At 42.7% G+C, this 72,089-nt stretch overlaps 1 long non-coding RNA gene across 1 annotated transcript; it reads left to right on the top strand.

Annotated features, from left to right (window-relative positions):
• Nucleotides 1-11,429: 11,429 nt before the first annotated feature.
• Nucleotides 11,430-35,405, top strand: LOC126481611 (uncharacterized). The gene is made up of 2 exons (XR_007587597.1): nt 11,430-11,545; nt 34,545-35,405. It is a non-coding gene; the product is annotated as an uncharacterized LOC126481611 (long non-coding RNA).
• The last annotated feature ends 36,684 nt before the right edge of the window (nt 35,406-72,089 follow it).

Genomic DNA, 72,089 nt, shown 5'->3' with positions numbered 1-72,089 from the left:
AGGCCTGCTCCCGATTTTTACCGAGGCCTGCTCCCGATTTTTATCCAGAATTTTCTGTCGCTCCACACTTTCCGTGTCCAAGTTGGTGCCTCCCATAGTTCCCCCCATTTCCATAAGAATGGGGTCTCGCAGGGCTCTGTTTTGAGTGTATCACTATTTTTAGTGGCCATTAACGGTCTAGCAGTAGCTGTAGAGCCGTCTGTCTCACCCTCTCTGTATGCAGAGGACTTCCGCATTTCGTACTATTCCACCAGAACTGGTGTTGCCGAGCAGCGCCTACAGGGAGCCATCCACAAGGCTCAGTCATGGGCTCTCGCCCATGGCTCCCAGTTTTCGGCAGCTATGTCGTGTGTCATGCACTTCTGTTGGCGTCATACTGTTGGCGTCATACTGTTCATCCGGAACCAGAACTTTACCTTCATGTCGATAAACTCACTGTAGTGGAGACATGTCGATTCTTAGCACTGGTTTTCGACGCCCAATTGACTTGGCTCCCTCACCTTCGTCAGCTTAAGCGGAAGTGCTGCAGCACCTCAATGCCCTCCGCTGCCTGAGCAACACCAACTCGGTTGCAGGTCACTCTACTCTGTTGCAGCTCTACAAAGCCCTTGTTCAATCCATTATTTTATTCGAAACAAGGGACTGATGACCTCATAGTCTGGTCCCTTTCCCCCTCTTTTAATACGACCAACCAACCTGTCCGGCAATGGTTTATTCATCTGAAAAAGAGGAAGAATTCATTGAGAGTCGTGTCAGGAGAATACAGAGAATGAGGCACAATTTGACAGCCCAGAGGAGGAACACATGTGATTCTCCAGTGCGGAACAAGCTGGGGTGATACCACGGAGTAAGCACACCCCATTGGGTGCTTCACCTTAACAGCTACCTGTAGGCTTGTCAGGAGATCTCAGTAGCATGCTCCTGTTATTTGTCCCCTAATGACCATGATCTGTTAACACCATATAACGCCACACTGCACCATGGCAGTTCCAAAAACCACTCTGCATAACATTGCCCAGTGATGTGTTGGGCTTCATCTTATTCAGCTGTGCTCACCCATTTGCCTCGGGGTCACAATAAACTCTGCATTTGTCCGTGGTTACTAGACAGCTAAAGGAGTCACCTGGATCAACTTGAAACAGGTATAACATTTCTGCTGCTGCCTCATTTTGGGTGGCGGTTTGAATAGGTGTTGGCAGACAGAGAATCTGCCAGGCAGCTACATTTGCCATATTCAAAATGTTGTGCAAAGTATTTCAAACTAATCTGTGACTAATTTCTTTTTCCACTGTTGCCTTGGTTTTGATATGTTGGTCTTTGAGCACTAATGTATTTGCTTCCGAGTTTTTCACAGTATGATGGTGTGCCACTTCACTGTTTTTTCTCTTTCAAATGCAGAACACATATTACTACATTCCGTATGACCTCTATGGTTTTCTTAGTGTGATTGATTGTTTGCTTTTGGGTGATCATCTAAGTTGTTTATTCCATTTTATGCTCAATATTTCGATGAGCAACCCAATCGTCTTTTCTCACGTGCTGCAAGCTGTGCTGTCATGTATGCTTGCTGCAGGCACTTTAACCACTCTCTATCTCACTGCTATTTGTAGCAATTTGACCGCTCAAAACGACTATGCATTTTGATGCTTGTTCGTTTTTCAGAGCCTGCACTGATAATCTGTGGTAAAGATGTGAGAAAATCTAAGGAACTGGGAAAGAGGGTTTAATTTAAACAACGCTTGGGGTCTGGCATTCAGTTTATTAATAATTTTGTTGGACGTATCGTCAACCAGACCTGGGAAACACGGAGTGAATGTACGTCTCCTAGAATATAGGTGTGGGCTGTAAGACCAAATTAGCATCAAAGGGTGCAGTATATGCGTGGAGCCAGAATCCACTACAAATAGGGGTACGAAACCAATGATTCGAACCTTGGCAGTGAGTACCCGTAACAGCAAGACTTCCAACTCCACAAGGAGGTGACTGGGTCATTTGTCTAAATATTGTGCATAAAATAGAACTGACAAAGTGAATACATAGTACGTTATTACAGTACAATATCCCATGTTCTCAGTAGGTTACACCATTTTGTTATGACTACTCTAGCTGCATGGTGCAGTAGCTTGGTGTCGGGATTTCAGTGTCCACCAGAACTTCAGACATGTAGCTGCGAACAAACAAAATTAATTGTGTAACATAATTTATTCCAGGTGATAATTAAAATTTTGACTACCCCTCGTAGTGATGTGTGCCTGTACGTATCACCAAGTGAGGTGGTGCAGTTGGTACAGATAGGAATAAGGGCACCTTACGCTTTACAATATCCTTAAATCACTTTGCGTGTTTGATTTGGTGCTTGGATCCTCTTTCCTACAGGACTGTAAACCTTCAGTTAGCTTGTTTTAAATATTGAGCCTTATTTCGAGCTTCCTTTCAGTGTCTTATGACTGACCCCATGACACTCTCAGTATATAATATGCAGTCTCTACTATGAGGATCGTTCAAAAAGGAGTGCAACACATTTTCGTTTTCAAAGTAGGGTGCTTTGGTTTATGATTTAAATACATCCTGTTGTTTCCCAATTCTTTGGGAATAAAACCATATTTTTCAGTGTAATCCTTGTTTAGTGCTATGGCTTTTTGCCACCTTAATGTCAGCTTGTATGCCATCGTGGTGTCACTACTGGTCTATCTCGGTCAAGTTCTGTTGCATCAATAACTTCCTCATAATTGCTGTAATACTTTCTGTGGGGTCTACCCTTCAGTGCACCAAAGAGATGGAATTCGCAAGGTCGGCTTGTAGGGTGTGTGAGGTGGAACAGTCCACAGAAGTTCTGTGATCTCCTCTTCGCTTCTCAGACTTGCCTGTGATCTTGTGTTATTATGAAGGAGATGTACAGGGTGGTTATAGTTAAACCTGAACCTTTGTAGATTGAAAACTATTTACCATATGGGTGCCCAGCTTTATAGGAACGATATTCAGGCTGTATGCTACGGTATTTGTGTTGTTAGTAGTATCAGTGTTATGACTTACTGTTAGGCGCCAGTCCTGGTATGGCAACGTATGACTGAAGCACAAGTATCAGTTCTATTGGCACACAATCAACATGGGTTTAGAAAACATTGTTCCTGTAAACACAACCAGTTCTTTATTCACATGAAGTGCTGAGTGCTATTGACAAGAGATTTCAGAACCCCCCAACCCTCCCCTCCTCTCCCCCCTCCCCTACCTGGAAATTGGTGGATCTATGGTGGAGAGGAAGGACCTCATGACAGGAAATTCAAGGGTATATTATTTATTTACAAAAAATTCAGTTTGCAGGGGTTGGATTCCGTATTCCTGGATTTCCGGAAGGCTTTTGACACTGTACCACTCGTAGTGAAATTGCATGCTTATGTAATATCGTCTCAGATATGTGACTGGATTTGCGATTTCCTGTCAGAGGGGTCACAATTCGTAGTAATTGACGGAAAGTCATCGAGTAAAACAAAAGTGATTTCAGGCGTTCCCCAAGGTAGTGTTATAGGCCCTTTGCTATTCCTTATCTATATAAACGATTTGGAAGACAATCTGAACAGCTGTCTTCGGTTGTTTGCAGATAACGCTGACGTTCATCGACTAATAAAGTCATCAGGAGATCAAAACAAACTGCAAAACGATTTAGAAAAAATATCTTAATGGTGCGAAAAGCGGCAGTTGACCCTGAATAACGAAAAGTGTGAGGTCATCCACATGAGTGTTAAAAGGAACTCGTTTAACTTCAGTTACACGATAAATCAACCTAATCTAAAAGCCGTAAATTCAACTAAGTACTTAGGTATTACAATTACGAACAACTTAAATTGGAATGAACACACAGAAAATGTTGTGGGGAAGGCTAACCAAAGGCCTCAGTTATTTGAATAGCCCCCTCTCGCTGTTATCAATTTGATTGACTACTTAATTAAATTGATCAATTAATTAACCCCTCTGGTAAACCCCCCCAACCCTCCCCTCCTCTCCCCCCTCCCCTACCTGGAAATTGGTGGCACTATAGTGGAGAGGAAGGACCTCATGACAGGAAATTCAAGGGTATATTATTTATTTACAAAAAATTCAGTTTGCAGGGTTGGATTTCTCTTGCTCATCATTCTCTGCTGTTTCGAAAGATGCATGTCTTGTAAGACATAATTAAATCGGTCGCTTTTTTTTTTTTTTATTCCAGTCACACAAGGAATACCATCATGAAACACCCATCTGATCAGATGAAGCACCATCTATCGGACATTTTTTGAACTTGTGTATTTTTTTGGTTCTAATAAAACCCCATGTCATTCCAAGCATGTGTGTCAATTTTTACCTCTCTATCTCCATTATTCCGTGGTTTATTAAGTTTTCAAATTTATACCGACTTTTTGATCACCTAGTACATTACACGTAGGGACCGCGCTATTAACCTTCAAGTAAACACGCTGTTTCTGGTAACAAACAGTTAGGGGTGGGGTCTAGAAGTACCCCAACAGTGTTTAGGTGTGCTTACAAGTAATTACTGGAAATAACTTGGATATTTTTATATTTACATAATAAAAGACAACGTATTCACTATTTCAGTCGTTTATTGTGCTTATATTAATCAGTCTTATCAGAAACTATAAGCCATTTACAAAAACATGTGATTTTGGTTTTCTATTTGTATAGCTCAGTTAAAATGACATAAAAAGCAACAAATACTAACTTCTAACTAAACTTTTTTTTTATTTTGTACAGAATTGGAGCATAAAATCAAATAAATTATAAAACAGAAAAAACTAACAAGACAAAAAAATGACACCACATTATGTGCCTACAAAATCATTCTTTTCCTTTGGCTTCACAGGAAAAAAAAAATTGATTGCCTTTGAATGAGGCTTACAAATACATTGTTTGCAAGTGTTACATGTTAGAGAGCTCTTTTTATCGTTCGACCTTGGGCAAATATAACACCTTCGCTTTTTAGGAGCACTGGGACCAGGCCCATCTGCATTAGGCGTTAAAAACATTTGTTCTCTGCCAACCAATTTGCACGTAATTTCCCATACATCTTTGGGTTATTTTCTAATCTCCTGCAAACGTATGGCTTCACAAGACTAATTGCAGTGGACTTTATGTATTCGCTTCTGCTGACTTTTTATTTGGATTAGAACCGACCCAAAGAACATATCCGTTAGCAAGAGAAATATTCAGCATTGCAGCAAAGATTGCATTCGGCCATCTTCTTGTTCTACGTGAGCAAGAGTAATTTGAGCTTTTCAAATCCAAGGCATCAACTCCTCCCTTAATCGCATTGTAATAGTCTATAATTTCAGGTTTCTTCGATTGGTTATTTACAGACACTTCTTTGGAACGAATGATACCAAGGTCTTGTCCCGATCAAAGCCAAATAATAATGATGCACAGTCTTCTTTTACCAGGCAAAAACAGGCGAGGAATTTCTTGTTTGTTTTTTCGTACAATACCCACGTATGTTAGTCCTCGTTTCAATAATTCGTCTACTAACTCAACAGACGTAAACCAACTGTCTCCAGTGATATTCCTATTAGTTCCATAAAATGGCTCTGCAAGTTTTAGCACATCCTGTGTTGGCACTGCGAAAGGGATTTTCTTTGGGTAAGCGGTTTTCCAGAGTATATAAACGCATTACGTAAGAAATGAGTTTTCGCATCGCAAATACACTGCATTTTCAGGCCATATTTAACAGGTTTACTATTGATAAACATTCTGAATGAGCACTTTCCTCGAAATTCTACCAAGATTTCAACAACACACAAATATTCTGAACAAGAATAGTTAGCGCTACAATTGCTAATAAACTTTTCAAAAATTCCTCGTATGAAAGCCAGTTTTTTTGTAGATTTTCTTTCTTCTCGTGTGCTGATGTCATCAAAGGTTACATTGAAATGAATGGATAAAAATCTGTTTATCCCCATTACACCTCGAAAAATGTCTCTTCCAGTAAAATCAGTCGCCCATAGCGATCTAACATTTTCATGATTTGACTTGAATATCGACGTAAACAGAAGTAATCCAAGGTAAGCTCGTAACTCACAGCAATCAATGTTGTTGGCATAATACGGCCCTAATAATGGAGGTGTTTTTCGTTGGTACAGTGCACGATAGTCTCAATCACATCGTCGGCAAATAATAGTTCCGAACTCTCTACAGGCGACATTTCACGTTTACAGGCAGCAGGTCCTTTCAGTCCCGCGCGTTCTCGTACAATATTGTGCTGTCGTACACGAGATGAATGTGGGGCAGATTTACTCCATTTGACTCTGTTCTTACCATAAAAATAGTTCCCTGAGCTTTCTTCGTGTTTTTCACTAGAAGAAGAGCCTTCAATTAGCTCCATCTCTGAACCAGAAAGGTTTCACTGTGTATCGAATCATGATCACTGATGTCATTAACATCTTCGTCTGGGTCATTTAGTTCTTCACCTGAGTCAGTGCCTTCTTCCAACAGTCGTGCAATATCCTCGTCACGAAGAAAGCGAGTCATTGTTGTAAATATACTGAAATAAGTGGAAATTACTGTATTAGCATACTGTAAATAAATACTACGTAAAAGCACGCGTGGGGTCTACAGGTCTGCTGAGACCCCACACGTGTAGTTAAAGGTTAAAAACACGATCTCGACGACTATGATACTGTTACCAAGCATAAAAAGCTGTCTCGGTTCTACAGGTACACACAAGAGTGGTAGTGTAACGCTTTATGGTAGAAATGCCGTTAGCGATTCGAAATCAAGTCGCACCATTCAGCCACACACTTGCGTTGGATCGTAAGGAAACGACTTTTAATGATTGCAGCCACTGGCGAATAATCTTCGTGTCACTCTTATATTTCGGAATGGTACCTTTTTCGAACCTATCTGCTACAGCAAAACTCCAACGTGGTTTTACATAATTCCTCTGCATCTGGTAACTGTTTCTCGGTCTCTGTCCCAGCCTCCCAACAGCTTCTTCCATGTGACCATCCCAATTTAAGTCGGAGCTGAACTGAAGTCAGAGAGCGCTATATCCACCACATTCTGCAACCCGTGTAGAAACAGAGTGAGCTGAGTTAATGCGACAGGACCGTGTTTTGACCAGTCGGTGAAAATGGAAACATGGTGTTCCATCTCAGTCAACCGTGTACGATGTGTAAGGTCAGCGCCAAACGAAGCCTGTTCCTGCAACACAAGGTAGTACGAAAGACTGTATGAACAATAATGGTGGTGTTTCTTATCGGGAAAATTAGGAAGACTCCAAATCCAGCAAGTACTGCAGTCCAAAGCAGATCTGTATCCCTCAGGGTTCATTTTGCATCTATCACCCAAACATTCTATCATTGTTATTCTGTACCATCCAACAGAGAAGAATTACGAACTATAAAAGCTCTGGTAACTTCATCCAACAGAGAAATCGATAAGATTGTTACTGCATCTCTCTCTTCCGATATATCGAAAAAAAAAAATCTTCGGCATGCCGCAACGAGTAAATGCGGCGATCGTATTAAATATACAGGTACTGATCCACTGGAGCAGGTGGCCAGTGTAAAGTTTCATCACCTGTACTGTACGAGGATCATATCGCACAGACTATCAGTCGTACGAGAGAGTCCCTGTTTTGTTGTTTGTTACGTTGTTTTTCTCTGCTACAACACGCTTTGTACACTTCCATACATTTTGTCCTTTCCACCATGACTTCTAGGTCTGTGTCAAGTTCTAAACCCATATTAAAAGGTTTTGATTCATTCCCTCTCACAGAAAACTAGACGTCACACAGTATAAATCATGTTGCTGCTGCCACCATAACACACATTGAATGATTTTAAATAAAAGACGGTTACAAGATATGGATATTGGAAGAGTTTTGCGGCATTGTGGAGCGTTTCCAAAATTGCTGTCCGAAGGTGACTGACAGCCTATACGTTTAAACTCATCTTTCACAGTGATGGCTCAGTGTTCCATTTCGATTGATTCCTCATACCAGAATCATGTACGTGATCACTGTTTCGGTTCTAGCCATCCCCGGAAGGTGTTGACCCTCCACCAAGACTCTTCATCTGTCTCTAAGAAGAGATCTCAGTCAATCATTATGTGTTAATCAACAGCATACCAGTGAGTGGATGGTATGGAATAGATCTACTGTAGTAATAAACATCACAGTTGCTAGTGCTATCAATTTTAGCAATTCTACCGTAATTTCAACTCCAACCAATGATGCGGCAGCATGTTTACCAATTTCTGTATCATCGCTTAACTGGCCCCTCCTCTACTGAACAAGTACCATTGCGAATGTAGATAGATGTCTGTGCAGTAGACCCATTCACCGTTAATTCTCGAACATATACATCAAAATACACCAGACAGCGATCTACATATTTCTAGCACTACGAGCATAGTGAATAATTAATGATCTTTCTCTATGCGGATGGAAGTCAGATGGCGTTCTTGCATTCTTAGGATACAGTTAGAGACTGAATGATCTCCTCACATTGTCTTTGACCAACTCTCCTTGCAGCATTGTCACCGTTTTAATCTGTAGCTGACCATAAGTAAACCACTACATTCCGTGTGTTACGAAGAAATCGAGGGAGCTGAGTCCATAACTCCTGTTCTGCAGTCATCCAAGAGTACAAGATTTCTCCAGATGCGCAAATGTCAAGGAGGTTAGCACCCCTTATTCGTGTATAGTAGTAGATGTGAAAGTGTTGTGATGTAATAGCAGACGGTTAAGAAGAAGAAGAAGAAGGAAGGCGTTTTTTTTTGTTTTCTTTTTTTTAATTCATGACGGGTCTCCAGGTGGAGAGAGTTTGAAGCACTTCAGCTGCATCATCAATTCTAAAGTACAGGGTGTTTCAAAATGAATATACCGGTTTGAAGGCTTTGTAACATTTATTGCATTCACCTTACATTGTTGTAAAAATATTGAATGAAAGAACAACTCAAATAGTTTTCCTTACAACTGTTCGATGTGAGCATTATTCGTCACACAGCACACATCGAGCTGATAGGCCAGTTCTTCCCAAAGCTTGATTGCTGTGTCAGAGGTAATTGTTGCAACAACTGTTTCAGTACTGTTTCTGCAGTCACGTTCTCCAGCTTGTAGCGCAGGTTGCTATACATGATCCTTTATGAATCACAAGGGTAAAAATCGCTTGGCAACAGATCAGGTGACGGTGGAGATCATGCGCAACAAGCTCTGTCATTCCGCGCCTTACAACCAACGTCGTTTAGTCAATCGTGTAGTCTGTCACGCCAGAGACGGCACACCATCTTGCTGCCAAATAATGTTCTGCTCTTCAGCTTCTTCCAGTCTACAGAAAGAGCCACACTTCCAACGCATCACGATACGAAGCACCAGCTACAGTTGCACAGCAAAAAGAGAGACTCTTAAACTTTCCGCTGGGATATGACACAAGGAACATTTAATTTAGTGAAGTTTCGTTTCAACTGTGCCATTTCGTGGGGATTTGGTGACCTCCAGACACATACAATATGTGTGTTCACATTTCCAATTACATGAAATGTCGAGTCATCATTGAAGACGACACGATTCAGGAAAGCTTCATGGTCATTCACCAACTTTTTGTTTGCAAAGTTGGTAAGTAGACCGTAGTCTGTAGGCTTTAGAGCTTGTAACAGGTTTACAAATAAAAATATTTGAGCTACTCTTTCATTTGATGTATTATCTCTAATTTTAAATTGAATATAATAAATGCTATAATGTATTAAAACAGGTATATTCATTTTGAAACACCCTGTATTGTTCTAGTGTCTAGAATCAGTATCAAGAAGGCATTGGTAAGAGAGAACATAAACACACACACTACAGGGGCGGATCCAAGGGGGGGGGGGACAATGGGGGCAATTGCCCGCCCCCCCCCCCCCTAGTGCGTGACCGATCTTTTTTTTCCGAATGCTTTTGGGGCTGATTACGTCGGCCTATCTAGTATGTTTTACTTGAAGTCGAAGATGTAAACAATGGCACGCAGTTTGATGTAACAATTCATAAAGAGACCTTGAAGCCTCTTCCATTTAGCGAATAAACTTCAGAAGAAACAACTATACTTACGAATAAAATGATAATATTCGCTGAGGCATGAGCGATCTGTGTCCCTTTTTTAGCACTTTCCCTGCAGTGCGTATGTAAGATTTCGTTTCTAGTGGCAATTTGCATGGAGATGGTGTTGATAATTAAGCGATGAACACCGAAGGAATACTTGAAAATATTCTCATTAGTTGCAAATAGTGAGAACCTTTCGCAGTCCCTTTTATTCTGCAATTGCACGTTTTCGATCTGGATGATCGCTTCTCCTCCATTTTGGCTTTCTTCTCACTTTTGATGCTGAATGTGAACAAACATTAATTAGCCAAATGTAATAATGTACACGAAAATAAGGTCCGTAGATTCATTCACAATCCATTCTCTCATACAGTAAGAATATAAATGTTACGGTCAGCAGATTCAAACAGATACTGAAATCTAGAAAACTCAGATTCATTTCTCTTTCTCCAAAGTGCAGAGGGCACCTCTGCCAAAGACTGAGGAAGATGCGTTTTCCTCATCAATATAATTTATTCTCAGGTACTAAGCGTATGCTTCTACCGCAATCTGAAAAAAATCATGAATTTCATAACAGTGTTAGAACTTAGAGTTGTGGCTTTGCTCCAAAATGTTTGCTTATTTCGGAAGTCAAATCTTGAAGAAACAAACTGGTATTTGCAAATAGCTAGGGAAACTGCCGGAGTAGAAGGAAGAATCTGCTCTCGAGCTTGCTGAACTGTCAGAACTGTATTTAAAGAAAAAATGAGCTCCTGTTGCTAGTTCATGAATTTTTATTGTTTACGTCCTGTTTCTGAATCCTATATTGCCATCATTCCCCATCTGCTTTCCTCCCACATGATTTTACTGATAATATATATTTCACCACCGGTCCATAAGTATTTCACAGGACTCTGAAAACCCAATGGTGCTCGGTCGCTGTAGCGGAACAGCTTTAGGCGTTGTCATGAGCCGCGCGTACGCAAAGACTGGGTTCGTGACCCCCCTTGGGTATCGGTGTTAGTGATGTCTGTAGATTAAGCTACAATAAGTTAGCACTAAGCTGTCTCAAATGACCACATTATCAACAGGACGTAAAATAACAACGTAAAAAACGTAGGATTCGCATTTTTTGCTTCTCAAATTCAGTGAAACACGATAGTGATAACGTAAGTCACCACTGTAGTAGGCCTAGAAGCGTGATTTGACAGAAAAAAATATCATATATTAGAAACTACTGCGAACCGCTGAAGCAAGAAGATTGTGTTGAGGTGCGGTTTGACTGTGAAGAAACTGACAGCGTGCGAACGCTTTGGGTGGCCACCGCACGGATGTCTCAGTCTGACCTTACAGGCCTCCCCGTTATACTGCTACCTGCTAGTGTACAAACACGCAGCGTTCCACGTGAATGCATTAGTCTGGGCGCACTCCGCAGTTGAAGACGTCTGCAGTTGCTAACCTTCGCCGTTTCTGTTATTTGCTGAAATCGTTGGAAATACCACGGTGAGTTTTCATAAACTTTATTAATTTTTTGTAATGAAGTTTGGATAGCGAGCAAGTTATCCCATTTCATTAGATTACTGTTTGTATTTGTGACCCAATTGATTTTAAGTGCAGTGCAAATTCGTTATCTTTACCCGTAGTTTTCAATGGGGCATTATTTTTATAGAAACGCCTTGAAAGTGTGGGAGTACAGGCAAACACCCCCATACTTCTGGAAGTACAGGAATAGGAAGTTATCTAGTTGCTCTAAAAGACGTAGAGTACGCTTTCTCATCACTTGACCTCTCCTGTGCAAATGATTGCATCATTACTTTATTGATTATATGAACTAGTATATTTTTTGCTGCTGGAAAGGATGTCGTACATAACTTGTGTGTTTGATAGTACACTATAGATAAAGGTGACAACTACGACATTCAGTTCGGTCTTTTGTACTATTTGCCATACAGTAGCTCGCCTCAGGTAACGGGGTGATTGCTATGCAAAAACAATCGTTTTATTTATTTTCTTTTTTCATCTCCAATTTAGCCTGGCGGTAAAAAACATCGAACTCGAACAAAAATTAAAAAAATTATAACCCTCTCCTTATTTTGAAAATTTACAATAGCAAAAATTCTGAACGTTTTCCAGTTTCTAAAAGCCGTAAATGTGCTGAATATGGTTGTATCAAAAAGCATAATCCAAAGTTTAGGTAAAGTGCCCAGACGTCCCGTACTGAAAGGGACAGTCCCGTTTTTCAACCTGTTGTCCCAACAGATTTTGTTATGAAGAAGCATTCCTACTTTATTCTCTACTATATGATAGCCGCGACTTCGTTTGCGTAGCAGATCATAATGTCAACAAATGCTATATTCACAGAAAAAGATTACTTCCGTGTGACATTTTTAGCACTGCAGATAACGATCACTTATAATATGTAACAATTTTTCACTAAAGCGCATTGTAGACCTTCACTCAATAATGATATGGCCGCTATGTGGGAACTTGCTAAACTTTTTGGCATTGTTCTTCAGGTTTCCAACTGTATGAACTAAGGCGTTTTGTACTTCTGGATCTGACTGATTTGCGAATAGTACGCTGGTTTCAAATCGTGCTAAAGGACTATGTAATAGAGAAAGCTGTGGTATGGTGTGTTTGTACATCTGCGTCTGATTCAGTGATAGAAAACCACGAATAATTAGTAATGGAGCACATTTTTTTCTAAGTTTCATTTCTTTTCTGTTTTTGAGAACACAATTTTATGTCCAGAATTTGTCAAGGACCCAGATGCTTGCATGTTATATCCAGTGTTGTCGCTTAATTGAAACAAAAGCTGTTTTTACCAGTTATCTCATAATGCAGTCGAACGTTTAAAAATGATTTAAATCTTATTCACGTTTTCGTTTTGTCACTTGAGTCTGAAATAAGACCCTCACATAATTCAAATGTTTTATTCTCGACATATCAAAACTTGGTGCAGATATAATTTTTAGCCAGCTATTTCATTTTCTATAGCAGGCTATTACAATTTTATGAAACACGTAATGAAGAGTTTGGAGAACCCGTGTTCAGTCCTCAGTCGGGCCATCAAGATTTGGATATCTGTGGCTTCGCTTATCGCACCAGGCAACTTTTGGTATGTTGCCTTGAAAAGTCCACGGCCAGTTCCTTCCTCTCCAATAATCTAAAACCTCAGATCGAAAGTTCTTTCTCCAGTAACCACAGCTTTTGACAAGACGTAAAACATCAAGCTTTACGTTGTTTGCCTTTCAGAGAACGTGTTCGGCTTTCTGCATATTGATAGCTCAATGTCAGCATGTCGAGGTTCTAGTTTGAAAACTCCTGTTTCACTCAGCATTCCCAAAACTTTTACCGTATGTAAGTTAGAAGTCAAAATCTGTACAACAAACGGTGGGTGCCTCACGAGTCCTTCTTCAAACATTCAAGCCAAAAAAACTTGGCAACACGGCCTGTAGCGTGATAAGAACAGACAAAGAAACACATAAACAAACGGTCTTAGAGTTCTCCCAGAATCATCATGTCTTCGGAAACGGCTTATCGGTCACATAAACGCAACAAATTTTAAGAAAAGGCAATTCTGCTACAAGCATAACGATGTATCAGTCACATCAACCAACTTTTATCTTCAGATTTCAATACAAACACAACAAATTTTAAATAAAAGCCAATAAACTTCACGCCTTATCTTTAACATATGCGACACATGTCATTGGTAACTCGTTGTTGCATGTACATTTTCAATTAGCTTAAATAAAAATGGAGTTTATGTTACTGCTAGTGGTTTACTTCATTTATTATGGTCTAGGAAATTGTCATTTACTGTAATAGCTTCAATGAGGAAAAAAAGGGTAACCTACATTTCCCCCTTATATGCCTGAAATCAGTTAGTAGCAGATTGTACTAGAATTGGTTACTCATTGACTCAGATTTTTGTTTTATTTAATTGGTCATTACAAAATTAAAATTTAATGATATGAATTAAGAAAGCGTCCACTTCTATTGCTGCGAGTTCCATTCTGCTTATGCCCCCCACGTGTCTTTCCCTTCCTCTTCTTAAATATGGAACTACTTATCCCTTTTAACACTACTTTCCTTCATCCCACAGGCAAATCAACGACCACTGTCGTCAGTGAAACGAACCCGAAGCATCGACTCATTTTTTCAGCCTGTCCATAAGCGGGCATTTTTAGCTTTTACTCCAGCTTCTGGACCTCGGCTTGACGTGGAGGAAAGTACTGAAGTTGTGACTCCTGTTACTTAAGCTTCTTCCCAACCCGTCGAGCCTACTGCGTGTGACAGTTTTAGTAATATGCCCGGGTCGCTTACTTCTTCTGAGTCTAATTCGTATACTGGGTCTAGTGTCCCCTATGACATTGGAAATTTCTTAGATAAGCATGTTGATGACTACACAAAATATCAACTCTTATCGAATCCTTGGCAACCGAAAGATGACTTTGAGTTTCCATTTTCCTTACACATGATCAAAGGTAAAGAGGTGAAGCGATATTTTGGGAATAAATACCTCAGCAGATACCCTTGCCTTGTCTGTTCACATGCAAGAAGAGGTTTATTTTGTAAATACTGTCCGTGTTTTGCTGCTGGATGCGTTGGCGGAAGTCAAAAAACTGTGCAGTTGCAAAAGCTTGTGACCAAACTGCTGAAAAACTTCAAGGATATTGCAGGGCAGAATGGCGATTTGGAAGCCAGTCACATTTATCACAGAAGAGCCGTAGAACAGGGGAATGCATTCCTCAATACGTTCAGTAAACCTCACTCGGAGGTAATCAACCGTGTACACCACCAGCGCAGCAAAGAGGTGGAAGGAAACAGGGAACGACTTCGTCCTATAGTGAAAACGGTTATTTTCCTTGAACGGCAAAATCTACCCTTCCGTGGACACACAGATGATGGACAGATATTTCACAAACAGGCAAATTACGAGAGCTCCATTGTTGCTGTGAACTGCTAAGATTTAGAGTGTCTGCTGGCGATAAAAAGCTGGGGCAACACCTGCAGTCAGCTTCGTCAAATGCTACATATATTAGTAAGACAACTCAAAATGCTCTCATTTCATGCTGTGGGAAAGATATTTCAGAGCAAATTTTGAGTAGCGTAGGCTCATCACAATATTATTCAATACTATTTGACGAGACAACAGATGCTTCTCACTCATCTCGGCTGACAAGGGGAGGCCGCCAATTGTGAAATTCAGATTCGATTCATACTGCGCATAAGAAAAGCTCATGGCCAGAGGTGTAATGTGGCAAAGCACCAAGATGCACTTCTCAGCCGTTGTCGAGAAAATCGACAGTTAAAAGAAACCGTTGCGGTGAAATACTCTCTACGATTATTAATTTTCTACAGCGTCGTGGCGCAGCGGTAAGCGCTCGGGTTCGTAATCCGAAGGTTGCCGGATCGAGTCTGGCGCCATGCAATTTTTTTTATTATTAGTTTTTTGTAATTCAAATATATATATATATATATATATATATATATATATATATATATATATATATATATATAAAAACTATTAATGAATTGCTTATGCATGTCGGTGAAGGCGGATCGCTCTCCAATTGTACCGCCTCCATTTTCCGTTTTTTTAACAGGGTGTACCAAAGCTCTCCCGTCCGCACTGATTTTCGACGATGTTATAAGTTGCGCTAGGGACCGCATGTACCTTCTTTCGAAGTTAGCAGGCAACTACGCTGTAATGCGACGGCTCGTTTCGGCCCATTCAACATCTGTCCTTCAAGTGTAACGAGCGAGTAACGGAGTTTATATTTCATACATGCCGCAGCAAATTTGTGTTCGTGGGGTCTCTATTCTAATTCGAACGTTTGACTTACGCTACACGTATTCGTTTCGGAATACCGTTTCTACGTCTTCCGTTAACTATACGTGGTTAACATTATGAAGACAATTAATAACATTTGTGAAATACAACTTTGTTTGCGGAAAACATAATGATGTGCGAAGTCGCCAGTTTTTGCACGACAAACGACTTTCAATAACTTATTATATGCATAATTGTTGCAACTGATTGCCGGGAATTATATATATATATATATATATATATATATATATATATATATATATATATATATATATGAATTACAAAAAACAAATGCAAAAAAAAGGTTGCATCCGGCGACCTTCGGATTACGAACCCGAGCGCTTACCGCTGCGCCACGATGCTGAAGAAAATTATTAATCGTAGAGAGTATTTCACGGCAACGGTTTCTTTTAACTGTCGATTTTCTCGACAACGGCTGAGAAGTGCGTCTTGGTGCTCTGCCACATTACACCTCTGGCCATGAGCTTTTATTATGCGCAGTATGAATCGAATCTGAATTTCACAATTGGCGGCCTCCCCTTGTGAGCCTTACGTTACGATACGTGCTTAACGGTAATATCCGTGAGGATTTCATTAGTTTCGTTGATGCGTTTGTAGAACTTGGTCATACGAATTTCGGACTATCAGTCTGATGAAGAAGATTGGAAAGAATCCTAGAAGCTAGTTAACACAGAAGAGAAGGTAGATGGAACTTCCACAGCTAAGGTGTTATCGTTAACTGGTAAGGCCATTGGTAAAATTGTCCTGCACGAGCTGAAGAATAGGCTCAAACTACCATTGGAACGTTGTGTTGGCAAACAGACGGATGTGCTGTTATGCTTTCCGAGGTTCGAGGTGCTGCCACTGAAGTACAGGAGGAGGCCAAGAACGCTGTTAAGACACCATGCTATAGCCACAGACTAAATAACTCTATATCCCGTAGTTCCAAGGTGCCTGCTGTTCGGGACGCTATATCAGTAATGAAAGAGGTCATTAAATTCTTGAAGACACACCCTAAAAGAAAAAGTGTCTTAATGAACACCTTGGGTTGTGCACTCACATCACTTTGTGAGACCCGGTGGGTAGAGAGGCATGACAGTGTACTTCAGTTTTCAGCTGATCTTGTAAAAATTGTGCAGACTCTCGGAAAGATTGCTGAGTGGCATGACCCGAGCACAGCTGGTAAGGCTGCTTCTCTGGTGTTAAATTTGTGCAGCTCACAATTTGTGTTGTCATTATTGTGTCTGAGCGATGTGCTATCTCTAAAGCAGTCTCTAAGCAAACTATTGCAGAAACCTTCTATTGATCTGAATGACAGTGCTACACACGTCAAGAGCACTATCGCTATTCTTGCCAGTCGTCGAGAAAATTTGGTCGCTAGCTTCAGTAACGTCTGGAAGCGCGCAGAGAAACTTGCGGATCAACTAGGCATCGAGCTCAATATTCCTCGTGTGCCTCGCCACGGTCGGCGCCAAGTTTATAGTGACAACCCTCAAACAAATTCGGCAGAAAAATATTACAGAGTAACAGTCTATGCTCCCCTACTGGACTCCATTATAACTGATTTACGAGAAAGATTCTCTGCGGAAACTTTGGATGTGTTCAACCTTTCTGTTTTCAGTCCAGAAAGTATTGTGAAGATCTCTGCAGGTGAAACTGGAAAAAAAAAAAAAAAAAAAATGCAGAGGCCCCCACCAACCGCTTCGGATCGTTGCTTGACGTGGACAAAGGCATTGCTTCTCTATGTTATGGGATGAAATGTTGTGGCGAGAGAAATGGAATCAAGAAAAGGAACGACAAAAGAGCTTCCAACCATCGCCCTTGACATACTGGCTAGATGTGATAAGGATGCATATCCTATAATACATAAGCTTTTATTGGTCCTGGCAACGCTTCCAGTGACAACTGCATCTGCTGAAAGATCGTTTTCGTCGTTGCAGCGCCTGAAAACTTACTTAAGAACGTCGATTAATGAAAACCACCTCCTTGGTCTTGCACTTATGCATATTCATTACCAGATTCCTGTAGACGTAGAAAAAGTAATTAAAAGATTTTCAAAAAGTGAGCGTAGAAAGAGATTAGAATTTAATATTTAAGAGCAGTATTGTGAATATACATATTCAATATTAAATTTCATTTTATTTACACTTTTATTTCACTTCTTATTTTTTTTACAAGAAGAAAGAAAGAAATTTCTTATTGTTAATATTTACATTGATGAGGAAAAACAGCTTATTATGAGCATAGAATGACGTAATTAACAATATAAGATGATTTCCTGAACACAGTCAAATACCCTGCTATAACTTTTCGCAGTCGTATCGTCATTGCTGCTTATAAACACATGCCCGAATTCCATGGCTACATTCTGTCAGATGAAAGCAATTGGTGAACAAATTTCGAAGATTTAAGAATGAAAACAAATGAACATTAGCATTTTTATAGATTATTTTACATTAGCAGGCAAACACAGAGTTTTTCAAGTGCACGTGTCGTATTTGAAGAATATTTTTTAGGTAATGCAGTAAGTTATTTCATTAAACACACTTAACACATAGCGATACACAATTAAACAAAAAACAGAATATATATATATATATATATATATATATATATATATATATATATATGTGTGTGTGTGTGTGTGTGTGTGTGTGTGTGTGTGTGTGTGCGCGCGCGCGCTTGTATAGAGTATTAATGGTTTTATTTGGAATTAATTTTTTGGAAGGCAGGTACCAAAAAATTTTCTCCCCCCTGACCGAGATCCTGGATCCGCCCCTGTGTGTGCCGACAGCTTCTGAACGGAACTGGGGCTGTCCAAGTGTAAAACTGTACTTACCGCGCTAGCCAAATTCTGCATGTTCCTTAAAAACGTCCGTTTTGGTGGTTTGTATGTAAAGAGATTTATTGTTGTTGTTTGAAGAACCCTGCAAACAGCACATACGGCGGGAAAGCCTCAGATCACAGATTACCATTCACTGATTTTTAACACATTTTATTATTCAATATTTCCAAAATTACAAATTTGTCTTTTTAATATTAAATTACATTATACTCTACTATAGAAAGTCAAAGGTGTGTTTTGGGTCTGTTTATTTAGAATGCATTCATTCTTTCAAATATTTCTTGTTGTTTATTATTTTTTTTTTTTAATATCAGTATTTGCCCTCCTTATTTTACTATTAGACATGAAGGGGAGTCAAATGAAAACCAAACATCTGCCACAATGGTAGCATGGAATGTTTCCATGCAAACGTAATCACCACACATATTACGACACTTAGCCTATTGGGAGATGCGATGTTCATTCCTGTTTGATAGAATGCAGTTGGCCACTGATGGATCCACAACTGCACCCACTCCTGCACGTCCTCAACCGAGTGAAACTGGCGTCCATGCATATCTTCCCTCAGGTTACTAAAGATGTGAAGATCATACAGTGAAGATGTAGGCTGTATGGAGGATGTTGCAGTGTTTCCCAACCAAATAGCTAATGTGTAGCCTTTGTCTGATTGGCAGCTTGGTGATGCGCAACAGGATGATTCTGATAGCCTGAGGGCAGATGGAAAAGCCAACATTGGAAACATCCCACTTCTTGCCCACCACAGAAATCCAACACTGCTCACAAAAGTTCTGGCAAGGTCATGATGACCTTTTCAGATTGCAGGGGCCTCTGCTCGTCGAGTTCCTCGAGGATGGAAGCACAATCAATGCACAGCGCTATGAAGACATTTTTCAAAAAATACGATGCACCATAAAATCAAAACGCCCAGGAATGCTGCCTCTTTTACTTTTGTATGATCCACTAAACAATTAAGCTTTGACACGGGTATGGAGTACATGAAAATGAGGTACTAAATTTCATACGACTGCATGTTTCTAAGTATTACTGGCTTTTGTAGTTTATGAATTATTTTCATTCCATAGCAAACTTTGCTCCAGTATTAGTATTATGCACGTGTTGTGAATTGATCTCAGTCTGACATGAATATATCCCACTCACACATTGTAACCATAATGTTTTGGCCCCTTTTGGCCTAAATATGAAGACTTTTTGGCCCCAAAACATCTCGATTCTGTAAAAGATGCCATGGGACTAGCTTCTCCTGATAAATCCCGCTATTCTCCTAATTCTTACAACACAGCTATAATGAGAACCTGTGTCCCATCTACAAAGTGTGTGTGTGTGTGTGTGTGTGTGTTTGCGCGCGCGCGCGTGTGTGTGTAAAGTTTGGCGAATGATCTCAGAAAATGAAGAAAAGCGAGTACAAATGAAATACCCTTAGTAGCCTTCGAAGTAGTCACCATTAGCTACAACACATCTCTGACATCAGTTGTAAGGCTGTTGGAAACCAGCAAACGGTACTTGTGTATCGCTTGAAACACCGTGGTTGCACATTGTTGAATAACCACAATGTCTGTGCGCTCAATGCTATGTGCCTGTTCTTCAGTATCCTTCTTCTTCTCCATATTTGGCGCCAGCAGACTTATTTTTGTTTCCCTGTCTTAAATTAGACCCGAATGACTTATGCTTCATAGACACTACACAAGAGTCTGGTGCTTAGAGCGATTCTACAAGAAGTGTTGGCTATTTCCAACAGCTTTACAACCATTATCAGAAGTGTGATGTAACTAATGTTAATTACTTTATTTCCAGAGACTGTTCACTGAATTTTTCAGTTACTCTTTGTAGCGTCACAACAAATGATAAATAGGGCCCCGGTGCAGTGTGGGGCAGCTGTGCATCATTATGGTTTGAGCAGGTGAGGGAAGCGAGGTGGGAGTAAAAAAAAAAAAAAAAAAAAAAAAGGGTCAAATGGCTCTGAGCACTATGGGACTTAACTACTGAGGTCATCAGCCCCCTAGAACTTAGAACCACTTAAACCTAACTGACCTAAGGACATGACACACATCCATGCCCGAGGCAGGATTCAAACCTGCGATCGTAGTGGTCATGCAGTTCCAGACTGTAGCGCCTAGAACCGCTCGGCCACCCCGGCCGGCAGTGGGAATCCAGGAAGCTCCAGGGAGAGGCAATGGCAGATGTAACAAGTTCTTTATTGATGATTGAGCTGCTTGATACACTGGGTCAGTGACCAGCTAGTCAATGAATTGTCCTGGCTAGCTGCCTGCACGCCCCATGAAGCTTGACGTGCAGGCAGCCTCACTGTTTCTGCGCCAGCTGCGTGTACTTGACGTTGTTGTATCTGTCACGGCCCTTGGGCTGTCTGGTTGCATTGTGGCGATGGATGCCCACAACGATGAGACACCTGGCAGTAGACAGCTGGCATGCTGGGAGTGACCTGCTGTTGCCCTGGGAAGAAGTCTGCCACGCTGCTGGTGTTGTCCCGGCACGGCCAACTGCGCCATACTACTAAGTCTGGGGAGGGACTTAGTGCATAGAGCTGTTGCCCTTCTGTGGTCTCAAACAAGTGACTTTTACTGGCAGGTTGATGTGGCGACCTCATCCGCTACAGCCCCCATCATCCTGGTAGGACTGCGAGGCTAAGAATAATTTTGGTACAAAAATGTCCAGTACATATAGTCATCGCAACCAGCACCCTTGTCGTGCCTATGCATCACTATGACTCACATATAAAATAAATATTGTTATGTTTTATATATAATTTTGCCTAAATTTAATCTTCTTTTTATGTTCTCAGTTAACTGCACATTTAATTTTGTGTTTTACTTAAAGTACATATTTTGCCAAAACGAAACTTAGTGTGTGTGATCTACATGGTTTTGTAAACATTTTGCTTTATGGTATTTTCGTTTGCTGCTATGAAGTTTTACTTTCCTGTTTAGTTATATTTCATTTCCTCTATGTTCTATGTTTTTTTGTGCACTGCATAAATATTTTCTTTTATTTGTAATATAAATTTTGTATATGATGTCGTATAAATGTTAGTTGATAAACATTGTATTTGTGATGCAGTCTGTCCAGCCATGGCTGGTAAACGACAAAGATATAGTATCCTAAAACACCACTGCCACTGTCAGTGTGGAAATCTGCAATGCCGGTTGCTCTCTAGTCTGTGCAGGCCCATTGAGTTCACTCTTTCAACAACCTAACATGCATCTCAGCATTGTGTTGGCCTTGTTGAATTATTACAGTGACAACATTATATGCTGACCTGCCAAAAGTGCTGCTGTAAACATCATTCAGGCTCACACTATTATGCCCATGTATGATTGGTACACTAATTTTACCCTCATCTATGAACAAGATCCGGTGTCTCAGGTCGACCTCAAAACCAGTTTCTTATTAAATTTTGAGGTGTGATAAAAAAATGGTGAAAATTTTTTAGCAGCAATTTCTGGCGCTACAATTTGTCTGATAGCCAGGTTCATTGAGACAGGCAGCATCAAGTTGGGAAACATTGTGACTTGTCAGTCAGTGTCCAGAGATGCTAGAGTGATGTGTTTACTATGTGTGTCATGCATAATTGATTTCGAACAATGCATGGACACTGTTTTGTTTCAAGTTGCAAAACTGCCAAAGAAACGCATGAAATGTCGAAATTGATACATGGCAATAATTCTGTAACCATCAAGGCTGTTTACAAGTGGTATGAGTGATTTAAAAGCAGAAATTAGTTGGTAAATGTGAGCAACGTTCGGACGTCTGTGAACCTCAAAAACAGAAGAAAATGTCCAAGAAGTGGCAAAAATTGTTTATTCGAACAGGCGAATAATTATTCGAGAGCTCACTGAAGAACTTTGTATCCTGCACAGGGCCCATGCAAAGCATTTTAATCAATAATTTGCAAACGAGACGAGTGATTGCAAAATTTGTTCCCAGACTTTTGAATGATGAACAGAAGGAAAATTGTGTGTCAGTTTGACCAGCACTGAAGTATCATCTTCATTCAGATCCGGACTTTATGTCCTCATTCAGATCCGGACTTTATGTCCAAGATTGTAACTGGAGATGAAATGTGGGTGTGGGTACGATGCACAGATGAAAGTTCAAAGTTCCCAATGGAAACCAGTGAATCTTCTCACCCTAAAATGGCACGTCAGGCAAAATGCTCCTTTTTTTCACTCTTGAGGGCATAGTGCAATCAGGGATTGTTCCAAAGTGAACAAGTGTAAATGCCAAAGGCCTTTGAGAAATGCCTCCAGTCTTGAATTCAATGCTGGAATAAGTGCATTGCTACACAGGACAGTACTCTGAAGGATATTATTGCTTTGTTTCTAATAAAATTTTTCACTGTATTTTTTTGATCAAACCTCCAACATGTTGATACAAAACTTTGTATCCAAAATAACTGACGACTTGCCTGCATGTCACCAGTATTATTTACTATGTTGCTTGCTGCTAGTTGCTTAGGAGTCATGTATCACACTTTCTGGCAATTTAACCTTCATGTATTGTCCTGTTGTTTCCTGTCCTCTTAGTCCTACATTTACCTCTTTTCCATATTCACACTACAAGGTTACTCTCTCACTCTGTCTGATGCTCTAGCGACCCAATCTACTGGAATGTGGGCTATTGGTGGTTAATAATGATAAACAGCTCTCCAACTCATAAGAATAAAAAATACGAAAGCAGAAAGCAGAGTTAGCACACCTACGGCACTTGGTGTTCTTGCATTCAAAATCACTGTCAGGCATAGTCATTTTCTGATCTGCTCATTAACTGCTCGGCAGAAATGAGTTTTTCCAATGTGACAATGAAGTGCTCCAGGGAATGCATTAGGCCGGTTCTAGAGTTTGATTTGGGAACGTTATATTTGGTGCTGGCAATAATTCCAATGGTACAACTGGCCAATACAACTGTAGTTGTGAGATGTTCACTTGCATGATTCCCATATTGTAGACGTTAGATAGAAGGATAGAGATGTCTGCTGTAGTCCCATTCATTAGTAACACACTTCAATCCGTCTGGCCTCCGTGAGCTTCTCCTGCTCATAAGAACTTGCCACTACTATTGTGTCACCAAAAGTGGAGTAAATCCTATGAAAACTTGCTTACTGTTCAGGTGACATAAAGCAATACAGCTCTGAATTCTATTGCTTTATTCTCGCCCTCAATGCATCGCAGCCTGAGGACAGGGACGAATATCATCCTGTCTCACTCCTCAGAAGGCTACTACCACCAGCAAACCCATTCACAGAAAAAGAAGTTTTACACTGACATAACTTACCGTATTCACTACAATCCTATACATAAGCATACATATAGTTTTAAAAAAGTCCTTGACATATATCCCTCATTTTCGTCATCTTCTTGATCTTAAGGCATACAGTACATTGCGTACAGGCTGAACCACATCTTCTTGTCTCTTCCTGTGAGTCCTTCTTCTCACGTTCTTCTGTGCCTCTGCCATCAAAACTCTTGGAATCGACTCTGGACCACATCAAAAAGGTCACAGACATTGAACATTTACTATTTTCGTTCTTACTGGGCAACTGAAGTTTCACATTTACTGAAAAAGTGGTCTCAACCACCTGATAGGACCCTTGATGAACTGTGATGAGCTTCTTTGTCTTCCCTTTTGGCGTGTAAGGACTAGATAACATCGCCCTTTGTTTCCCTTTATACTGCTGTAAACATGCCAAAAATTTCATTGATTCACCCTACTTCTCTGACACCTTTGTATTCGCCTCCTGTACTCATTTTCTGCAGTTCTCTTATTGTTCTCTCAAACTTGCAGATCGACTCTCCATCTTTACTCTTTTTGCCTTTGTAAAACTGAACAGTGATGGCACTTTCCGTCTATACACCACTTTATCTGGGGACAACCCAGTAATCATATGTACTTTCGAATTATACGCTGACACTATGATGCACATTCGTATAGTAATTTCCTAAGCGTTCTGTGTAGTCTTTCTGTTCTGCCATCGGTCAGTCAATGGAGATGACCAGTTCTTAACTTCTTAACATGGAATAACTGACACAGCTCCTTCAATAGGGCTGACATGAAATTTGTACCTTACTCCATGATTATTGTACCTGGCATGCCTAACTGCAACATCCAGTTGTTAACTACTGCTTGTGCAACTGTCACTGGTTGCTGGCTTGGCAATAAGTCTGAACTATTTATGTTAATATGGATCAGTTTCCTGCTGAGTTACGACTCAACAGTCCTAATACACCAATTCCAAACACTTCAAATGGCTTGGATGCACTTGCTTAAGATTCAAGTCAGCTCACAGTGCACATTTTATTCAATTCCTCATGTACTGATCCATATCAGATTTCCTTCCTCTCTGCCAGTATCTCTTGGCCACTCTCTGGTTTGTTGCAGTATGCTCTCCATGATCAAATACCACGTGATCATGTGCTTCTTTTAGAATCTCTTCCTTGTACTTCACTAGTACTACCGCCCATTGTTCAGCCTCGTTTCCTTGCGCAAGAATGCTTCACATTGATTAAACTGCAGTTGAGTCCTGAACTGTTTACAGTAAGTGGTTTGCACTGCTTATAATTCCGCAAAGCTATGGCCCAGAAATGATAACAGTGCTTTCTTCCTGCTTAATATATCTACATTCCCCTGTTTATCTCTTGGCTTGTGTAATACTTCATAGTCGATTTCACTAAGTTTTGAAGCGCATCTTGTCAGCCTGGTAGATAGATTCTTCAGTTCTAATAAGTACTTCAAAAATGGTTCAAATGGCTCTGAGCACTACGGGACTTAACATCTGAGGTCACCAGTCCCCTAGAATTAGAACTACCATACTTAAACCTAACTAACCTAAGGACATCACACACATCCATGCCGAGACAGGATTCGAACCTGCGACCGTAGCAGTCGCGTGGCTCCAGACTGAAGTACCTAGAACCGTTCGGCCACACCGGCCAGCAATAACTACTTTGAAACAACGTTGTTGGTCACTATTGGGATTTTTTTCTCATAAAGATAACATCTAAAATATGTGACACCACAAACGAGCCTCACATCTCTCTCTCCAACACTGAATAGTTCTTCTTTGCCACATTCAGTTGTCTTGACATGTAGGCTATAGGATGCTCTTCACCATTAACCCCCTGGCTCAAGACACATCCCTAAGCATGATTGGTTGCATCACACGAAAGGGTAAACTCCTTCCAAAAGTCTGGAAATCCTAGAACTGGGCTGGATGTCAAAACTCTTTTTAATGCTGCTTCAGATACACCCAAACACTCTTCTGTAAATATGAATTTCACACCTCTTCTTAGCAACTGTGTGAGTGGTCATTATATGTCAGCAAACCCTTCCACCCCAAAGACAATTACAGTTCCTTAATTAAATTAGGCTCTGGAAACTCTTGTACAGCTTGCACTAGCCCTGGGATCAGTCCTTACTTTATCTTCACTAATTATATAGCCTAAATACTGTACCTCTTCTAATGCAAAATGGTTCTTCTCTGTGCCCAACATCAGATGTGTAGCCTTCAATCTCTCAACTATTTCCTTCAGACGTTGCCTGTGCTCCTCCTTGTCTCTTGAGAATATGGTGACATCATCCACGTAAACTAGACACTGGTGCAGTTTCTAACCCCACAACACACATTCCAGTAACCTATAAAACGTTGCAGGCGCATTTTCAATCTGCAATCTACCCTTCAAATTGTACAGATTTTTTGAAATGTCATTAGTAATGAGTGAAACTGGTAATGAGTGAAATAAACAATTTGAGAAATGGCAGATTACAATTGGCTGATGAGGATTGTGGAAAACAAAAATCGTCGTAACTGGTGGTTGTTGGTTTGTCATTAATAAGGCGAAACATGACCATGAGAAGACAATTAAGAATTTCAATGCCAGTATTGGGCTTATAGAAAAATGTCTCTTCAAAATAATATCAGACTTTGTAACAAAAATGTAAAAAATGACAGGTTGTATCACTGATCTTGTGATATGAAATTAAAGCGCTACAATGACAGCTTATTAATAGCATCACCATGTTAAGATGACGAACTTGATTCACACTCTCCAAAAATTTTTGCTGTAAATACATTTAGAAAAAAAACTTAGAGTAAGGAAATGTTTAACACAATTGGTGATTCCATCTGCATCTCATTAAGTTCATAATTATAATAAAATATACAACAAAGAAAGAAGCCACCTTTTGTCTAACATGTAGTCAGGAGCAGCGTCAAGGAAAGAAAGACAATAGCAGATGATGCCACTCCAGCATTTGTTTTCTAAATGAAACACAAATGAAAAGTTAATGCAAAATACTTTTAAGCTACTTTTATACTCAATCATATAATCTTTGGATTTGGAAAATTGTCAGTATAACTCATAAATGTTCTATTATGCATCCCCCTTGAATGACACTGGTACAGTTTTCCAAATAATTCGCTATTCCATTCAGCAAGTCACTAGCCCATTTACATTCCCCTAGTTGAAATCATTGTTTCTCACAAATGGAGTCATTCTACCTTTTCCTGACCTTGAAACCACTCAGTATACACTGCATTACATCTCACATATGCAAATTAATAAAGGTATTGGTTCTATTAATACAAGTAAGAGATGATTACATGTACATTAATATGTTTCCTTCTCTTCGCTCTATAGAGTCTGTCTTCTCAATGTTCTTTGTAAACATAAGACACATGGGAATGAACATTGAACTTCCATCTTACAAAACAATCAAACATTACTGTAAATTGTAAAGCTTCATGGTCAGAGACATCACAATTAATAAAATGTTCCACGTTATTTTGCTATTTTAATGTCTCATATTAAAACCTAATATTTCGTCCCTCTTTGCGGAGGACATTTTCAAGGGGAATTACAGTTTCTTTGAGTGTCCGATTCACACCCTGGCTAGCTACTGACTGCAGCAAGATTCTGTTTATGCGTACTCCCACACAGTGGTGTGATGTCACATGCTTTGAATACCCAAGCACAACTGGCCGTTGTCGTTGCCATTGTCACTGTTCCTATTAGCACCAGAATAGAGATTTCATTGCAAAGATGGACCTCGCCGTGGACATCGAGAAGGAAGTTCCACATCATGCAGCCTATTGCACATGTCCTGTGGCTGCACAAAAAGCATTTCTACAAGAACTGACTACAGTTTTTCGTCCAAGGATTTACAATAGATTATAGTTAGAAGAATGACTAGCTGCAAGTTTGGTATAGAATCTGACAGGGATTCCATTAAACACTGAAGTTTTGTTCAGTTTTAATGATTTCCCAACACCTCTGACACTAATACGTATTTGATTCATCTTTTTAGTGGTATGAGGATTAAACTTGGGTCATGTTAACAGTCCCAGAACACTTCTGTCAAACTTTCAACTGAAATCCTCAGCCTCACAGAAGTTTCAGTACAATCCAAAGACCTCATCTCCAGCCCTACACCAAACTTTAACCATCTTGGACTTTTGAAAAACCTTCTGTCCTTCTCTTGGTCCCCCCAATTGCAACACTTCTTTGTCATCATTCCCTGCAACCAAAGTCAACATAATCCCATCATTGAACCCTGCCTCTCCCAGTTCATACCACCACCCAACCATGATCCTCACCCCCTCCCACATAATAACCCCGTGGTTACCTTCAAGGGATTCCTCACCTCAAACCTGACCTCTCCAACCTCCTCCAATTCCTTTCCTTGTAACATCAACCTTTCAGCAGAAGGAAGAGTAGCCACACGCAGCCTCAATGCAGATCCTCACCTAGTTATCCTACCTGCAGACAAAAGTTTCACCACTAAATTGCAGTGACCTCTTGGCAGAAGATTTTTGCCAACTGTGTGACCTCTTGTAATGTTACTGCGAAAAATTGTGATGCTGGGTTGTAAATTAAATACAGCAGCTCTCATTGTCTTCACTGGGGATGATCAATTCAGCTTCTCTTTCCTGTGCACATTAGTTCCTGAAATAACGAAATGAAATTGCTGCTGACGCTATTAAGCAGTAAGACAATATTTCAGTAAACGGTTAAAAGTGCCTTGAGTCCCCACAATAGTGGCATGTAAGCTGCTTTTAAAAAAATGAAAACTGCTGAAAAACATTAACTATATTCACTACTAATCATTAAAGGAGAATAAACTGCAGACAAACACACACTTAATTAGAGGCAAACTGGCACACAACTATAAATTATAAGTGCTGTTTTGTGATAAAAATCATCAGTGTCCCTCACAGGTAAAACACAGACAAAGTCCAACTTTAATGTTTAGAAACAAGAGTGCAAAACCCACATCTCACAAGAATCACAGATCGAGACGGTCACCAAGCAGGAAGGCCTCTGAGTTTTCTAAACCCAGCTACTGGACTACTCATAAAATTTTTATCTTGCTAAAACATGTGCAGCTGGGATCACCGCCCATCTAACCTAAATGTTACTTTACGTAGCTTTTATAGAACACTCTCTGACCAACACAGGTTCTGCTGTAACCACGTCATACCAAACTCTGTTGACATCATGATGCCTGTCGCATTTATATAGTCGTGGACTACCCTCTTTGTGAAACTCCCTTATGCGTCAGTTAATGAAGTTCGCAGTTTCACCAGCCTCACTTACCTCTTTTGATACAGAGAGATTAAGATGTGAAGATGAAGCCATTAGCTACTCACTGAAATTCCAGTGTACAGTGTTATATGATATTCTATTATATGTACAACGGTTTGCCCAATAATTAAAGCTGAACAACTGTAAACTTAATGCAGTGCTTAGGAGAGTTTGTGGTGGCATGCAGTCAGTTAAGTGGACCTATTTTTGGACAGCCATGCTTGAGATTTGCGATATATAGCGCGCCGACCTTCAGTTTGTTGTAAACTTTTGAATTGGAGCGACTTTGTGTTTATGTATAGCAATATCAAGCTCATCATTAAAGTGCTTATCTCTGCATGTGGAATCTCAGCGTATTCACTTAAGCCATTGTACCTACTTCCACACTGGTGATCACGAAGACAAGTGCTCCGAACTGTTTTTGTGTTTTTCGTATCACCTTTTGTTGCTACGCTATGTGATCTTTCAACAGCCAACAGCAGCACCTTACTTATCAACAAACCAGATGCCATCCCAGCTTCCAGCTATGCAACCAGAACTTCTGGACATGAACTTTCATCATTTTCTTACTGTGCCTGTGAGTGCTACAGTTAATAGGACCCAAGCAGTCGCTGCCATATTGCCTCGGACTGTGCCTTCATACATGTACGGACATATTGATCAAGAGAGTGATGTATCATGAACTATGCCTCGTGCTCCGATATGTACTGCATCAAATTTCATACAACATGGGTTCGCTGACTCATACAACGTGGGTTCGCCGTCCCGTGCAGTCTTGCCTCAGACGAGGTCGAGTCTGCCACGCTGCATGCTGGCAGCCGTGTTTCTCACCAAATTACAACTCTCTCCCGTGCCTACCGCGAATTCCAAGCAATGCATTATTGATACGGGAGATGCTACTACCTTGCAGCAACATTTCCTGACGCCCTGGCTACAACAGGAACCTCGGTTGCCCGATCAAGTTTCTGGGACCCCATGTCCCTCTGTCCCCAGTGTTACCACTACCACACAAACAGTTACGGGCAATCAACCCACAAGTAACGCTGTGTTATCGGACATCCCGCTTGCCAAATTTCCGAAGTTGCCTACATTTGTAAAGGACCAGCCACACACCTGGTTTGCACTGGCAGACTCTCTTTTTCATGCTGCTGGTGTCCACTCTGAGGAATCGAAGTTTGTGTGCATCACCAGTCATCTACACGACCATTTGGACTTAATCAATGACACTGTGGTGCATCTGTCCCCCCTCTACAATACACAAATACTGAACGAATTATCTGTGAACGTTTGTCTCTATCTTTTGACAAACTCATTCACCACGTTATTCAAAAGGAACATTTAGGTGACCTCACTCCCTCCGCAGTGTGGCATTGTCTAGGTGCCCTTGTAACACGTGACTTTCTGCCAGATGCAGCACTGTGGTCGATCTGGTTAATGGAATTTCTGGATACATTACAACTACTACTCCTGCCCCTCACATCAAGCATGCTGGAAGAAAAACTGTTTGTGCGGACTGTGCTTTCAAGATAATTTCACATTCCAGCTTCCCCCACTCAGGCGAGTGACGTCAGCGAAGTACTGCCCCCTCCACCACCCTCAATTGGGCACGCTCATCCACGCGATCAGTATGAGAGCTTCTATCTGGCAGCCTAAACCATGAACCCCGTGCATTGCAGCCTGCCACGACTCGGGCGGTCTCAAGTGATGCGCAGCGCAGTGTAGCAGCAACCTCCGGTACTACCGTGGCCACTCAACCACACCCACATTATCAACTATGTTGGTTTAACGCCACGTTTGGCGATGCTGCTTGCAACCGTCATTGACCGTGTGCAGCAGAAAACACACAACGCAAGATGCATTAGGCACCTTGTCTCGCGCAAAAAGTACATGGTGCCACAGTCATGAGCAGTCAGCACATATTGTCTCACCTGTCGGCGGATGTCTCTATGTGCACGATGCTAACACCAACAAATAATTTTTGATTGACAGTGGGGCTGACACAAGCGTCATTCCCCCGTCACTTGCACCTCTGAATCTGTGACCCTCACCTACATCACTGCGGGCTGAAAAAGATTCAAACATCAACGTGCTTGGTTCAGCTCCACTCACGTTGAAATTATCACCTCTCTGCAGTTTCCATGGACATCCTTGTAGCAGAAGTCAGTTACCCAGTGCTAGGTATTGATTTCCTACACCACCAGTCATTTTCTATCAATACAGCAGACAATACCCTGCATCATCTACCAACTGATATGACTATTCCTCTCACGTCTGCCTCTCGAGCACAACCCATGCACCTTCGTGACAGTTCTCTTAGCTCTTTGACAGCTGAGTGTGTTCTGCTTACAACTCAACTCACAAGTGCAATTTGTGACCTTCTAGTTCAATGTCAACAGATTAATGACCTCAAAACTAATAAAGCCATGTTACAATGGCTCATCGAGGATACTTCTCATGCCCTTAACCTCGCCAGACGTGAGATCTCCAGCCTTCACAGCACCAGCTGCTCAGTCTCACCACCAGCCGCCGACAAAGATCACCGTGTGATGGATGATATTAAGGTCAGTGTTCCTGCCTCACCTAGTGAACAGTGTGATTCCCTCCCCCAACCGCAGAGTTTTTTGGATGTCACCAATGGTGCGTGTCATAAATTAAACACTACTGAAGGCCCCCCTGTTAGACATAAAGCTCAGAGACTGAACCCTCATAAACTCAGGGATTGTTCTCCCCTCATCCAGCAATTGGTCATCACCAATTCAACTCGTTCCAAAAAGAGGCAGCTCATTCAGACTCTGTGGGGATAACCGTTGACTAAACTACAGAACTATTTTGGACAATTACCCAGTCCCCCATGTACCGGACTTTGCACAAAAACTGAGTGGTCCTCAAATATTCAGTGTGGTAGATTGCAAGAAAGCATATCATCAAATCCCGATGCACTCTGATGACATACATAAAACTGCTATCGTCACGCCCTTTGGCCTTTTCGAGTACTGCTACATGCCATATGGTTTAAAGAATGCAACACAGACATGGCAACACTTCTTGGACTCCCTCCTTTTTGCGCTCCCATTTTGCTATGCATAGCTTGACAATATTCTAATTTTTTCATCATCATCATCATCATCATCAGAAGAAGAAGAAGAAGAAGATCATGAATATCATCTGAATGCAGTGTTCCATATCCTATCCAATAACAGTGTGGTAATCAACGAGGACAAAACACATGCACTTCAGTCACCTTTCTTGGCCACAAAGTGTTGGCTGCAGGTATTAGATGTATCTCGGACAGAATTGTGCTGGTTAGCCAGCTATCCCCACCTGAAACGTACCACAACTTGCATCGTTTTTGGGGATGATTAATTTCTTCCATCGCCACATCCATAAGGCTGTGTCACTACAAACACCATTGACAGATGCACTGTCAGCTCCAAATACAACAGGCATATGCAAAGTACTGTGGACCGAGGAAATGGAGCACGCATTTGCGTATTTGAAACAGACCCTCACGCAAGCTGTCACCTTATCTCATCTGGTCGCGGATGCCAAAATCTCTGTCACCATGGACGCCAGCAATTCTTCCAACAGCACATTGGAGATGAAGTTATTGCCCTCCCGGAAGAAATGGTCTGCATTCGACTGGGAGCTATTTGCTGTGTACACGGCTATATGTCATTTCTGTGAAGACATTGGGGGCAGGTACGTTACGGTCTTCACCGACCACCGCCCCCTCACAGATGCTTTACTCAACCCACTTGTGAACCCCCCTCCCCACCGGTCTCACCACATGGAGCTTATTGCCCAACGCACAAATGAATTTCGCTACATACGGGGAGCAAACAATGTTGTGGCCGATTATCTCTCCTGCATCTCTTCCACAGATAGTGTCATTGACTTAGATGCACTCGCCTGAGCACATCATCATGATGCGTAAATAATGAAATTACTCACAGACAATTCCAGGGTTCTTAAGATTGAGCCTCACATGCTCCATGAGTCAAGCATCCCACTCCAGTGTGATATCTCAACTGGTTCTCCCTGCCCACTCATCCCATCATCCGTGAACCGACAGATTTTTGATTCCATACATAACCTTGCCCACTCGGGCATCAAGGCCACGACCAGGCTCATCACCGAATGCTTTGATGGCCTGGAATTAAAGCTCAGAACCGTGGCTGGACACAGGCGTGTGTTGCATGTCAACGCTCCAAGCTTGGTAGGCACATGCCACCCCCTGACTGTCAAGTTTGGTGTATCCCCAGGTCACTTTAGACATGTACACCTTGATTTGGTCGGTCCACTGCCAAATGGTCCAAATGGCTCTGAGCACTATAGAACTTAACATCTGAGGTCATCAGTCCCCTAGACTTAGAACTACTTAAACTTAACTAACCTAAGGACATCACACACATCCATGGCCGAGGCAGGATTCAAACCTGCGACCATAGCAGCAGTGCGGTTCTGGACTGAAGTGCCTAGAACCGGGTCCACTGCCCCCCTCATAAAACTATAGATACAGCTTGTTAATTATCGATAGGGTGACCCGTTGGGTGGAGGCTACCCCTATGGTGGACATTTCTGCACACTCTGTTGCTTGTTATTTCATAGCCACAGGGATTTCACACTTTGGCTGTCAATTCTATGTTACAACAGATCAAGGATGGCAATTTGGATCTATACTTTTCTCCAAATTATGTGAACTCTGTGGGGTGGCGTTATTCCGGACTATTGCCTGCCACCCTCAAAGTAACGGCCTCGTGGAGTGGTGGCATCGGACCTTACAAGAGCCCTCATGTGCCACAACTCCTCGTGCTCTGACACATTACCCTGGGTTCTCCAGGGAATTCGTGCATTCTTCAAGGAGGACCTCAAGATTGCCCTGGCCAAAATATTGTATAGCGAACCATTGGACCTTCCGGCCAAGTTTGTTGAGAGACTCTCCTCCGCTTGTAGACACTGAACTCCCTCCCCTAGTAGAGCAAGTGTGCTCCCATATTTCTCGGCAGCGTGCGCCACCTCCTGGTTCTCAGTCCACTCCGACTGTGTTTATCCACAAGGCACTAGACGAATGCGATTATGTGATGTTATGCAACGACTCAGTGCGCGCAAATTTACAATGCCCATATTCCGGCCCTCATATAGTGTTAGCTCATGCAACAAACACATTTGACATTCTCCTACATCACTGACCTGTTACTGTTTCAGTTCACAGACTGAAGCCAGCATGGAATGTTGCAGACGATGTTGTGGGCGAGCCTGCCCATGTCGAGCCGCCTACATCACCTCATGAGGTTTTCGCTGATCCGACGTCTCACCGCCAGATGCCTGCTTGGCACTGGCTTCAACTCCAGCCTACCCAAGTCCGACTCCTGATGGTGAGGGTTCTCCTTCCTCACCACTCACCCACTTTTCCCCCCTCCCCTCCTAACTCTTTCACCTTCCAAACAGATGTGTCCTGTTTTGCTCCAGATGACATCTCTCTACAGGTACATGACAATTTCATTTTCATCCTTCACGCTCCTCCCTACTCAGCTGATCACCCTCCCAACTCTTCCATTTCTATCATCAAACATCTCCAACTTCCCCCAGGTGCAGAGATCAATACGACCTCTTCTTTCATTGATGGTACAGGCCTCGTAACTATCACCATCCCACTCACTCCTTTCCCCCTGACCACTTCTGATGATCCACCTTGCTCACGCGTTGGCTGCTTATTATGCTTACCTGACTGGCATAAGGACTATGGCATTCCTTCCCCTCCCTCCCTCACCCATCAGCTCCAACTCGCACATGCCCTGCCTACAGACCCAGATGTACTTATTGCTCCTGGATCTTCATCTGTGTGCAGTGTCCCTGATGCCTCCCCCCCAGCATAATGCCATAAGTGCTCTGCACTGCTGGGGGGGCTCTGTGGCGGCATGCAATCGGTCAAGTGACCTATCTTTGGACTGCCATCTTTAAGGTTTGGAACAGATAGTGCGTGGATCTTCAGTTCATTGTGAAACTGTGTGTTTATGTATAGCGATATCAAGCTCATCATTAAAGTGCTTATCTCTATATGTGGAATCTTAGCATATTCATTTAAGCCATCATATCTACTTCCAGAAGTTCTTCCTCTTTGTGCTATAAATCCATGAAATATTATTAGAATTATTAATTTGACACCATTTCTTTACTGGAATATTACTTCTCTTTTCATTGCACTACTCAGAATTTAGATATTTTTGATAGTGCGTTACTTATGGATGAACCTAGATAAAATTATAAACAAATGAAAGAAGAATACAATAAAAATTATAAATCTTAAGAACTAAATATTGTAAACTGTCTGGTACATCATCCAACAATGCATTCTGCCTTGATGTATACTTATTTTGTGGTACATTTCATGTGAATTTTCATTTAATTTCAAGTAAAATGTGTCTGCTGAATTAATTATGCTATATATCATGTGTATGTATCAGTCAATGCGTCTCGCTGAGAGCCATAATTGGAGTGTGTGATCTTCATTGTACATGAAATTATTATACTTTTCCTGATTCACAGTGAAAAGAAAATATTGTGAAGCTGTATCTTTTTATATACAATGATTATGAACAAGAAGTAATTTTGCATGTGCCCCAGGGGAGTGTGTTGGGACCCTTGTCATTCATATAGTATATTAATGACCTTGCAGACAATATTAATAGTTACCTCAGGCTTGTTAAAGATGGTGCAGTTGTCTGTAATGAACTATTATCTGAAAGAAGCTGCATATATATTCAGTGAGATCTTGATAAGTTTTTAAAGTGGTGCAAAGATTGGCAACTTGCTTTAAATGTTCAAAAATGTAAAATTGTCCACTTCATAAAATGAAGGAAAAAAAAAAAGCATTCTATGACCCTAATGTCAATGAGCGTCTGCTGGAATTGGCCAACTCATACATCAGGATTGCCACAAGTTTCCCTAAGTGAAATTCCCTGATTTCCAGACAAGATAAGCATTTTTCCCTGACAAATTTTGAGACTAATTGATTGATTAATTGAGAGGGTTTATGGGACCAAACAGCAAAGTCATCAGTCTCGTTATTCCAAAGTTACTCACAGAAGAAAGAGGGTCTGCTGAAAGTGGATGGATCCAGTCAGGGGAGTCAAACTATAAAACAAGGGAGTTAAAACACACACAGTAAAAGGCATAAAAGGTTAGACCAAATCTAAAAATTGGGAGAAAGAGTGGTCTTTCCATAGGTGAGTGGTCATGGGGTCCCAAACTGAGAAAACATGAAGAGAGGTACCAACCACAACGACCCTAACCCTGCTCCAGGAGTAAAGCAAAACCTTATGTCTGGAAAAAACCATTTTCACAGAGGAAACTGAGGACCAGTTCAACCATTCATGATTTGTCTGCTATTATTAAAATTAAGGAAGACTATACTTAGCATGAAGGGCCAAAAGAAGGGGACATTCCACCAATATGTGGGATACCGTCAGTCTGGCTCCACAACCATACTGTCGGGGTGGTTCATTATGCAGGAGAAAACAATGGGTGAGCCTGGTATGACCAATGCATAGATGGCATAACACAGTGGACTCCTTTTGAGAGGAGCAGAAGGAAGAGCACCAAAGCGCAGTAGTCTCCTTGACTGTGCAGAGTTTATTACTGAGAGCAGTAGCACACAAGATGTCATTCCACTTTTGGGCAGAGAGATTTGACATAGATCTGCATATCTGCAGCTGGAATTATGAAAGAGAATGGAGGGTGAGTATCAGCTCCTCTAGCCAAATGGTCAGCCAGTTCATTCCGTGGGATACACACATGACTTGGGACCCAGAGAAAGAAAACTGAGCAGGTATAGAGGACAGGGTACCCGAGATGGTCAGGGAATCTGCGAATGGCAATTGCATAAGAAACCAGGAGTTGGCTTCATCATATTTGTAGAGCGGGAATCCCCATTTCTGTGAGGAGTCTGTCAATGGGACTAGTGCGACAGGCACCAATAGCCAGACACACCCCACAGTGGTGAGTGGGACAAGTATTTTCAGATTGGAAGGAGCCACTGGGCCATAAACCTGACTCCATATTCTAGTCTCGACAAGACCAGAGCATACAGTAAAGATGGAGAAGAGTAGTATAGTCTGCAACCCAAGATGCACGGGCCAGGAGGCAGAGAGCATTAAGTTTCCTCATGCATGTAGTCTTCAGGTGGTGAATGGGTGGCAACCACGTCAGGTTTTTATCAAAAGTAAGGCCCAAGAAATGGGCATGTGCTGCAACATCGAGGAGCTGGTCGCCTAAATAAAATTCTGGATCGGGGTGTACTGTGGGTCAATGACAAAAATCCAAAACCCACATGTTGGAAGGAGAAAACTGGAAGCCATGGGAGACAGCACATGCAGAGGTACATCAAATGCCACCTTGGAGCTGGCACTCAGCAGACACTACCGAGTGGGAGCTGCACCAAATGCAAAAATCATCGACATACAATGCTGGGGTAACCTGAGGGCCAACAGAACTTATAAGTCCATAGTTGGCTATGAGGAAGAGTGTGACACTTAATACAGAAACCTGTGGGATACTGTTCTCCTGAATGCGAGGGGTGCTGAGTGAAGTGCCAACTCAAAACCAGAAGAGACAGTGGGAATAAAAATTGGAAGGAGGTGGTGAAAGCCCCAGTCACAGAAGGTAACTAAAACGTGATGGCGCCAAGCCATATCGTATACTTTATGTACGTCAAAGAAGACCACAACAAGGTGCCAACGGTTAGTAAAAACCTGTAGGATTGCAATTTCCAATCTGAGTAAATGGTCAATTGGAGATCGTCTTTCCCGGAAGCCACATTGATATGGGCACAAAAGGCCCCAAGATTCAAGTACCCAACATAATTGGAAGCTAACCATCCTCTCAAGCAGTTTACAAAGTACGTTCATCAGGCTAATTGGGTGATAGCTGTAGAGAGACGTTGGATTCTTCCGAGGCTTAAGGACGGGGATAACTGTACTGTCTCACCATTGTGAAGCAAAGGTACCCTTGAGCCAAATGCAGTTGAAGACCCTGAATAGATAATGCCTCTGTGTAATGTTCAAATGTGGGATCATCTGGTTGTGGATGGAATCTGGGCCTGGGACAATGTCATGTGAAGAGGTAAGAGCCTGTAAGAATTCCCATTCAGTGAATGTTTCATGGGTTCAGCTTGGTGAGGGTTGAAAGAAAGAAGGTTGCTGGATATGAAGAGGATGCCGATGCTGTCACAAAGTGTGTCACAATGTATTCGTCAAGGACCAATCGATCAGTAGTCAGAGCATCTTGGAGGATAACCCCTGGACAGCTGACTGTCGCTGGTGGCCCCGAAGGTTACAGAGCCTGGACCGAACCTGCAATGAAAAGCCATACATCTCCAGGGAGGAAACACTGCACTCCCAGCACTTCCTTTTATTCCACTTAATAAGGTAATGGGCCTTAGCAGGGAGACGTTTAAAAGCAATGATGCTGTTCTGTGAAGGATGTCATTTAAATTGCTGCAATGCCCATTAGCTGTCCTGGACAGTGACTGCTACATCCCTGGTCCATCACAGTACCCGTCAATGAAGAGGGGACAGCAGTGCCAACAGCATGAAGACTAGTGGCAGAGATGCCCTGCAAGACCGCATTAATGCGATTCAGGAGAGAGATGACAAAGTGCACAGCAGATGTATATAAACACCAACTAGCCCTGTGGAATGCCCAATGTGGGGACCTATCTGCCTGGCGGCAGCAGGGGAATGACAGAATCACCAGAAAATTGCCACTGTCACAAAGATGACCAAGAGGTGACCAATGTAGGAAAGCCGCAAGAGCAGGGGGGAGGGAGGAGCGGGGGGGGGGGGGGGAGGTGAGATTGTGAGATCAATAGCAGTAAAGATTCCATGAGCGGAACTGATTTGGGTAGAGGAATAGTCATTAAGGAGACACAAATCAAAGTCTTTAGTAAGTTGGTCAAATAGAAGACCCCTACCTGATGAAGTGGCACTCCCCCACAGGGGGTGGTATGCATTGAAGTCCCCAGGGAGAAGACATGGGGCTGGAGTTGCTGTATTAAGGTAGACAGTTCAACATAAAGAAATGGCCTACCTGGAGGGAGATAGACAATGCAAACGGTGATTGCCAGAGTCGTCTGCACTCTAACCGCTATTGCTTCCATGTTGGTATGAAGAGGGATACAGTCACTAATGACTCAGTGCTAACAAAAGTGCAGACCCCTCCAGATGCTATCCCGTTGCCGGCACGGTTCCAACAGAATGCCCAATAAAATGAATTATTGGACAGTGGTCACCATGAAAGTGTGTTTCTTGAAGAGCAAGACAGAACAACAAGTAGGAGGAAACAAGGCATTGTATTTCCAGGAGGTCACGATAATATCCATTGTAATTCCACTGGATTATTGTGTGGTGAGAGTCCAGGTGAGATATAAGGAAGCCAAGGGGAGGTCATGTCATTTGGTTGGTGGTTGTCACCAACAAGGGTGGGGTGACATCCATAAAAACAGGGTTGATTTGGGATGAGGTGGAGGGGGCGAAGCCCCCCAAGAAGCCTCGTCCTTTGAGTTGTGCTGCTACTTCTTCTCCCTCGGAGGGAGAGAGGAGGCATTATCAGTAAAGGAGTAGGTGGCAGTGGTGTTGGGATTGGACAGAGAGCGAGTGCTTTGGTGCACTCGGAGCACGAGTCTCTCCTCCAGCCTGAGGGTGCAAGCTTCCTGTCCTGAGAATGCCAGGGAGGGGGGTTCTGAGATGGAGCCCCATCCCTAGCAGAAGCCAGAGAAGAGGATGTCTTTCCTGGCCGAGGAGGAGGAGGAGGAGGAGGAGGAGGAGGAGGAGGAGCAGCAGCAGTTCCTAGAGGGGAAGGTAGAGGAGCCGCTGAGGTTGAGGAAAGGGAAGGGGGGCAGGATGGGGGTGAGGGGGAGGGGTGAGGAGGGCTGATGTAACTGAGGCTTAGGTTGAGGGGAGATGTACAGGGTGAAATATGTCAAAGGATCTTTATTTCCTGAATTTATTTTCCTTCATGTACACTGGACACTCCGGTGAGTGGGGAGAATGAAGATCAGAGCAGTTTACACAGTTAGCCAGTGGGATGCAAGAGTTCCCCACATCAAGAGGGCAGCCACCGTCACCACAGATGGAAGTGGCATCACATCATAAGGACATGTGGCTGAACTTGAGGCAACAGAAGCAACACATGTGAGGTGGACTGTATGGTTTCATATCGCATCTGTACACAATTACCTTAACCTTCTCGGGCAAGGTACCCTCTCAAATGCCATGATGAAAGCACTATCTATCCTTAGGGTCTTTCTGGACACGCTGGATGAAATGAATGCCATGTGGTTCCAGTTCATATGTAAGTTCCAGAATGATATTTTCGCTCTGCAGTGGAGTGTGCACTGATATGAAACTTCCTGGTAGATTAAAACTGTGTGCCGGACTGAGACTCGAACTCGGGACCTTTGCCTTTTGCAGACAAGTGCTCTACCGGCTGAGCTACCCAAGCATGACTCACGACCCATCCTCACAGCTTTAATTTCGCCAGTACCTCGTCTCCTGCCTTCCAAACTTAACAGAAGCTCTCCTGCAAACCTTGCAGAACTAGCACTCCTGAAAGAAAGGCAAAGGTCCCGAGTTCGAGTCTCGGTCTGGCACACAGTTTTAATCTGCCTGGAAGTTTTATATCAGCACACACTCTGTTGTAGAGCAAAATTATCATTCTGGAAATAGCCCCCAGGCTGTGGCTAAGCCATGTCTCCGCATATCCTTTCTTCCAGGAGTGCTAGTTCTGCAAGGTTCGCAGGAGAACTTCTGTGAAGTTTGGAAGGTAGGAGACGAGGTACTGGTGGAATTAAAGCTTTGAGGATGGGTCGTGAGTCGTGCTTGGGTAGCTCAGTCAGTAGAGCACTTGCCCATGAAAGACAAAGATCCCAAGTTTGATTCTTTGTCTGGCAAACAGTTTTAATCTGCCAGGAAGTTTTAGATATAAGTTCATCATCGACCTGGAGGAGAAGGTCCTTATGGAAAATTACATCCCGTGTTATAGTGAGTGGCTTGTGAGAAGCAATAGTCATGTGCCAAATGTCTGCCCTGGTACCACCCACTTCAAACAGGGGCTCACCTTGTGGCCACCAGCTAGCTACAGCAATGGCTGCCTGGCAGGACAGTCATTGCCAGGAGTTTCGATGCCCCGCAAAGATGAGCAACCACTCCTAGGCTTGCACAAGGTGTTCACAGTGCAGGTATCAGCAGTGTGATCCCTGTGTTGTCAGGGGGCTCAGCCAGATGGGTAGGTAACAGCCACACCACACGGACCAGCCACCGAGATGGTGACCTAGCAAGGACACCAGAGGACATTTGTGGGGAGGGAGGGAAAGGGGGAAAATGGAGAGGGAGAGGAAGGAGAAGGGGAACTATGCCAAAGATGCTAGGAAGGGAGTTCTTCCCCATCTGGCTCACACTTCAGATTTCAAATTTGGAGATGGAGATCAAACCGCTGACAGGGATAAAAAGAGAAAAGCCAAAAAGGAGGAGGAAAAGCAACCAAACAAAACCGCAAGATGAAGCAAAGTCATGAGGATAGCCAGGTTGACATAAAGAAGAACACCAAGAGAAGGAACATGCGGACGTGCATTGTCCTGTTGGAACAGCAAGTTCCCTTGCCGGTCTAGGAATGGTAGAACGATGGGTTCGATGACGGTTTGGATGTACCGTGCACTATTCAGTGTCCCCTCGATGATCACCAGTGGTGTACGGCCAGTGTAGGAGATCGCTCCCCACACCATGATGCCGGGTGTTGGCCCTGTGTGCCTCGGTCGTATGCAGTCCTGATTGTGGCGCTCACCTGCACGGCGCCAAACACGCATACGACCATCATTGGCACCAAGGCAGAAGCGACTCTCATCGCTGAAGACGACACGTCTCCATTCGTCCCTCCATTCACGCCTGTTGCGACACCACTGGAGGCGGGCTGCACGATGTTGGGGCGTGAGCGGAAGACGGCCTAACGGTGTGTGGGACCGTAGCCCAGCTTCATGGAGACGGTTGCGAATGGTCCTCGCCGATACCCCAGGAGCAACAGTGTCCCTAATTTGCTGGGAAGTGGCGGTGCGGTCCCCTACGGCACTGCGTAGGATCCTACGGTCTTGGCGTGCATCCGTGCGTCGCTGCGGTCCGGTCCCAGGTCGACGGGCATGTGCACCTTCCGCCGACCACTGGCGACAACATCGATGTACTGTGGAGACCTCACGCCCCACGTGTTGAGCAATTCGGCGGTACGTCCACCCGGCCTCCCGCATGCCCACTATACACCCTCGCTTAAAGTCCGTCAACTGCACATACAGTTCACGTCCACGCTGTCGCGGCATGCTACCAGTGTTAAAGACTGCGATGGAGCTCCGTATGCCACGGCAAACTGGCTGACACTGACGGCGGCGGTGCACAAATGCTGCGCAGCTAGCGCCATTCGACGGCCAACACCGCGGTTCCTGGTGTGTCCGCTGTGCCGTGCGTGTGATCATTGCTTGTACAGCCCTCTCGCAGTGTCCGGAGCAAGTATGGTGGGTCTGACACACCGGTGTCAATGTGTTCTTTTTTCCATTTCCAGGAGTGTATGTTTCATTAGGACCACTGATCTTATTTTATTTCAATAAAATGAAACCCATTTGGTGACAAAAATACACATTTCTTTGGAGTCACAAGACAGATTTAAAATATCTTCACTGATTTCAGATATAACCTCAGAAAAAGTAGGCCTCTTGAAAGAAGTGTATAAGGTAGGGAAAAGTTGTGTAAACCAAAACTATAGGTGACTGCCAGTAAAATGTTGGTTCTAATATGTTTGTTATTGTCGGTTATGACCCATTGTGTTATGTCTACTATTTTACACGTATTGTGTGTATTTTCTGTCAAGAAATATGTGAGTACATAACGTACAAACTGCCACTGACTGCCACAGTTTTCTTCCTCTTAGCATCCGTATTTTCTAGTACATAAACTACTTTTGAAGTTCCAAAATGTACTAGAATAAATAAAAGTCTATAAAATGTGGCACTGTACTATGTACTTGCAGTGAGACTGTCGCAATTCCTGAAATCCAATGGCCATGGCCTCCGGCCTGCCGAGGAGCACTGCAGTCCTGAGTCCATGGATAAATGAAAATCTGCCGTATTATGCCACACACAAACAGACGTGGCCTGCAGGCAGATCAGTGAGACTAGAGCCGATGGACAGGGCCTGCACATTTGTGGGAAATGATTGGCTTCAGATTGGCAAGACCAATTCATTAAGAGATACCCACAGAAATGGCCTGTGGTTTAGGCCCATCATGGAAGTCCAATGGTGTGGCCAGCTATTTACTTATCACAGGCACCATGTTGATGAAATGAGACCACTGTGATCAATCTGTGCAATAGATAACTTGCATAAATACTCTAAGAATCCATACTAATGAGGATAAGTAGCAACTCAACATACAGATAATCACTGAGCTGTAAGACAGGCACATAGAAAAGACAATCACACTCTCACAACTAAATTTTTGGCCATAGCCTTTGTCTGAAAATTAGAGCACGCACACATTCACACAATCACTCAGACACAACTCATGCACACAAGACTGCATTTTTTTAAACAACTGCAATTTATATACAGCTGCTATGAAAATGACCACAACAAGAAACATGTTATGTAAGCCCTGCCAGGCATTTCCAGTTGGCCTCTACCACAGATTCAGAAGACTACATCTCAACATCCAAAAAACCATTGAACACATAAAGTTCAACATCAATGTAAAGATCTAAAATAGTTCGTCTAGTGCTATAAAAGCGAAACAGCTCAGAAAGTTTGGCTAAAATACGAAATCAAAGCTCTACACTCGAAAAAACAAACTTTATCTCGAAAACTATATAAAACACATTTACAACTTGCAAATAACATTAACAATCCTGCTGTTTTTTTTTCTGATCTGGTCAAAAAGGTTGAAAGTTACGCAGACACTGTCTTGAAAGAAAGTGAAGAAAAACATAAGAAAAAGATAACACAGCTCAAGAGACAACAAACACAGCAAAGGAACACAAACAATAAAAAACCAAAACACACACACACTAATTTTATCCATGTTTGATGAATCTCACAGACACACAATTGAACAATGAAGAAAAAGAGTTCTTAGAAAAAGGACTGAAATATAACGTGAATACAAAACTAGATGAAGAATACATAGAAAGCCTCATAATACAATCAGAAGCCATTCTAAAGGAGGAAAGTGATTCAGTAATGTAAACACTGGGGTAACAAGGGAATTGATAAAAAAAAGAAATACATAAAATTATTACAGATACAAAAAAGCAGACTGACAAAAATAGTAAAAACACAGAATCCGAAACACTCAGTAAACTCAGAAAGAAACTCCAAAATGAAAACACAGACAAAGGAAGTACAGTAGTTCTTATGCCCAGACAGCAATACATTGACAAAACACAAGAGTTCATTTCACAAAATAGTATTAAAAATTGAAATCAGATCCAACAAACAGATTTCATGCCAAGTAAAGAATATGTTAAAAATATATACTACACACTGGATGACAGAGAAAAAGGTAAATTAATACAGAACAATCCTACAGCACCCACCCTCCAATGCCAACCAAAAATCCACAAACCAAATATCCCAGTAAGACCCATTTAAACTTCAAAAAAGCTCCCACTTACAAACTTGCGGGACACATGTTGAAATTACTAACAGAAACTTATAAAATAGAAGATGACAGAACTATAAGGAACACCTCACAGTTAATACAACTTATAAAAGATATAAAAATCCCAGACACAGCTACTCTCTTTTGACATAGAAAACATGTACTCTAACATTCCAATAGCATAAACAATACATATCATAGAACAAAACCTGAAGGACAACAGCCCAGCTAGCAGATGAACACATCAAAGAAATACACAAGTTGGTGGAACTGATAACTGAACAGAACCACTTTCATTTCAATAATGAATACTATTTGCAAGGAGATGGGTTACCAATGAGATCCCCAGCATTTTCATAAACCATGTAGAAAACTTAATTTTCAAAAATGTTACCAAAATGAATTACAACATACTTTATTGGGTCAGATACATGGATGACATCCTTTGTGTAATAGATGAACCTCAGGCAAAAATTGACCATTTGCATGCGGATATAAACACAATACACAGAAAGATAAGATTCACAATGTAAAAAGAACAGAACAACCAAATACACTTTTTAGATATAACCATTAAAAAAGAAAACAATCAGCATAGCTTTGAAATCTACCGTAAACCTACAACAACTGACACAATCCTACATCAGACTTCTAATCACCCACACTCTCAGAAACAATCAGCACTCAGATAAATGCTTCATAGACTCAACAAAGTACTACTCAATGCAGAAAATTACCAGAAAGAACTAGACACCATCACACAAATAGCTACAAACAATGGGTATAAGAGGGATCTAGTCACCAAATTAAACAAAACAACTAAAAGACAAATACAGTCAGTGAACACAGTACATAAACACCAACAAACAACAGTACAACAAAACATTACACAAACAGGCACAAACAGTGACAGGACAATAATAACACAAAGAATACAGGAAAACAAGAAAGAAGATTCAAGATGGTACACAATGACATACCAGCACAAACTCAGACATAAAATAACAAACATTTTCAAAAGACAAGGGATAAACATAGCATTCAAAATCCAAAGGCACATTCCAAAAATAACAAAAAACACAGATATCTACCAAAAAGCAGGAATATACCATCTACAGTGCAACACATGTGATTTAAGGTATATAGGACAAACCAGCAGAACATTTGACACCTGGTGCAAAGAAAATATCAGAGCATGGAAATATGGAACGAGCCACTCAACTTTTGCAGAATATTTGAGAGAAAATAACCACAAACCTACCTCAAGAGAAAAGATAGGCTGAAAAGAAACAACTACTAAATGACCAAGTAAATATGACTAACAACTCACTGTTTACACTGACTGATCATATAATAGACAGAAATCCCAACAAATGATTACACATCTGATTCCTCTCATAAGTACATACAGGAAAATATAATAATAATAATAATAATAATTATTATTATTATTTAAAAAAAAAAGAAATCTCTCTCCCTCTCTAATACACACACACACACACACACACACACACACACACACATTCACAAGGCAGTTGAATGCAGAGGACTGAAAATGCTGGTAACGCTTAGAGAAACAAATGGAATTCTGTATTAAAAAGATGGCAGTTACAGTGATGTGTAACATAAACAGTAAACTGAAAGTGAACTGTAAGATGTCCACCTGGTTGCCAGATGAGAAAAAGTAGTTTGCTTAGAAGCAATGAATTAGAAGTTACCTGTAAGTACCTTTCCTTTCATAAAAAACGTTAAGGAACTGTTTTTAAATCTGTAACCTAGATGTGAAACAATAAACTATGTGCAAAATCAATGTAATATTTCAGGACACCCACTGAAGATGCCTTGTAAAAAAGGCAAAACACGTCGGGGTGCGTAAATAAAGATGGCTGGGTGCATAAATAAAAATAATAATTTCGATATGCAGCATGCAAAAAAGGCATTTTCTTTGAAACAACTGCAATTTTTTTTTGTAAATATCTGAAAGCTGTAGTGCATCCATTTCACAGTGATCTGCAGAGTACAGATGTAGATGTATGGTTAGTTGTTTGCTTTGTATGAGCACCAATGCACACTCTACTTAGCTGACACTGTGTGTTCAATGGCTGAGGTTACATCATGTGAATATTATTTCAAACTTTGACAGAGACGCATGGCCCACTAATGGCCATTGGTCAATGTGGAAACAGGTCCAAAGCAAGTTAGCACATGGAATATGCTCCAGCACAGCAGCTGATACACACACTAGCCCAGTCTACTCTGCAGCTAGCCTGTACTTCATGGTGCATGTGCCATTCTAATGCTGCTTACAAACAAACCCTCTCTTTCACACATAAACAGCATATATCATGTCATGATACCTCCACTTACCTTATATTTCATGCAGTGACTAAGGGAACAGAAGCAGTACCAAAAATTAAAACATTTATCTAAGCTACTCATACAGTAGTCTGCAAACAGAATGTCAATAAATAAACATAAAAGTGTATCATTTGAGCATTGTGAGGGTCTAAATATGTATCCATTTGTCAGAGTATTATCTTACAGCTAGGCAAAGCAACATATTTACAATGTAAAACATATTCAGTGGACCAGTAGTGTGTGTAATGGTGCCTGTATGAATGTAACACTCTTACGCAAATTAAAACCATTTCAACATTGCATTACTACATCAGTTTGAACTGATCTAAAATAACAGTATTTTAAAAGTCGCTCTTCTGGCATTATACTGTATGTACCTTTCATTCAGTCTGATGTCATTCTCAGTACTCTCCAATTTGTTCTCATTCATTGATTCCACTGAATTCATAGCACAAGTTGCACATCAGACTCACTCAATGTAGCACTCATAGAAATGAACTGATCACAGTGCAAGCCTTTCATGTGGTGACAGTAAGATGAGTGGAGCCAGAATTCATGACACCACTTGCAACTTGTAGCCAGCCCAGTTTTCACAAATGAAAGAAACATGACCCATAAGTTATTTGATCGTCTAACAGAAGTGCAACCCCATAGGTGAGGCTATGAAAGTCCCATTCTTGGCAGACCAAACTGACACAACAGAAAATTCTTTAGGACAAAGACAGGCATAAGTGCAGCCATATTGCTGAGTACAGAACACACTATTGCAATATTTTACTTCTGATGCTACAATCAGTGTCTTCACACATAAAGAATGCTGACCACAACACTGCACATGTCAAAGAAAGGGATCTTTGCTTCAGTCAAAGTACTCTCAATGCAAATGATCAACCAAACAAATAAACTGAAACATCAGCTGTCTCCATATGAAATTTGAACACAACACAAAAAAAAAAAAAGAAATAAAAATACACTTTATCAAACACCGTCACATCTGCCAAAATCTATTAAACCCAGTGCCACCTCCTCACACCAAGAATTAATTCATAGGATTAATGTAAATTCAGTTTTCTCCCATAATAAACATATATAGAAAATAAAAACCCCTAAAACGTAACTTCTATCTATACACAGACATAACAAAATTACAATGAACACAAAATTAGAATAGAAGCCACTGCTCCTTTCTGAACATATGATCTTAGTTTGGTTATATTTATTAGTCCCAGTAGTTTCCTTGAGACCAGATGAGCTAAGGAATTCACAGTCACATGTTGGCACTGCATAATCACACATGGTCCATGGTACAGCTCAAATAGTTTCTTTATTTCTCTGTCAAGATCACAGGATTTCTCCTTCATCATGACAAGCAACATGTTCCCCAGTTCTTATGGCACAGCTTTGTATTTCCTATCATGCCATCTTTACCTTTCCTCTGCCATGTTTTCTATATATTCTTTACTTTTGCCTCAAGTACCTGAGCAGGGATTTGCATTCTGGATGGGAAATCCACTACCTGTGTCAACAGGTTTGCCACTCTCTCATGCATCTTTACTTCATGGAGTGAACCCAGTAGCCCAACTTTCGACACTGTTCTTGAAGTCCTCAAATGTTGGTACATACTTGGCCCACTTTGACTGTCAGTGGCTGCAAAATGTTCTCGCAGGCCTGTCCAATTCCCTCACATAGTGTTCAGCCAGATTTGTAGCTGGGTTGAGCAGTGAAGTCCTCACATGTTTAGTACTTACTTTAGTCATGAAACCCTCCATTAATTTACACACCAACTGTGATCCACTGTTGAACAATATGGCCTTAGGCTTTCCTACCTAGGAAAAATAATTCGTTTCTAAATTATTTCTCATTATGTTTCTGGTGGCCCTTTTCATAGGGTACAGTTTAACGTATTTGGAAAATATGTCAACCGTGAGAAGTACACATTTTACACCCCCTGGCCCACAGGAAGAGTACTGAAAAAGTCAACTGCAAGTAAGAATGAACTGTGTTTTTCCCTGACTCAGCACAGTATCATGCTTCATCCACTGGCAATGATCACAAGCATGAGCTACTGCCTCAACCTTCTTGCCATGTTCTTGAACTGGGAATAATCTTGCAGCACTTCTGTGGTTCATAGTGCCCTTGACTCAAATGTATACTGAATCTAAGCTCCTACATGCTGTTCCAGGAAACAGAGCTTCCATTCCTCCTTGTCTCCATGTTTTCTTTAAAACAAAACCCCTCTGTAAATCTTGTAGTAGTGCTGCAACTTTTCACTTTTCTTAGTACCATACATTGTCTTACCCAGCTTCAGATCTGGATCTGCATTCTGTATTCTCCATATATTTTTACAGATGCCTCAAATCTCCTTTTGCCTTCAACTACCTTCACATACATAACAATACTCTGCTGTGCTGTCACCTTCCTCGTAGTGTTCTTTTTCTAGTAACAGCAGCCACAATTAATTGTCCACTATGACATTGTCAGCTCATTTTATTTACTCCCCTGTATACTAAAACTGCTGAAGAAACCATGCTCACTATGTCAACCTCTCCTTCGACAGCTTGCTTTCTTGTATGAAGCTTGGCCCTTTATTGCTTGTTAAAGTGACCATTTCAAGTCCATCTTGGTTCGGCTGGATTTTTGTGAAGCCCCACACTATTGCCAGTTGATCAATTCAGAAATCCCAAAACCCTGCTTGTGCTTAGATATCATGCGTTTGGCAAATTAAGTTATTTTGTATTCCATGCACACCCCCTTCCATTCTCTGGCACGACACCATATCCACACCAAAATCTAAGCAGAAAGGTAGCAGCACATCTGGATAGTACAGAATTTTACTGTGGCACAAACTTTCTTTTATAACTTTGAAATAATCATCACAATTCTTCATTGACAATTATGAAACTTTATTTTTCAGGAGTGTAGACAGATCTAGAGAGTTTAAGCACTGATCACTTACAAATTTGCAGTAGCATGAACACATTCCAAGAAACAATTTGAGTTGTTTTCACTTCTATGGAGTGGCACAGCCTGCAATTGCCAAAAGATTGTAGGGTCAATCCATACCAAGTGGTCCAGCATGGGTTGTTTGACCACCTCAGAAAAATTTTATATTTGCTGGGTGAATTCCACAATGTATAGTAGTCACAAAAATTTTAAAAAAATTATTGTTTATTATTTTGAAATGGTGGCCATATTTGTTTCAGGCCACATACATTTTTTTGTATTTTCAAGCATCTACATTTTTTATAATTATTCAGTAGTGGATTGTCCTAAGCCTTTCAGATAAAATGCATTTCATTCAACAGAGTCTGAGCTACAAATTACAATCATTATCACTTAGCTTAATGTATTCTTTAATATATTTTTAATAGTTCAACATAATCAGCCACAAATTAAAAAAAACTCAATTTTTGAACAGTAATTTTCCATAGGAAGATTAATTTCTCAGCTTCAATATTTTTTCTGCTATTACACTGTATAATATAGTTACTTTATGTATATTATCAATGGTGAGCAGCTTACACTATAAAAAAATACACTATTTTAAAAAATGGATTTTTTTATTTTTCCATTTTGTGGCCTGCAATTTCTTTGTTGGGGGCCAGATAAAAATCTGAAAATTTCACAGTTAATAGACCTTTATGATATGAAACTCAGTATAAATTTCAACTTTGAGATTCAGTTGGAAGTTATGGAAAAAAAATTACAAATACAAGTCAAAAATACGTTTTTTAACATCTGCAATATCTAGTCTTATGGAATAAAATATCAGTTACAGTACATAATTTAATCATATCTATGTTTACTTAGTTTTTTTATTTAAAATAAGCCTACTAATTACATTATATTGTTCTCTTGTTATTTGTTTTTAGTACATCGCTCAATGAACATTTGAGAAACTTGTTCACTCAGTTTGGGTGTCAGATTATAAGTTTGCTCAGTCACAGTTGTAAATTCCATGGGAGACAGCTTCCTTAGTATATTTTTACACTTGATGCTTCTCATTTTTTAAAAAAAGATGTCCTTGGTCCTGGAGGGTGATAAAATACTACATGTACATCTTGGTTTTGACAGTCAATATTATCAAATTCACCAATCCACCACTGTTCATCATAAACACAAGCCACTATGTATTTATTTTGAAGAACCAGTTGTAAAAGTTTTCCACACTGATGAAGTTCACTATCAGGTGAAGTTGATGTGATCTTACACTCCAGTAAGCTGTGTGAATGGTGTACAAAACAATGAAAAGATCGAGTGCCTGTAATCTTTTGACAAGTGTTGCACCTTTCCTTCAAGACACTGTCATAGACTTCTTGTATTTCCTCACATTGTACAAGAACATAGGTAATTCCTTTGAAACATTTTTTGCAGAATTCAGACGTTTTTTGGGGTGTTATCATATTTGTCATTGGTCCGCTGCAGACTTGTTTTTGTGACAGCTCACTTTGTTGTACTCCCGACACAATCACAAGCGTTCTTCTCATGGCACGAAGTGAAAAAGTGCCGTTCTACATCAAACCAAAAATCTTCTTTATAAAAGGAGATGTTAATATTTTCATTTGTTTTTATATTGACTTGGTGCCCCACCCAAAAAATAAATCAGTTTTTTATGGGAGGGTGGTGTTGTTTGATGTAGTTTGTTAATTTTACTTGAAAAATGTGCACTGCTGTAGTGTTGCGTTCCAGGTAGTCACTTATGACACAAAAGCTGTGGCTCATTAGTTTATCTTCATCTTTATAATAGAATACAAATGGATGAACTGTGGCCTGTTTATTTACCCAGTGGTGCCTTTGTACTTCATCTTGAACAACAAAGGAATAATTTTCCGAAAAATCAGCACGAACTAAGCATTCATCAGCTGCCAAAGTTTTCTTTTTATCTTTCAAAAATTTATTTTGAGCTTTTCAATAAAATGGTGCATTTCCAGATTTTCAAGGTTAGCCACCAACACTTCAAAAACCTCTTCTTGTGATTTTATGACTGTCACCATTGAAGTTCTGTCTTGTGTCACCGATTGTATTTCATATTGTCAGACATCAAATCTTCTTCTTCGGATTCTTCAAACATGTCAAATAAGACTTGTTTGCCTGGACAATCTTCACATTGTCCCTTGATCATACCACTGTAACTGTCAATACTGCATACCATAACTTCCAGAAGGTCTTTATAGTCAGCTCTATGATTGGCCCTGTCTATCATCAACTTTACATTCTGTTGATACAAACAAAACAAACATTATGGGTGCCAGACGCCCCTGTAACAATACACCATCTTGGACTCAATTCGCAAAACTTTGATCTTGCAATTGTAATGTCAGGATTTTATTTTTTAAATTCAGTGAATAGTTCATTTAAATTACACAATATTATCCTTTTCTGTCTTTGAATCTTAGAACCATTTTCTTTCACAGAAACACAGTCTTTTTTGCCAGACATCAAACTGATATTATTGTCATCGTCATAATCCTTAATAACTTTATTGATTGAGTTTTCATTTACCAAATTAGATTCACTTTTCTTTTGTAATGCTGGTAAAATTCCCTGTTCTTTTACTAATTGCCTTGTTAACTTAACAAGACTTTCTGACACATTAAATTCATCACTAACTTTTGCTCGACTCCAAGAATTTGGCAGTAAACTGATAATCTTAATTTTATCCTCTTTGTTTGAAGTACTGCATTTAGTTTTTAGTTTTTTTTTTTTTATCAAATCATCATATTTGGTTGGTGAAGTTTTATAACTTCCATCTGTTTTTGTACAAATTGTATTTTGAAATGAAACTTCAATATTCTTTTTGACTGTAGCTGCCACTTTCTCAATTTTTGTACTCAAGGCACTTGGTCTTTTATCTTGACTTAGTTTTCTAATTTTACAAGCAGGCGATATAACCAGGATTTCACAAGCTGTATGTACCTTTTAATGGTTGCTGATAAGTCACAAAATTCTGTATCTGATGTTTCACTATACTTTCTCTTGTGAATTACAGATATCTTAGAATAACATGTTGGACACAATGATTTTCCTGGTATGAGATTGACAAAAGAGCTTTTATTTTTAGAATAATGATCAAATGTTATTTCTTGCAGACCTTTTGTTATAGGTTTCGTATGTTTCTCAAAAGGGTCCATGCAGGACTGACAAGAAAGGTGGTGAAATTTGTTTAAGTATTTCATTTCATTGTACTTGCATGTTGATTTGACCCCTGGACCAACTTGTAAGGAAAACAACACTTTTTCTTCTTCACTGTAATCTTCGATTAAAGTAATGTCTTTAGGATACACTCCATACACACTTTTATGACATGTTTTATTAATGATAACACCAAGAGAACACTGAGACACCATTTTCAAATGCACACTTCAATAACTTCAAGCTAAATAAGTGTGAATAGACAATTGTTGGTGTAAGGAGGAAGACAACAACCAGACTTGTATAGGCTTGCAGATGCAACTATTAGTCTGCTGAAACAATTACCACAGCATTGTTTTGGCAAGTCATCATTAGCTAGTGTAATGTGGTATGTTAAATTATGCAATTGCTATACTTTATTTGATTAGCCTACCAGATATTACAGATGTTAAAAAATGTATTTTTGACTCGTGTTTGTAATCTTTTTTCCATAAGTTCCAATTGAATCCCAAAGTTGAAATTTATACTGATGTTTCATATCATTGTTATAACCTTTAATCACCAATAATTGTATGGATATTCAAACACACTCACTTAGAAACAATAGCTCATTACATGATAACAACTCAGTATCTCTTATTCGACTGCCGTGCCGTGACATGCGACCGGCGCTGTTCGTAGCTAGGTGGCGCTCCGGTGCTCAGCCGAGTTGCGGAGCGCCTCTATCGCCGTTTGCGCGTACTGTCGTGGCGGCACTGTTAAATGTCCTGGCACTGTCACAACACTTTGCCCCCCTTGAAAAAAAAAAAAACACTCACTTCCTTGGAGACATGGACAGTGTGGAGACCTCCGTGGCCTAATGTCCAGGACGGAAGCTCGTGCGTGGAACGTGCCTCCTGGACGAGATGATGAGTGAACACTCCGGAGCAGCATCCATAGGTGTCGTGGACCTGGTGGTGTGCTCCAGCGAGATGGGTCCTGGAGAAGGCAGCGACGCGACTGGGGCCAGTTCCGGCGTACTCGGAAGCGGTAGCGACATCGGCTGCATCAACACGTACGATAGATCAGCAGCAGCGACAGGACTGGCTTCTTGGGCTGGTGGAGGCGAAGGAAGGGGCGGTGGCACCGGCATGGCCACCACTTGTGGGTGCATCTGGTCATAATGGCGAACAACCATGCTGTCATCCGTACGTATTTCACAAAGCCGGCGGCCGTGAAGAGCCTTGACCACCCCTGGAATTCACTTAGAGCGAGATCCATACCCTCATGCCCACACGCCAGCGCCCACCGAGTATTTTCCCGCACTAGGGGACACAGCACAAGGCCTGACAGGGTGAAGCAGGTGCAGTAGAGTGCACGGTTGGCAGCCATGCAAGAGTTCAGCAGGGCTGCGGTCATCCAGAGGCGTGAAGTGATAAGAACTCAGAAAGAACTCAGAAAGATTTTGGACAAAGCCAGCGTCATTGCCACAGTGGTGGGTGACGGACATCGAACAACAAATGGAAACTTCGAGAAGGCGTCAATCAACAGTAACCAATAAGTACCGAGGAAGGGGCCGGCAAGGTCAGCGTGCACCCGTTCCCATGGCTGCGCCGGATCAGGCCATGGAGAGGGCATAGTACGAGGTGGAGCCAGTTGTTGACCACACGCAGCAACCATGTGGGCGATGTCTGAATCAATACCGGGCCAATAAACGTGCCTGCGGGCCAGGGACTTAGTCCGAGAAATACCCCAATGGCCTTCATGCAACAGTTTGAGAACAGCTTTGCGAAGAGAGGCTGGCACCACGACCCATGGAGATGCGCCATCCGTGGCCAGAAGAACACCACCATCACGAACAGACAGACGAAGGCGCAAGGCATGGTAGTTGCGAAGGGGATCCGATGCCCAGTCCTTGGTTCTGTCTGGCCAACCCCGTTGAACAAAACCGATCACCTGACGCAGGACCGGGTCCCGCGCAGTAGCTGATGCGACCTGCGAACCTGTAAGTGGAAAACCCTCGACCACACAACGTTCTTCCTCATCAATGTGGAAACAGAGTAGTTCATCATGATCGAAAACCGGGTCGGGGCCCATCGGTAATCACGACAATGCGTCAGCATTGGCGTGCTGGGCCGTGGAGCGATAGTGAATCTCATAGTGAAAACGAGACAAGTATAAGGCCCAACGTTGCAGGCGGTGAGCTGCCTTATCTGGAAGCGACGCCGATGGGCTGAACAGAAAGACCAGCGGCTTGTGGTCGGTGATGAGGTGAAACTTAGAACCATACAAAAAAATGCTGAACTTTTTTAGAGCATAAATGACAGCGAGCGCCTCCTTTTCGATTTGAGAGTAACGCCGTTGCGCATCATTGAGGGTCTTGGAAGCATAGGCGATGGGTCGTTCCGACCCATCCTCATACCGATGGGTGAGAACAGCTCCTAGGCCATACTGTGATGCATCAGTCGCCAGAACCAAGTGCTGACCCGGACGGAATGTGGCAAGACAAGGCGCCGACTGCAAATGAGCCTTCAGGCAGACAAAAACCTGCACACATTCATCAGACCAACAGAAAGGGACGTTTTTGCGTAACAGCTGATGCAGAGGATGAGCTACTGCCGCCGCGGATGGAATGAATTTGTGATAGTAAGCAATCTTGCCTAGAAACTCCTGAAGTTCTTTGACCGTAGACGGCCGGGGTAGAGCGTTAATGGCCACAACGTGCTGACGTAGAGGATGTATACCCTCACAGGACAAGTGGAAACCAAGATACACAATGGAGGGTTGGAAGAACTGTGACTTGTCCAGATTGCACCTCAACCCAGCCGAATGCAAAACCCGAAACAGTGAACGCAAATTGCGAAGGTGCTCCTCAGTGGAGGCCCCCGTGAGAACAATGTCATCCAGATAGTTAATGCAGCTGGGAACAGAAGCCATGAGCTGTTCCAAAAACCGCTGAAAAATGGCCGGCGCGCTAGCGACGCCAAATGGTAACCACTGGTACTGATACAACCCACGAGTGTTGATGACGAGAAATTCCTTGGAAGAAGCATCCAACGGCAACTGATGGTACGCCTCCGATAAGTCAAGTTTGGAAAAGAACTGGCCCCCAGCGAGCTTGGTAAATAACTCCTCAGGACGGGGAAGAGGATAAGTGTCAATGAGGCTCTGAGCGTTGACAGTGGCTTTAAAATCACCACACAATCGCAGACTCCCGTTTGGTTTAGAAACCACCACCATTGGTGATGCCCATTCGCTGGAGGTAACAGGAAGGAGAATCCCTGAAGCTGTTAACCTGGCCAGCCGGAGTGGCTGTGCAGTTCTAGGCGCTACAGTCTGGAGCCGAGCGACTGCTGCGGTTGCAGGTTCGAATCCTGCCTCGGGCATGGATGTGTGTGATGTCCTTAGGTTAGTTAGGTTTAATTAGTTCTAAGTTCTAGGTGACTGATGACCTCAGAAGTTAAGTCGCATAGTGCTCAGAGCTATTTGAACCATTTTGTTAACCTGTCTATCTCAGCCTTGACAGGTGCACGCAACGCCACCGGAATAGGGCATGCCCGGAAAAACTTAGGGCAAGCTGTAGGTTTAAGAGTAATGTGGGCTTCAAAATCCTTGGCACGACCCAGACCAGCAGAGAACATGGACGAAAATTCAGAACACAATCCATCCAGCTGTTGATACGGAATATCCTCAGATATGAGGTGCACATCATCATCAATGGAGAACCCGAACAACTGGAAAGCATCATAACCATACAGGTTTTCAGTGCCCGCATGATCCATCACATAAAACGTGAGGGGCCTAACAACAGACTTGTAGGCAGTGGAAGCATCAAACTGGCCAACGATAGGAATTTTCTGTTTATTATAAGTTCTCAGATTTCGCGTAACTGGAGACAAGGGAGGGGAGCCCAACTCCAAATACGTCCGAGAATTAATGAGAGTTACTGCAGAGCCAGTGTCCACTTGCATGCGAATGTCTTTATCCAGAACACGAACAGTAATAAACAACTTATTTCTTTGAGAAAGCACACAGTTAACATCCATGTCCGATGCCTCATCCTCGTCCACAGGAACTTTAGGGGACTGACACACAGAAGCAATGTGGCCTTTTTTCCTACATGAATTACACGTGGCCCAACATTTTGGACACGCGGCCCTGTCATGCTGTACGAAACAACGTGGACAAGAAGGAAGTGCGGAACGAATCTGCTTCTGTGGTTGCTGTTTTCACTGCGAGTGTTGCAGCCCAACGTGACGTTGTTTACGAGAGTGAACCACCGCCACATCTTCATTCTCCTGTGAAACAGGCAAATTGTCCTTGTCAAAAGTTGACTATACAGCACCTACATCACACCACGCGTCTATTTGCGTGCCAGCAGCGTGAGACACTTCAAAGGATTGAGCGATGCTTAGAACTTCCGACAACAACGGGTTTGGCAGTTGTAGGGCACGTTGCCGAACTTCTTTATCAGGAGCAAGCTGTAGAATAGCATCCCTAACCATTGAATCAGCATAAGACTCATGATGAGTGTCCGTGACAAACTGACATTTCCTACTCAGACCGTGTAGTTCCGACGCCCAAGCCCGGTAAGATTGATGGGGCTGTTTACGACACCGGTAGAATGCCACACGGGCAGCAACGACGTGGGTGTTTTTTTGGTAATAGTTAGACAATAAGTCACACATTTCTTGGAAGGACAGAGAGGCAGGTTCCCACAGCAGGGCTAACTGAGATAGCAGCTGATAGATCCGTGGGGAAATCCAAGATAGAAATAACGACTTACACATAGGAGCGTCGACAACGCCGAAAGCCAAGAAATGTTGCCGCAAACGCTTCTCATAATCCTCCCAGTCTTCAGCGGCCTCGTCGTAAGGAGGGAATGGAGGCGGAGAAGAGGAAGACAGACGATGAGTAAGTGACGTCAACAACGCCTGAATAGCAGCCGTCAGCTGTGTTTGTTGTGCCTGAATAGCAGCCGTCAGCTGTGTTTGTTGTTCAATGAGCGCTTGCATAAGCTGTTCCATGTCTGCCTCGTCACGAACACACAAATCCACAAAGCAGTGAAAATATCCCATACTCGTCGCCAAAAAGTGTTATAACCTTTAATCACCAATAATTGCTAGGAAATTCAAACACACTCACTTAGAAACAATAGCTGGTTACATGATAACAACTCAGTATCCCTTATTCGACTCCCGTGCCGTGACATGCGGCCGGCGCCGTTCGTAGCTAGGTGGCGCTCCCGTGCTCAGCCGAGTTGCGGAGCGCCTCTATCGCCGTTTGCGCGTACTGTCGTGGTGGCACTGTTAAATGTCATGGCACTGTCACAACAATCATAAAGGTCTATTAACTGTGAAATTTTCAGATTTTTATCTGGTCCCCCAACAAAGCTATTGCAGGCCACAAAAGGGAAAAATTTAAAAAAATCCATTTTTAAAAAATAGTGTATTTTAAGTGTACGCTGCTCAGCATTGATACTCTATAAAATGTAACTATATTATACAGTGTAATAGCAGAAAAAATATTAAAGCTGAGAAATTAATCTTTCTTTGGAAAACTACTGTTCAAAAATTGTGTTTTTTAAAATTTGTGGCTGATAATGTTGAACTATTAAAAATATATTAAAGAATACATTAAGCTAAGTGATAATGATTGTAATTTGTAGCCCAGACTGTGTTGAACTAAATGCATTTTATCTGAAAGGCTTAGGACAATCCACTACTGAATAATTGTAAAAAAATGTAGATGCTAGCAAATACGAAAAAACGCATGCGGCCTGGAACAAATATGGACACCATTTCAAAATAATAAACAATAATTTTTTTGTGGCTATTAAACATTGGGCAATTCACCCAGCAGATATAAAATGTTTCTGAGATGGTCAAGCAACCAGTGCTGGACCACTTGGTATGGATTGATCCTTCTGTAATCTATCTACTTCAACATTTGTCAGGTGACCTTTACCACCTATCTTCTTACCATCTTCCAATACTATTTTTGTCTTTTCTTTCAATAATCTTCTCAACCTGGACCCCATTCTCTTCAGGACATGCCCAATGCACTCTAATTTAGAAATTGTGACATTAGGACCATAGGGTTGTTCTGCACATACCCGGTCGTAAGTCTTGCTGTCACCGTCCCCTAAATACTTTGTGTATCTGACACTTCTGTTTGCCACTGAATGATTAAAAATCCTGAGAACTCCTGCTACTTCCATCCCACCACTTGGACCAGTATGATTCACCTGACAGTTATGTTCATGCTCTGTCTCAGTTCCACTGCCACAAGTTTTACAGTACTTGCTTAAAATCTCTACATCAATTACCTCTACATCAATTACCATCCATTACCACTTTAACTGTCATCACTATGCTTGAGTGCATCTTCAGCTGCTTCCTTCATTGAGATGTTACAAACTTCAGAAATAGCAGTACCAATAACATTATTGTAAGTCATAAATTTTGCAGGAGGATTTGGAATGTCAAGTAATGCACATAAGAGTTTGCCTGCCTGCCTCCATCCCTTTACCAATAGATCTGAGACAGTAAACTAGCCTAGAGCATGCTAAGGTTCACCGTAATATTTTCAAACAAATGCTGACTGGGAGGACGTGCCTTGAAGACACTGCAGTTTCTTTCTTGATGTGCTGATTTTCTTTATGCCTAACATTCTTGGGTCCTTTGACCCACTAACCTCATTTACCTTTACGTATTTATTTCCTCTGAATTTTAATCTAGGCAAGAATTTCTTTATTAGCAGCATTTTTATGAAAACATGCAGAACCAAAGAAAATACAAATCAACATGTCCTTCACTCACAACAAATTTCACTAAGTACAACCATTAACGCTTGAAAACAATAACAAACACGAAACTTCCTGGCAGATTAAAACTGTGTGCCAGACCAAGACTCGAACCCAGGACCTTTGCCTTTCGCAGGAAGTATCGTATCAGCACACAGTCCACTGTAGAGTGAAAATCTCATTCTAATAACAAACATGATCGGAAAAATGAATATTGATAGTAGATACAGGGTAGAAAACATTGAAGCATGAAATAATATACAAGGAGTAAAAGAATGCTATGCATTGTCTCTGCATGGCGCAAAAAGGAAGGTGTGGCATTTAAATGCCAGATTGCACAGTGTCAGGAAAACCATCATACCCCCCTGTGGGTTTGGGGGTAGAATAGGCCCGCGGTATTCCTGCCTGTTGTAAGAGGTGACTAAAAGGAGTCTCAACTGTTTTGGCCTTTAATGTGATGGTCCCCTAAGGGGTTTGACCACTCCATTTCAAAATTTTCCATTAGTGCGTACCATTTGGGGAAGGACGTCTTACGTGGTGCATTCTATATCCATCTTGCAGTAAGATCTGGCACACCAGATACTGTCATGGAGTTGGACTTACACCGAGCTTCCGGCCACATCAGCTGCAGTGTGTTCTGGGTAGCATACATTCCCTCCATTGTGCACTTCCATCTTTGCCCTCGTGATATACATGGATATTTGACACCCGACATCCAGCACGGTAGCCAGTCCGTTGTGGTGGGGTCCTCATGTACCCTCTTGGTGGTAGCCCCCTGACTACACAGGGATCGCACTGCTGATGCCTGAGCTGCTACCTCCCCACGTATGCCGATGGGTAGATGTCTATCCCCCTGGGGAATCAGAACTCCAGGCAAAGGCCATCCTGCCAGGTGGTCTTTGCTGTGGCTGGGTGGTGCCCGTGGGGAGAGCCCCTGGTCGGAGTGGGCGGCATCAGGCCGGATGACCCAAGCGTGGTACATCATCTCTCGCTGGTGGGCCTCCACCAGCAATCTCTAAGCAATCGAGGGCTAACCTCAATGGCAAGCAATACGATCCAAGATCATTTCCCTCCCTGGCCATTCCATGGGAGGAACGTATGGCTAAAGAAGGCAGTGCAGATTATTCACCCCAGTACCTCGTCTGTACGCAAGTTGATGGTGAATCATTTATGCCGACCACGCCTCGGTTTTTTGTGGAGCATATAGAGGACAAGTTCGGGGAGGTGGAGGGCTTGTCCAAAATGCGCTCTGGTTCAGTTCTCATCAAAACAGCTTCCTCTGCCCAGTAACGGAGGTTGCTCACTTGTGACAAGTTGGGGGATGTTTTAGTTAGCATCACGCCCCATAAAAGTCTCAACATGGTCCAGGGTATTATCTTCCACAGGGATCTTCTTCTGCAGTCCGATGATGAACTACGCGCCAACCTCGAACGACGAGGTGTTCACTTCGTCCGGCGCGTCTATCGGGGTCCGAGGGATAATCAGGTAGCCACCGGTGCCTTCATTTTGGCCTTCGAGGGTGATGTCTTACCCAAGAAGGTCAAGGTGATGGTTTACCGCTGTGATGTAAAGCCATGTATCCCTCATCCGATTCGGTGTTTTAAATGCTGGAAGTTTGGGCATATGTCATCCTGATGTACTACCAGCATCACGTGTTGAGATTGTGGATGTCTTTCACATCCCAATACTCCATGTGCCCCACCTCCTATCTGTGTTAACTGCGGAGAACACCATTCCCCCTGCTCGCCGGACTGTAGGATTTTCCAGAAAGAACGGAAGATAATGGAGTATAAGACCCTAGACTGCACCTACACCGAGGCTAAGCGGAAATATGAGAGGCTCCATCCTGTGCCGATGATGTCTACCTCTGCCGCTGCTGCAACAACAGTTCTCCCATTGTCACGTATGGTTGGATCTAAGATCGGTCAGAATCCACACGCCCCCTTTATTGTGGGGGGCTCTTCACTCCCTGTTGCTCCTGCTCCATGTACTTCAGGAGCAACACCCCCCCCCCCCCCCCCCCCATCCCCCCGCCCCTCCAACCATCGGGGACATCTGTTCCCTCTTCCCAGCCAGAGAAGTGTAAGACTTCTTCGGCTACTCTCGCCAGGAAGGGGCCCCTTGGGGACCTCCCTTCGCAAGTTCTGACCAGCGGAAAAACGGACACCCGCAAGTGGCTGAAACAACCACCAATCGCTGCTTGTAGGGCCTCACGGTCGTCGTCCGTCCCTGAGACTGACCCAGTGAAGCCCTCCCAGCCTGAACCGCTGAAGGCACAGCGCAAGAACCCGAATAAGAAGTTTCCCAAGAATCACAACAATGCAGTGGCACCCGTCCCTTTGCTTCCTACAAGCTCCACGTCTTAGGATGAGGTCGAGATTCTGGCGTCTGCTGAAGACCTGGATCTCGCCGGCTCCTCAGACGTCATGGATGTCTCACGCGGGTGCTGAATCGGTGGCAGCGAGTGAACAAGCAGCGTAGACTGCCTTCCTAGTCCCTTCACACGTTTCTCAGCCACGGACAATACCATCTTCCAGTGGAACTGCAGTGGTTTCTTCCACCATCTTGCTGAGCTCCGACAACTTCTTAGCCTTCACCCTTTCTTCTGGATTGCTCTTCAGGAAACTTGGTTTCCAGCTATGCCAATCCCCACCCTCCATGGCTATCGGGGTTGTTATAAGAACCAGGCAGCTTATAAAAGGGTGTCTGGTGGCGTCTGCATCTATGTCCTTCACTCTCTTCACAGCGAGTCTGTCCCTCTACAAACACCTTTAGAGGCTGTCACTGTTCGGGTGTGGAGGCCACAGGCTGTTACTGTCTGCAGTCTGTATTTTCCACCAGATGGTGATGTCCCACAGCATGTCCTTGCTGCGCTGACAGCCCAATTGCCGCTACCTTTCTTGTTACTGGGCGAATTCAACGCCCATAACCCTCTGTGGGGTGGGTCAGTGGCAACAGGTCGAGGCGCCACCGTTGGGAATGTATTGGTAGAGCTCGACCTCTCCCTTTTAAACAATGGTACCTTCACGCATTTCAGTGTGGCGCATGGCACGTACTCTGCCATCGACCTTTCGATCTGCAGCCCTAGCCTCTTACCGTCTGTCCAATGGAGTGTGCATGACGACCTGTGTGGTAGTGACCACTTTCCGATCTTTCTGTCACTGCCTAGTCACTCTTCTGGGTGCCCTTGCAGATGGGCTATGAATAAGGCTGACTGGGACTTGTTCTCCTCTATTGCCACTATTGAGCCTCTTTCTAATGACGCCATTGATGCACTGGTTCACTCGGTCACCACTGGCATCGTTACTGCTGCAGAATTTGCCATTCCTATTCTTCTGGGTCCCTTCAGTGGAGGACTGTACCTTGGTGGTCACCTGAGATTGCTGAGGTGATTAAAGATTGCCGGCGGGTGCTCCAGCGTCACAAGTGACATCCCTCCATAGAACACCTCATCGCCTTCAAACGGCTGTGTCCATGGGCCCGCCACCTTATCTGCCAACGCAAGCAGGAGTGCTGGGAAAGGTATGTCTCTACCATTGGCCTCCAAGTCTCTCCATCGCAGGTCTGGGCCAAGATTAGACGCCTCTATGGCTATCGGACCCCTGTCAGCGTCCCTGCACTCTCACTGAATGGAGTAGTTTGTACTGACTCCGACGTAATTGCAAATCGCTTGGCAGAGCATTTTGCTCTGAGTTCTGCTTCTGTGAATTACCCACTGGCCTTCCGCTCCATTAAAGAGCGGATGGAATGTCGGAGCCTTTCATTTCGCACCCACCGTCCTGAATCCTACAATGTTCCATTCAGTGAGTGGGAATTTTGCAGTGCCCTAGCCGCTTGCCCTGATACAGCTCCTGGGCCAGATCGCATCCACTGTCAGATGCTGAAACACCTTTCAGTGGACTGCCAGCGGCGCCTACCTCGACCTTTACAACCGTCTCTGGGTTGAGGGTGAGTTTCCGTTGCAATGGCGGGAAAGCATTGTTATCCCCGTTTTGAAACCTGGCAAGAACCCTTTGGAGGTGGACAGCTACCACCCCATTAGCCTTACCAACGTTCTTTGCAAGTTGCTTGAAAGGATGGTGAGCCAGCGACTGAGTTGGGTACTCGAGTCTTGGGGACTCCTGGCTCCGTCTCAGGGTGTGTTCTGTAAAGGCTGCTCTGCCGCCGACAATCTGGTGAGCCTGGAGTCCGCCATCCGTACGGCCTTTGCCCACCATCAGCACCTCATCGCTGTCTTTTTTGACATGCGGAAGGCGTACGATATGACGTGGTGCCATTACATCCTTTCTACATGTAATGACTGGGATCTTCGGGGTCTGCTGCCGATTTTCATACGCAATTTTCTGTCGCATTGTACCTTCCCCGTGCAAGTCACAGCCTCCCACAGTTCCTCCCAAGTTCAGGAGAACGGGGTACCACCGGGATCAATCTTAAGTGTCTGTCTGTTTTTAATTGCAATTAACGGGCTCGCTGCGGTGGTGGGAACGTCTGTGTCTGCTTCGTTGTATGCTGATGGCTGCTGCCTCTACTATAGCTCCATTGGCATTGCCGTTGCTGAGCATCAGCTGCAGGGCGCTATCCGCAAGGCGCAGTCTTGGGCTGTAGCGCATGGCTTCCAGTTTTCAGCTGCCAAGACCTGTGTTATGCATTTCTGCCGGCGACACACTGTTCACCCAGAGCCACGGCTTTATCTTGACGGCGAACTTCTTGCTGTGGTGGAGTCACATAGATTTTTGGGTGTGGTTTTTGATGATCGGTTGACTTGGCTGTCTCATATTCGGCAGCTTAAACAGGTGTGTTGGCGGCATCTAAATGCTCTGCGATGCTTGAGCCACACCAGCTGGGGCGCCGACCGATCTACCCTCTTACGGCTCTACCAGGCGTTAATCCAGTCCCGTCTGGATTATGGGAGCCTGGCTTATGGTTCAGCATCCCCTTCTGCATTGCGGGTGCTGGACCCAATCCTTCACAGTGGGATACGCCTTGCCACTGGTGCTTTCCGGACCAGCCCTATGAACAGCTTACTTGTGGAGGCAGGTGTCCCTCCACTGCAGTTACGTCACCAACGTGTACTGGCCGCTAATGCTGCCCATGTTTTTAGCTTGCCCAGGCATCCAAATTATTGTCTTCTGTTCCCACAGTCGGTCATCCACCTCCCATCCTTCACAGTGGGATACGCCTTGCCACTGGTGCTTTCCGGACCAGCCCTATGAACAGCTTACTTGTGGAGGCAGGTGTCCCTCCACTGCAGTTACATCACCAACGTGTACTGGCCGCTAATGCTGCCCATGTTTTTAGCTTGCCCAGGCATCCAAATTATTGTCTTCTGTTCCCACAGTCGGTCATCCACCTCCCAGAACGTCGGCCCCGGTCGGGTTGTCCGATTGTGGTCTGAGTCAGAGAGCTTCTGTCAGGGCTTGAGGTTTTCCCTCTTCCACCTCCTGTCCGGGCCCCTCTGTGTACACCCCCGTGGTGCGTGCCCTGCCCTTGCTTTTGGCTCGGATTGGCCCAGGCCTCGAAGGACTCAGTCCCTTCGGAGGCCTTCCGCCATCGCTTGCTATCAATCCTTGCCACTTATTGGAACTCTGGCATTGTTTATACTGACGGTTCGATGGTTGCTGGTCGTTTTGGTTATGCTCTGGCACTAGGGGACCACTATGAACAACATTCCTTGCCGGCTGGCTGCAGCATTTTCACTACTGAGCTAGTCGCCATCTTTCGTGCGCTAGAGTACATACGCTCCTGCTCAGGTGAGTCCTTCATTATCTGTAGCGACTCCCTGAGCAGTTTACGAGCTATCGACCCGTGCTTCCCTCGCTCTTGTCTGGTGATGGCTGTCCAGGAGCCCCTACATGCTCTTGCCCATTGCGGCTGCTCTGTGGTCTTTGCATGGACCCCTGGTCATGTGGGCATCCTGGGCAATGAACATGTTGACCGCCTGGCCAAACAGGCCACCAGTGAACCGAATTTGGACATTGGCCTCCTGGAGACTGATTTGCAAGCTGTCTTGCGCCACAAAGTTTTCGAACTTTGGGACACAGAATGGTGCGCCCTGCCTTCACCAAACAAACTTTGGGCCATCAAGGAGGATACTGGTGTGTGGCGCTCCTCGTTGCAGATCTCTCGCAAGGAGTCTGTTGTCCTCTGCCGGCTGCGCATCGGGCATACACAGATAATGCATGGCCACTTATTGCAATGTGAGGACCCACCTTTGTCGCTGCGGATCTGTTTTGACGGTGGTCCACATTTTGTTGGAGTGTCCACTTTTGGCTGTGCTCAGGCAGTCGTTCGCACTGCCTGACACACTCCCTCCCCTTTTAACAAATGACACTGCCTTGGCACACTTAGTTTTGCGTTTTATTCGGGCAGGGGTTTTTTATCCCTTAATCTGAGTGTTTGTTGTTTTTTTTTTTTTTATGTTGAGTCTGGCGTTTGGCCTATGATTTTAGATTGAGTTTTTAATGTGTTTCTCGGTGGTTTGCTTTTCCTTTTTTTTCTCTGTGGTCGGCCAACCACCATCACACTCTGTGTGATTTTAATTCATTTTGTCTGGTCTTTGTCTAAGTTTCTCTTGTCCTGCGTCATCTGTCATCTTTTCCTTGTTCGCTTTTATTCTGTGTGGGTGTTTTTAAGTTTTGTAAAAAGGGACCGATGACTGTAGCAGTCTGGCCCCTTTAATCCCCCAAACCAACAAACCAAAACCATCATATCTCACAAAAAAATTTTCGTATTCTTATAAAACAAAAACTGTTTCATGCAGGAAAGACCATGCATTTCAAATATGCTAAAATCTAAAAATCGAATTTTTGAAGTCCACTTGCCTTCTGTCTGCCCTTAAATCAATGATCTTCCCATGTCTGCCCTGAAACACATCCTGGTAACCATACAATAATTCAGACAACTCACTTTTATATTCAGCTCTGTCAATACTTTGGTATCATTCACATTATCTTTAGTGCTGTTAACTGCATCTAATTCAATAATGCTGTTATCTAAATATACACTGGCCATCAGTCTTTCACTGACAAGTGAACTTTTAACTGAATGTGCTTCCATTTTTCACTAGTATTCAACTCAATATATCTGTTACCATAACATCAGTTAACAGCATACTTGGCCAGAAAGTCTGTGCCTAACAAAGTATTGGTACACAGATTTGATACCACAAAAAATCTGTGCACATAAGTGGCTCTACCCACATCTACCTCAAAGATTGCTTCACTTTTAAGGGACTCTGAAACACAACTCATTCACTTCTAGTGTCTACAAGACAGTCTACAGATGCATTCTTCAAAACTTTTTTTATGTACTGCTTCCTCAGCACAGTGTCTGCCAATAAATTGCTCTCAATCTCCATAAAGCTGTCAACCCACATAATATTAAATACAATATTATTAGAAGGAACGTTGCTACTCACCATATAGTGGAGATGCTGAGTCGCAGATAGATACAACAAAAACACTTTCACACTTAAAGCTTTTGGCCAATGGCCTTCGTCAACACTAGACTCACACACACACACACACACACACACACACACACACACACACACACACCAAAGCGCGCGTGCGCGCGCACGCGCTCACACGCACGCAAATGCAACTCGCACACACAACTGCAGTCTCAGGCAGGCGAAACCACACTGTGAGGAGCAGCACCAGTGAATGATGGGACTGGTGACTGGGTGGGGGTAAGGAGGAGGCTGGGGCGGGGAGGGGGACGGCTAGTGTGGTGGGGATGGCAGACATTGAAGTGCTGCAGGTTAGGCAGTGGGCAGAGGAGAGGTGGGGAGGGGAAGTTGCAAAAACAGAGAGAAATAAATTAAAAAATAAATAAATAAAAATAAAAAGACTGGGTGTTGTGGTGGAGTGATGGCTGAGTAGTGCTGGAATAGGAGCAGGGAAGGGCCTGGAAGGGTGAGGACAGTGACTACTGAAGGTTGAGGCCAGGAGGGGTACTGAAACTTAGGATGTATTGCAGGGAAAGTTCCCATTCGCACAGTTCAGAAAAACTGGTGTTGGTTGGAAGGATCCATATGGCACAGGCCGTGAAGCAGTCATTGAAATGAAGGATATCATGTTTGGCAGCGTGGTCAGCAACAGGGTACTCCACTTGCTTCTTGGCCACCATTTGTCAGTGGCCATTCATGCGGACAGACAGCTTGTTGGTTGTCAAGCCTACATAGAATGTAGCACAGTGGTTGCAGCTTAGCTTGTAGACCACATGACTGGCTTCACAGTTAGCCCTGCCTTTGATGGGATAGGTGATGTTACTGACTGGACTGGAGTAGGTGGTGGTGGGAGGATGTAGGGGATAGGTCTTGAATCTAGGTGTACTACGGGGGTATGAGCCACGAGGTAAGGGACTGGGAGCAGGGGATTCTGCCACAGTGACCCCATTCCAGTATCCAGCAGGATCTCCTGTCACTATTCAAATCCTTAGGCCCATCCCAGAACCTCATCCTGGATTCCATCTCTCTACTCACCCCTACCACTCCCTACACTCCTACCTTCTACATGCTTCCTAAAATCCATAAACCTAACCACCCAGGGGGCCTCATTGTGGCTGGTTACTGTGCTCCCACTGAGAGAATCTCTGCTCTCATAGACCAACGCCTTCAGCCTATTACCTGGAACCTACCCTCATATATAAAATATACCAACCATTCCCTCCACCGACTCTCCACAGTTCCTGCCCCTGTGCCCTGCTTTTCACTATTGATGCCACCTCCCTGTACACTAACATTCTTAATGCCCATGGCTTTATAGCTATTGAACACTACCTACCCAATGCCTGACAGATTCCAAACCAACAACGTCCTTCCTAGTCGCCATGACCAACTATATCCTCACCCATAATTACTTCTCCTTTGACGGCATTACCTACAAACAAATTGGGGTACAGCTATCTGCACAGGCGCCACTCCCATCATGCACTGGTGCTGCTGCTTGCAGTGTGGTTTCAGTTGCCTGGGACTGCAGTCGAGTGTGTGTGTTAGTGTGTGTGTGTGTGTGTGTGTGTGTGTGTGTGTGTGTGAGTTGTGTGTGTGTGTGTGTGTGTGTGTGTGTGTGTGTGTGTGTGTATCAAGTGTTGACAAAAGCCATTGGCTGAAAGCCTAAAGTATGAAAGTGTTTTTGTTGTGCCTATCTGTGACTCAGCATCTCTGCTATATGGTGAGTAGTAACTTTCCTTCTAATAACATTGTTACATTCCATCCTGGATTTTCCATTGTTTGATATTAATTACAATATTGCTCAGAGATTCAACATCAATATCACCATTAAATATGTCATTGAAACCAGCATGAAATTCCAGCGGAATTTCAATTAATCTGCACAATTTGCTTGTTACTTTAAACTTCATGGATGCCCATCTTTGTGGTTACAATTGACTTACAAATCTGGCCTGCACATTGTAAGTATTCAGTTGGAACTCATCCTCCTCTTTACTGAGTCAGTCAGCACACGTATCATTAGCAGCGACTTGCTCCTCGTCATTAAAAAGGATGAAAGTCATTGCATCATTTCAACTATCTGCAATGCTTAAACTTGCCCATTACGCTGAAGGCCTCACAAACTTCTTCACAGACAGGCAGTATGCCCTGACCTAGCCCACAAACAGGTTTCCTATGCCATATCCCCACACACCCCCAGTCCACGAACCAGTTACAAAGGTGTGCCCCCTTCATCACACAACACCATCCCAGATGGAACAACTGAATCACATCCTTTGTTGGGGCTTTGATTGTCTATCAGTATACCCTGAAATGAGGGACATCCTACTCAAACTCCTTCTCACCTATCTTAAAGTGGCGTTTTATGCCCACCCAGCCACCACAAACATATTGGTCCATTCCTAAGCTACTCCCAATCCCAATGGCTGTGGAACAAACAGGTGCGATACCTGTCCAATCCACCCACCCAGCACCTCCTATACCAGTTCTCTCACAGGCTTATCCTACCCCATCAGAGGCTGGGCCTGTTACAATATTGTTGATAGCTTTTTATATTGTTATGACTACCAACCAGCTGTCCACCAGGGTGAATGGCCACCACCAAACTGCGGCCAAGAGCAAAGTAGACCACCCTGTGGCACAACATGGTGCTGAACATAATGTGATCTATTTTAAATGGTGTTTCACAACCCAGGCCATCTGGATCCTCCCCTTCATCACCAGCTTTTCTGAATGCACAGATTGAAATTAACCTCATGAAACATTCTCTGCTTTCAAAATTATCCGGGCCTCAACCTGTGGTAACCTACTGTTCACACATCCTCCTCCCTTCACTCTCTCTGTCCTGTAACCTCATCCCAACTCACATCTCTGTCACTCTCATTCTACTTTCTCTCTTCCAATGCACCCACCAGTGTTTTCCCCTCTTGTTCCTCTCCTTTTCTGCTCCTTGTGTGCCCCCTCCACCTCCCACACCCTCCCAACAGTGCATCTGAGGAGCCTTGTCCTGCTGCCTTCTAGTCCCTGCACAGTCCACCGAACAACACTGTTCTCTTCCCCACTCATATTCTGTTATTCCTCCACTTGTCTGCCCCTCTCCAAATTGCTGCTTTTGTTTAATGCAACAGTTGCAGTCATCCTAGAGTGGCTCGAGATAGGGGCCATGTGTGCTTGCATGTGTGAATGTGTGTGTCTTACTTTCTGTTCTGAAGAAGGCTTTGGCCAAAAGCTTAGTGAGTAACAATCTTCAGCCTTTTCATTGTACCTGTACTCAATGTGTCATCTTTATGGTGAGTAGCATTCTATCTAGTTCATAATTGTTGATATTCGGCCTGGACTTTCCATTGTTTGTTGTAATACTTAGCTTGTTTGTTATTGGAACTTCCACTAGTATCACTATTTGAGAATTATTTATTGTATACACATGTATGCTAAACTTCCATGGCTGCAGATGCACTGAAATTAAACTTATAATTAACTGTGAGTACAGCAGTTTTTTAGTTACTAAAACAAAAAATTTAGACACTTGCAAGTTTTAGCAATGCTTACTGCCTCAATGTCGTCATTCAAGTGTTTCATTGGAATGTGTACATAAAATCATTTAAGTTTTTGTGATTGGTGATTCTGGATTTTTAATTATTAATTACTCATATTAATCACATTATGACCCTTTTTTGTCTGTTACGCATCTTACTGAATGCCCACTAGCATTCTGGGAAGTCGTTTACTTCTCTGACGTGCACATGGCTCTGTTTATTTCAGTGAAAGTGTTCACAGCAAAGATATTGTGAGATTAACAACTATGGCGAGTGGATCCTATAATGAAAAAATATGCCAGAGAAGTCCATAAATATACAATTCCTTATGTGATAAGCTGTTATTAAGACATGTTTGACACTTTTTATTCATTCGTATGTGTCCAGACTTTTCATAGTGTGAACAGAACTAGATGTAAATGCCTTAAGACATATGAAGTACATTCAACTTCCTTTATTGTAAATTATAAGATTTATGAGAAAAATAAAAATAGTACAATTGAATATTTGAATATTCAGTAAAAATAAAATTTTGTAATATGTGTAGTGTAAATTTTGTCTAAAATGTATAAAAAGTATTCAACAGTCTTGCATTTTCAAATATTTCAATATTTTACTCTTTGAAACAATCTATTTCCATATCTTTCTTTAATACTGATAGACAGCTAATCCTCAGCATGTATCGGAGCAGTTTCATTGGATGTAGTTGTATGAAGAGAAGCAAATGATATAGTCTTAAATGAACTGCTTGTAACTTTCTTAATTTCAGTAATATCAAATACACCATCCTTCTCATC

Source organism: Schistocerca serialis, chromosome 5 (assembly GCF_023864345.2).
Source record: "Schistocerca serialis cubense isolate TAMUIC-IGC-003099 chromosome 5, iqSchSeri2.2, whole genome shotgun sequence".
Lineage (NCBI taxonomy): Eukaryota > Metazoa > Arthropoda > Insecta > Orthoptera > Acrididae > Schistocerca > Schistocerca serialis.
The sequence above is the reverse complement of the archived record's forward strand: the minus strand, read 5'-3'. Positions and strand labels throughout refer to the sequence as shown.